Here is a 72,089-nt window from a genome sequence, read left to right on the forward strand (position 1 = left end):
GAATTTAGTTACATGATATATGACATGTAAGATCACAAGGGTCCTAGCTTGTTTATGAACCAAATTTGTATATGATGTTCTTAGTAATTTTTGCCATGAAACTTACTTAGGTTTTCCATGATTTAGGCCACTTAAAACCTAGTTTAGAGATTGGTAGGTTTCGGCCAAGAGGAAAAAAAATAAAAGAAAAAGGAAAGAAACCTAGGAAGCCTAAGACACAATTCACATGTATGTTTATTATGCTTGTCTTTATACATGCTATGAAACTTGTATGACTTCCTATGCTTTTAGGCTATTTGAAGAAAATTTAAACACTGATGAGTCTCGGCCAAGTAGGGTTTAAATGACCTAGAGGCCTTAGAATTGAAACCAATTGTGTTAAAAATGCTTCTTATGGAAATATGATAATATGTTGATTGAGTCACATGCTTGTATAATTTTTCCATGACCTAAATGGACCATTGTATGTTTTGGCCATGAAGGGATAGATGCCCTAGAAACCCTAGAACAAAAATTAAATATGCTCATGTCACCCTACATGAAATATGATAAGTGGAAAGCCAAAGTTCTCATGTTATATGTTGTTTAATGACCTAAAATGAGGCTAGGGTAAGTTTCGGTCATACCCATTGTATGATGCCATATTATGAATTTATACATGATGTTAGTTCAAGTTCACATGCTTGTATGCTTGCTTTTAGCCCTAATGAATACTTGTTAAATTTCGGCCATGACATATGTTAAGGGCTTGAAGAACTTAGGAACTAGCTCAAATATGCTTACTATGTTACTTGGAAAAAAATGCTATAAATATGGTTTAAGGTTTCCATGCTTTCATGACATTTGGGACCTTGTTTCACACCTGATAGGGTTCGGCCACATGAAGTTTAGGGACTTGGAGAACTTAGGAACCAAGATAATCATGCTTATAATGCTTCCTATGAAATTGATGTGATGATAATTTAGGTTCCACATGCTTGGAGGCTGTTTTTACCTAAATTGAGATCTAAGGGGGGGTTCGGCCATGATAAGAACCTAAGGGATTAGGAAGCTTAGAACCCAAGCTAACTATGTTACCATGTTTCTTATGATAGTATAATCACATGATACACCCTTATGCTTAAACATGTATGCTTGTGATTTATACTTTCCATGATATGATATGTGCTTAGAAATATGCATGCTTTGATGATATGCTATGTGCTTAAAATATGCATGCTTTCATGATATGCTATGTGGATAGAAATATGCATGCTTTGATGATATGCTATGTGCTTAAAATATGCATGCTTTCATAATATGCTAGGTGGATAGAAATATGCATGCTTGGATGATATGCTATGTGCTTAAAATATGCATGCTTTCATGATATGCTATGTGGATAGAAATATGCATGCTTTGATGATATGCTATGTGCCTAAAATATGCATGCTCTCATGATATGCTATGTGGTGAAAATATGCATGCTTTTATGACATGATGTATGTCTAAGTGATGCATATTTTTTTATGACATGATGTATGCCTAAGTGATGCATACTTTTTATGACATGATGTATGCCTAAGTGATGCATACTTTTTATGACATGATGTATGCCTAAGTGATGCATACTTTTATGACATAACGTATGCCTAAGTGATGCATACTTCTATGATATGCTATGTGACTAAATGATGCATTTTTATACATGCTACTTTACTTTGTAAGGCGTGTACCAAGGGTGGGCTCCTAATCAGCCCCTAGGCCTTTGGCTGTGTGATCCAGGCTAGTAAAAACAAAGGGATGGGCTCCTTAATATGCCCCTTGGTCTATGGCTGTGTGATCCGGACCTGGTTCCTAGTATGATTCAAGACTTGCTACCTTGGATATACTTAGGAAGCGCGCATATCTACGTGATTCATCTATGTGTAGTACAAGCCGGGGCCCTGATTATGTTGATATTATGTTCAAGTATATATGTAAGAAGAAATGGTTTTAAAGATCATGAGACATACACATGTTTTTCGGATACATGTTTTCAAAATCATATTGCATATACCTTATGATCATGTTGTGATGATGCTATGATTTATGATATGCCATGATTAGATACGATTATGTTATGTTTCATGCTATGCTTTAAGAGCTTGATATGTCATGCCACCTTATGATGATACTATGATATGCCATGATGAGATATGATTATGTTATGTTTCATTCTATGCTTTAAGAGATGATATGCCATGACTAGTTATGATTTTGTTATGTTGCATGATATGCTTAAAGAGTATGATATGTTATGCCATGACTAGTTGAGATCATGTTATGTTGAGACATTCTTTGATCATGTGATGATTTTTGGTTTTAGTGAGTAGGAAAGGAACTTACTGAGCCATGAGTGCTCATAGCTTACTTTCCTTGTACCACAGATAAAGGAAAAAGCTGGATGAGCTAAAGGAGCAGCAGGAGAGGCAAGGAGATGTGTGTGGCAGTGGCTAGGCAACCAAATAAGAACCTGCTTTAAAAACTTTTAAAGAACTATGCTTTGGTATCATGAATTGTAGTACCGTATGTGTGACTTGATGTTATGTTTCTACAAATTTTGATATCATGTTATTGATGCCATGATAGTGTAGTTCAGATTTGATGAAAAGAAAAACAAAAGAAAAGTTTTTATTAAACTAAGAAAATTATTTTAAGTCTTCCGCTGTTTTAAAAATAAAAATTTGTACATGGAGTATCGTAGCCCTGTCCCTTAGAGTTAGCAGGGAGGGTGGGCGTTACATTTGCAGGGGTTCCAGGAAACCTGGCAACTATTTGATGGAGAGATAACTGTCTACATGGACAATGCTACTAAGGTGGCGGCTGTTGCAGTGGGAGACGTCTACTTATCATTTGATAGGAATAGAAATTTGATTTTAAGAAATTGTCTTTATGTACCCAGTTTTAGAAAGAATTTAATTTCAGTTTCTAAACTGTATTTGGATGGATATTCTGTTTCTTTAAGTAACAATGTTGTTATAAAGAGCAATAAGGTGATTATCTGTTCTGGTGCATTGGTTGGCAATTTATACACTTTAAATCCAATTTCTCCCACAAAGCAAAATATAAAAATTAATAACACATCTTTTAACTCTAATAAGAGAAAAGAACTTTCGGAAATGAACCAAACGTATCTTTGGCATCTAAGGCTTGGACATATTAACTTAAGTAGGATTCAAAGGCTTGTAGCCGATGGACTCTTGGGTTCATTAGAGTTGGAAAACTTTCCAACATGTGAATCCTGCTTGGAAGGTAAAATGACCAAGAGACCTTTTAAGGTCAAGGGGTATAGAGCCAAAGATGCGTTAGAAATGGTTCATTCTAATTTGTGTGCTCCTATGTCTATCCAGGCAAGAGGTGGTTATGAATACTTCATCTCTTTTATAGACGATTATTCAAGATACGGATACATTTACCTGATGCGCCGTAAGTCTGAATGCTTTGACAAGTTCAAAGAATATAGGGATGATGTGGAGAAAAATCTTGGTAAAAGTATCAAGACACTATGGTCTGACCATGGTGGCGAATACCTCTTTGGAGAGTTTAGGAATTACTTATCAGAAGTCGGGATTCAATCCCAATTAACTGCACCTAGTACACCCCAACAGAATGGTGTAGCAGAACGAAGAAATATGACTCTTATGGAAATGGTTAGATCGATGATGAGTTATTCAGAATTACCAAATTCGTTTTGGAGATATGCTCTGGAAACAGCAGTGTACATTCTGAATATGGTACCTTCTAAAACAGTTCCTTCTACTCCCATGGAATTATGGAATGGGCGTAAGCCTAGTCTGAATCATATCCGGATATGGGGTAGTCCAGCACATATGCTGAAGGGAGATACTGACAAGTTGGAATCACGTATAGAAGTTTGTCTGTTTGTGGGATATCCTAAAGGAACGAAAGGTGGTTTATTTTATAATCCTAAAAATCAGAAGATCATTGTTAGCCCCAATGCTCGATTTTTAGAAGAAGATTATATAATGAATCATAAGCCCATGAGTGAAATAGTTCTAGAAGAAATAAGAGAGGACACGTCTACTTTAATACCAACAGTACAAGATGAAGTACCACAAGAGATAGCAACACGTGTCACACATGTTACACAACCACAGACGGTGCCTCTTCATAGTGGGAGGGTTGTAAGGCAGCCTGAGAGATTCATATTTTTAGGAGAGTCTTCGGACTTGATCCCAGGTAAACATGAACCTGATCCCCAGACATATGATGGAGCACTCCAAGATATAGATGCAATATCTTGGCAAAAGACAATGAATTTTGAAATAGAGTCCATGTACTCTGATAAGGTCTGGGAGCTTGTTGAACCACTTGATGGTGTAAAAGCCGTTGGATGCAAGTGGATCTACAAAAGGAAAAGAGGGACAGACGGGAAGGTAGAAATCTTCAAAGCAAGGCTTGTTGCGAAAGGGTACACTCAGAAAGAGGAAATCGACTATGAGGAGACTTTTTCACCGGTAGCCATGCTTAAGTCCATCCGGATACTCTTATCCATTGCCGCTCATAGGGATTATGAGATTTGGAAAATGGATGTCAAGACAGCTTTCCTTAATGGAAGTCTTGAAGAAAACATCCATATGAAGCAACCAGAGGGATTCATTGAAAAAGGCAAAGAGTATCTAGTATGCAAGCTCAATCGGTCTATTTATGGACTGAAGCAAGCTTCAAGATCTTGGAACATCCAATTTAATGAAGTAATCCAGTCATATGGATTTATTCAGTGTCCGGATAAGTCTTGTGTATACAAGAAGTGTAACGGAAATGTGGTGGTATTTCTTGTACTATACATTGATGATATTTTGTTAATTGGCAACAATGTCAAGGTATTATCGGACGTAAGGGTATGGTTGTCCAAACAATTTGATATGAAGGACTTAGGAGAATGTGCACACATTCTTGGGATCAAAGTTATAAGGGATCGCAAGAAAAGAATGTTGTGCCTATCTCAAGCTTCATATATAGATACGATCCTTGCTCGTTTTAGCATGCAAAACTCCAAGAAAGGTTTCTTACCTTTTAGGCATGGAGTAGCCATATCTAAAGAGATGTCTCCGAAGACATCAGAGGAGATAGAGGACATGAAGGTAGTTCCTTATGCTTCGGCTGTAGGAAGCCTTATGTATGCAATGCTGTGTACGAGACCTGATATCTATTTTACCGTGGGCATGGTTAGCAGATATCAGAGTAACCCTGGACAAGGACATTGGACTGCGGTAAAGCATATATTAAAGTACCTGAGAAGGACTAGAGACTATATGCTAGTTTACCAGGCAGATGATTTGCTCGCTGTGGGTTACATGAATTCAGACTTCCAATCAGATAGGGACAATAGTAAGTCTACATCAGGCTATGTGTTTACTCTAGGAGGTGGAGCCATTACATGGAGGAGTGTTAAGCAGAAATACGTCTCGGACTCAACCATGGAAGCTGAGTATGTGGCCGCCTTTGAGGCAGCCAAAGAAGCTGTATGGCTCAGGATCTTTCTAATGGACTTAGATGTGATTCCTGGTTTGCCCAAGATCATCACAATTTATTGTGATAATAGCGGTGCAGTTGCAAACTCGAAGGAACCACGAGCTCATAAGGCAAGTAAACATATAGAGCGCAAGTACCACCTGATACGAGACATCGTCAAGCGAGGAGAAGTTGTCGTCGCCAAGATTACATCAGCAGATAACCTGGCAGATCCTTTCACAAAGGTCCTTCCGGTGAAAGCTTTTGATCGGCATGTGGAGGGGATAGGAATCAGATATATGGTAACAGATATGGTAGCTTAGTCTTTTAGTATAAGTGGGAGATTGTTGGAGTGTATACTAAAAGCCTAACTTTTGTAAACATTTATTTTTTAAATAAAAGAATCACATTGGTCAATATCTACATTTATTTGTTAAATATAATTGTTCAATTAATTTATATAGTAGATAACATGGAGTGTGGTTTCACACTCAGAAGATCATGTTATCAGTTCTCTATAAATTATAAACAATTGCTCACGACTAAGATGGAAAGGAACAAACCATCAGAATAGTCGTAGTGTAATTAAGTATTAGTTTATCTTAACCAATAAATTACACTGATACACTTTAAGTGTATTGAGTAGGACCATTTAGGTAAGTTTTTTTTGTACTGACTTAGTAAAAGAACTAGACCTTAGTTATTAAGGAAGTGTGTGCTCTTAATCCTAATATAATATCAAGCACATATATTTAATATTTATTTCTTTGACTTATCAAAGGGTGAGGTTTAGCTCGATAAATCAATATGCCCGATAAGTTGGTAAATGATATTACTTATAGTGTGTGTTGTTGATTATAGAAGGAATCTGTGTCCTAGTTATCTAGGTTGAGAATGTCCCCAAGAGGAGCTCATAAGAATTGCCATGTTAAACCCTACAGGTGGACTTAGTCCAACATGACAATGAATTTGAGTGGTACTACTCTTGGAGCTAGATATTAATTAAGTGAGTTGTCAGTAATTTACTTAATTAGTGGTCATTCGTAATCTTAAACACAGGGAGACTAACACACTCATGATAAGAAGGATCCCATAATGTAATTTGGAATTGGTGCGGTAGTGCGATAATAACTCTCTAGTGGAATGAGTTATTATTGATGAACTTGAGTTGTGTGTTCGGGGCGAACACGGGATACTCAAGCTCATCAGAAGGCCAAAACCAATTTCTCCTCTAAGTCCCTGTCGTAGCCTCAATATAGCCTCCAGTCCATGCAAATGTAAGGCTCTTCTTGGTGTCCAAGAAGGGGGTCGGACCATTGCTTGGTGACCAAGCAATGGCCGGCCACATCCTCTTATAGGGGCCGGCCCTATTGCTTGGTGACCAAGCTTGTAGGGGCCGGCTAAGATTAATTCAAATAGGAGGGGTGTTTTGAATTTTTAAAATCTTCTCTTTGTAGAAAACTATAAGTTTTAAAAGAGAGATTTTAATTTTAAAAACTTTCCTTATTTGAATTAGGCCACATGTTTTAATAGAGAGTTTTAAAAGTTTTAAAACTTTCCTTTTTTAACCATCCTCATGGTTTAAGAAAAAAAAGGGAAGCTAAGTTTTAAAATTAAAATTTTCTATCATCATGTTAAAAAAGAAAATTTTTTAAGAAAAAGTTTTAATTTTAAAACATGGTTTTAATTTTTAAAACTTTCTTTTTTTAACTCTAGGAGAGAGAGCTTGTAAAATTTTATAAGAGGTTTTTCTTCTTGTAAAATTTTATATAAAAAGTATTTTTTTCTTTCCTAAATATGGTGGCCGGCCACCTTGCTTGGTGCCCAAGCAAGGGGCCGGCCAAACTCAATCGTAAACCAAATAGGATTGATCACAACCATTGATTTGGAGATTGATTCAATCAAGAGGAAAGAAAAGGAAAAATTAATTTTTAAGAAAAAAGCCTAACAACAATGGTGTTTCACCGTTGTCGTAGCCCCTTTAGAGCTATTGTTAAATGTCATGTTGTTAAAAGGGATGTCCAAAGACAATAGTTTTTAACCGTTGTCTTTAAAGGCAAAGACAACATTTTTACAAAGGTGAAAAACTTTTGTCTTTTCCTTCAAAGAAAACAATTTTTCACCGTTGTCTTTGAGCGTCTACCTTTAATAACAGAGTCTTCTACAATAGTTTTAAACTATCTACGACAACGGTGAAAAATCGTTGTCTTTTTTAGATAAAAAAAATAATAATACACAATTTTCTAATATTATAAATCATTCAAAATACTAAATTTCAAAATAAAATTTAATATATAATTTTTTAACATTCAAAAATAATATCTATAACATTCTGAAGAAATTTCATAAGCAACCAACAAAATCTCATAAGCAACCAACAAAATGATAACACTATTAAAACAATGGTGATATGCAAACACAAGTAATGAGATTGGTAGTGTAAAACATACTTTAACTTGTTGTCAATTTGAGTGTAAGCTTCCAAATAAGAGTTGTCAATTTGAGTGACTTTTCTTCCAAATAAGAAAAGTCAACGTGCCCAGGTGAATCTATGAGGTTGATTAGATATTCATTTCCGCTCCTTTCGCCCTTGTAGTTTTTTAGGGATTCCTCTGTCATTTCATAGTACAGGGAAATCCCAGTGGATTTGATTGTAATACCACGTTCAGCCTCGTCTTGGCGAGTATCAGTCATCCTAACATCTCCAGCGACTTCTTGTGCGATGATTCCGGCAGCAGCAACAAGAGAATCAGTGAGGGTTGATTTACCTGCAAATATAAGAAACAACACTTGATGTATTTGTTACTTCACATGGTATCAAGAAAGTATGAGCTAGGGAATAACTAACCATGATCGATATGTGCAATGACAGACATGTTGCGGATGTTATGCTTCATGTCCATGATGCGACGGAGTTCTTCGGCTGTGAACTTCACCATCTCGACCGGTTTTAGAAATTAGACAATCCTCCAAATGACCCTGTGAATGCACAAATGACAGAACAGGTTGCTGGTCACAATGAATTGTATAACAATAGAGAAAAGAAAATTGAATAATGAAAAAGATAACTTATTATATAGTTAACGAAAGATAATAATGTGTTAATAAAATATAATAATTGAACACCAAGCAACAAATGAAACTATGAATTCGTGGTGATTGAGAATAGATGCAACAGATATAGGTGCAATCTCAAAATCTCAATAGAGGCCATAATTTCAGCATCAAGAAGTAACTTAAACTATCTCAATTGACACAATAAACGTCAATCAATACCACAGACAAGGAAGCTGCACGATTTGTCAACAAAGCATGGATTTCCACACAAACAAAAATATTAAGCTAAGATGTAACAAATTTAAAAGGATTCTTGTTATAGGGTCATCATCCACAGTAAATATTGATCAGTAGAAAAATACAAATTAAGAAATAAAAGTATGAAAAACAACACCGACAGGAATTTAAGAACAAGAAAAAGAAATATGTAGGAACCATGAAAATATGTAAACATATGAAGCTAGAATATATTGATTCATCACTCAATAGAGTAAAGAAACATAAAGAGAAGATGATAAAAACATTCAGAAACAAAAGGGTCATGCATCTAAATTAATATATAATACTAAATATATAGACCAACAGACAAATTCATTCATATTGTTGTATATCTTATGTTTCTTCAAACATATTTATACATCGTTAGGTTGAAAACATGATCCAAACCAAATTTACTTGAAACATTATACAGGAAATTGCATATTCAGTATAATTGTAAATTCCACAAGTCATAAAAAGGATGGAGAAAGAAAAATAACAAGAAGCGCGCAATTGTAAAGTTTTCCTAACCTGTAAGGTGAACAATCTATCATTGATCTAGACTTCTTTGGTCAAAAAGTAGGCTACAATCCCAAATTAAGCATCATAGATGTATAATTCCATCAAATGAACTAACTCGCTGTCCAAAAGTAAGTTAAAAAATTCATAAAATGATTTAGAGACCTAACAAAACCTAATCTTAATCTAATTAGAAATCTCTAATTAGCTTCACCCAACCTATTCAATACTTGAAAGTTAATCAACATATCCTTACCATCTGACTCTAATTAACATAATCAATCACACATAGATTACATCTCCAAATCTGAGAGAATAGGTCAATAGTATAAGAGTAAGGAAATTCATTACCTAACTTTTCTTCTTTGACAATGCGATGACGTCCAAAGGTCCCTAGCAGTGGCACGGTGGCCAGGGGTTGACTTTGATTGCTCGGTCTTAGGTGGTGTCCCCACTGGCTAGTGCAGGGAGGTGGGAGCTCTTAGGGCACCATAACAAAAGAGTGCAACTAACTCACAGAAAAATTATTGTAGTATACCTCTTTCCAATGCACGATTTTGAACAACCTCATACAGAAAAATTATTGTAATGGATATTATAAATAGACCTCATGTAATTCATTCTATGTATGAATGTCTTCTAAGCTCTTCAGTTATTATTGAAAATTACAGAGCACCAATTAGATGCTTTACTATAACTTAAGGCAAACTCATCTCAAAAACATGAATAGATTTTTCTGAACTAAAATTTCACTTCCATCAATTTCAGGAAATGGTTGGTCCTTCATTAATAGAATGAAACTAATGTGAAACGGGAAACATATAAGAACTCACACAACCTATTAATTCCCAATGATTGAGCGTTCAGTGTCACTTTCTGTCAAAGAACTATTCCCCATGTTTAAATCACATGGGATCTGGTGCACTTAGTTGCACAAGTTTCTACCACACAAGATGATGCTGCAAGTTTTTCAAACACAACGATAATGTTAAGAGTGCCTATCTTCTTCAATAATTTTGCTACACAGTTCAATCTTTACCTTGCTCCACATGTTGAAGGAAACTATTTCCTTACATATGCAAACAACAAAATCAAAGAAACAGAATATCCATATGACTTCGACAACTTTATAAAAAAATACACTGTCAAGTCACGCATATTCCTGGAGCAAAAATTGTACAAAGTTTATCAAAGGCAAACACATTGCTCCACTCAGGCCAGAAATGATGACGACCTTCATCCTAACTAGTCAACAGCCTCATCTGTTGCTCAAATCAGTCTATTAGTTCAGATCATCAAGCAAAAAGGGCATAAACACGTCCAATCAAACAATTTGAATGCTTCCCTGTTAATAGTACAAACATCCAGGATCAAATAAACGACTCCTTGTAAGAATCACCCAACACCTCATAGATCCAATGGAAAGAGGGGAAAGGAGCAAAACTGCAGGGGAAACCCTAAAGAAGAATTTAAGAAAAGAATACATAAAGCGGAAGCAGCGAAGGGACCAACCTTGACAGTGTCGAAGGGATGGCCAGCGATCGGATGGCTCTAGCTTGATCCCACGGCACCAGAACAAAAATTAGGGCACGGCTATACCTCAGACACCGGCGACGATCCGGGGGAAATCGGAGCACAGGGAACCTACGCACTCCCTTGATCAACGGCGTTGTCGATCTGCCCTCAAGCCAAGGCGATGATGGCTTTGCGAAGGAAGGGAGAGCTCGGCAGTGTCGGCGTCGCGTGAGAGAGGAGAGGGAGGACTCAGTGACAGAAAAACCTAGGGCTCGGACGTGGAAAGAGTTGAGAAGTGGGTTTTAGGTTTTTTTCCATGAAGTTAAAAAAATTGTTGTGTTTTTAGGATTCAACAACATTCAATAGACAACAGTTTAATAAAATTGTTGTATATTATCACATAAGCAACACTAAAAGACAATAGTTTTTTAAAACTGTTATCTTTAACACACATTAGACAACAGTTTTTTAAAAAACTATTGTTATTTAAAAAATATTATGGTGAACAACAACAGTTTTCAATAAAACTATTGTTAAATGGAAAAAAGACAACAATTTCTTGAAAAACTGTTGTCTATTAGGTGTGGTTAAATCCAGAAATTCTTGTAGTGATTAAAAGGGAAAAGGAAAAACTCTTGGATGATTTTATTTTTTGTTAAAAGTTTTTCCTTATTTGCCTTGGACAAGTAATATAAAATAAGGGGTGAGGGGGCTTCATGAGACAGAACTCTTATTCTTTGGCTTAGAGACTCTCTTGGTGGTCGGCCCCTCTCTCCCTCTCTTCTCCCTTTGCTCTCTTTTCTATTGTGGTGGTGGTGGCCGAATATTACAAGGAGGAGAAGCTCTTTTGGGTGGTGTTCATCTTGGAGGATCGTCGCCCACACGACGTCCAAGGCGAGGCGAGGCGAGGAATACGGCAGAAGATCTCGAGGTCATTAGCTTACAAAGAGAAGGTATAACTAGTAATTTTCTTCCGCATCATACTAGTTATTTTCTTTGTAAGAATTCTAAATACAAGAGGCAATTAGATCTAGTTTTTCGAATAAGATTTTCGATTTTGTGTTTTCTTCTTTTTCGAATTTGTGATTCGATTGTTCTTTTTGGTTAACCTATAGTTATTTAAGAAAATTAAATATTAGCTTTCCTTAAAAAGCTTTGCCTAGGCGGTGGTGGTTGCTCCCATATCCAAGAAGGCCATGTGCCTCACCATGCAGTCCTGGAAGCCAATTTTGGAAATTAATATTTAATGAAATTAATAACTTGGGTAGATTTGAATCAATAGTGTTAAGTTCTGCTTGCGATTCAAATCTAAACCATTAAGAACAGATAAGTTAAATTTGGAATCAATGATGTTAAGTTCCGTCTGTGATTCCTAATTTCATTTCTAAAGAATACAATAGGTTATTTAAGGAAAGGTTCGATACTTGTACAAAAAAAATTTGTACAGTGGAATCGGTACGTTTTCCTAGGACTAACCAACAGCTGACTCAGACTTTGCACATGGACTTTGTATGTAGACTCAACAGTCAACCATACAAGACATCCTAGCAGTTTCGTCATCCCAAGCATCTCCTTCCTTGCTTGGTAGTCTGGCATTATTCGCTCAGGCCACTCTCATACATAAGTTGAAGTTGAAGTTGCAATTTAAATTCATCTAATTCCTCAATATCTCCGGTAAATTTTCCAACAAGATTAACCAATAGCTGGACTCATCGGTGAATCCGTGGATGAACCAACGACAACATGGAGAGGAGGGGTTCCCACTACTGAGTGAAGATGCAGTGGTCACGGGGGCTTACCAATTAGGAGGAGTGAGTGATGTTCTGGTAGGTGTAGAACTTGTCGTCCGTGAGGGGGGTGGGGGCGAAGGGGTTGCGCTGCTAGTCAATCTCCACCATTGGATAGACCGTCTTCGTCTCTAGATGATTTTTTGGCCCTTCTTCTGTCGATGATTTTGATGGAGGTAAAATGCAATATAATTGTTTGGTTCAATTATATTTATTTATTATATATATTATCAATCTATTATTATGATGAATATTAATATTATTAATTTAATTTAATTAGTTGGAAAAGTATCTAAGAAACTAGGATAATATATTAAATGTCAAATTAGGTTATAGTATTACCTAGGATTAAACTAAACAATATTAAGTTATGTTTTATTCCCCATAACGTCAGTTATGTGATTACCTGGTAATCACATAACTAAAGTTATGTACAATAACTTGAACCAAACACATCCTTAGTGTATTGCTCTCCTCTCAAAATAAATGTTACCTTGTAAACTAAAATATCGAAAGCAATATGGAGGAGGATCACTTTCTCTAGCCTTTCTAAGTCTTTCCACCTATCTTGACAAGCTCCTTTTACCCTTTTATTTATAGCCTTTAAGGAAAGGTACTTCAATTCGTTGTTTGCATGTAATCTTATGCCTTTTTTAGTCGACTAAATTGTTATTGGTGTAAGCTTCTACTTGATAATAGATAATTCCATCTGTTGGGACCGAAATGTAGCTAGAGGGGGGGGTGAATAGCTCGTCGCGCTCCTCGTGCTCTTCGTTGCTTGTTTCTTCAATGATATGCAGCGAAATTACAAGAAACAATACATACAATGCTAACACAAAGGATTTACTTGGTATCCACCTCAAGATGAGGTGACTAATCCAAGGATCCACACACACGAGCACTCTCCACTATGAAAACACTCCTTTACGGTAACTACCGAAGGAGGAGAAGCCCTACAACACTCTCAATACAACAAAAAAACAAAAAGAAGCAAATACAAGGGAAGCTTACACGGTTTACACAAGAAACCCTAACCCTAGCTTCTTCTTCTTGCTGTAGATCCGTCTCTTGACTTGGAAATGCCTCCAAGACCCTTCAAGATCTGTCGGTGAGAACTCTGTGGAGAAGCTCTGGAATCACTGTGAAGATCAGAGCTGAACAATGCAAGCGTTAGCGGAGAAAGAGCTCGACAATGGCTTTATTCTACGCCAACGGTTGAATCCCAATCGATTAGATTGCTCCCAATCGATTGGGGAGGCTTTGGATTGATCGGCTGATAGATCCAGAGCGCCTCTGTGCTCTCGAGAAATCGCTTGGATCGATCGGTTGATTAATCCAGGCCCCATCGTGCGAAATCGCACCTCCCAATCGATCAACCGATCGATTGGAGGCTCCCAATCGATCGGCCGATCGATTGGGAGGCTTTCTGTGCGATCGGCGATTCTCCCAATCGATCCACTGATCAATTGGGAGGAGGCTTGTTGCAGGGACTCGCCCAATCGATCAGCCGATCGATTGGGCATGAGCCAATCGATCGGTTGATCGATCCAGCCCATGTGAGACTTGCCAAATCAAGTCCAAACATCCCTCAAACCAACATACGGTCCTCCATGACCTGTCGGTACATCATGCCTAGCATCTGGTCACCCTTGACCTACTAGGACTCCCTTACCAAGTGTTCGGTCAATTCCTTTGACCCACTTGGACTTCCACCAGATGTTTGGTCAACCTTGACCCATCTGGATTTCCTCGTGCCAAGTATCCGGTCAATCCCTTTGACCTATTGGACATCCCAACACCAAATGTCCGATCAACCTTGATCCATCTGGATTTTATCGTGCTAAGTATCCGGTTAATCCCTTTGACCTACTTGGAATTTTTTCCTCGTGCCAAGTGTCCGGTCATCCTTGACCCATCTGGACTTATCAATACCAGGTGTCCGATCACCCTTGATCCTCCTGGATTTCCCTTGCCTGGCTTCATTCACCAGGACTTCCCCTCTGCCTAGCTTCACTCACTAGGACTTCACATCTACCTGGCTTCACTCACCACGACTTTCCTTCTGCGTAGCTTCACTCACTAGGACTTCTCATTTGCCTGGCTTCACTCACCAGGACTTTCCTTTTGCCTGGCTTCACTCACCAGGACTTTCCTTCTCTGCCTAACCTCCCAGTTAGGACTTTCACCTGGCTTCACTCACCAGGATTTTCTAGTCAAGTATCCAGTCAACCTTGACCTACTTGACTCTCCTTCACAATCTCCACACATGAACAATTGCACCTGCAATTTCCACGTATTGTCTACATGTATTGTCAAATATCAAAACCTAAACATCAAGACTCGAGCTCGAACTAATTCAAGCTCAGTCAACCAGGTCAACCTTGACCTAGGGAATATTGCACCAACAATCTCCCCCGTTTTGATGTTTGACAATACATTTAAGTTAGGCTAATCCCATAGCCTCAACTTCATTCATGCCAATGTATGAATGAGGGTTTCCTTCATTCTCCCCCTCTCCTAAAGGGCAAACTCCCTCTTTAGGTAATGAAAGCCTAACTTAAACCACACATTCTCCCCCTATTGGCACACATCAAAAACTCTCCTCTTGAAGAGCTACCTAACGTTGTTTACAACTTCACTCGTTGTTCACAACATAATAACGAAGGTCCCATACCCTTCATTATTCTTAACGCTCATCCTTGAGCATATACCACTCGGTATATTCACACACAATTCAAATGAAGGTCCTATACCCTTCATTATCATCAAATGCTCATCCGTGAACATACACCACTTGAATAATGACAATATCCACTCTCCATTATATTCAAATGCTCAACCTTGAGCATTTTCGCTAAAGAAGGTTAACCACCTTCCAAGGTGTATGAAAAATAGATTTTCATGTTCGTAAAGAGTAACTCCCCCTAAAGACATGCACGTTACTTCTGTCATTGCACCAACAATGACTTGGAATTTCTAAACATATAGGAAACCCAAATTTAGAAGTTTTGAGGTTCAAAAATTTAATATTGAAACCAAACCTCAACCTAAACCTCTACTTAGTCTTCCTTAACCAATCCATCCTTGTTTTCATCATGAAAACTCCCCATAAATGTATACCAATGTGTTTTGAGGGGTTAGGAGTGGTTTTATAGACTAAAAATGGTTTAGAATGCTGAAAACAAGCTTTCCCAGCCAAAATCAGCATCCCCAATCGATTGGAGTATGCTTGAATCGATCCACTGATCGATTCAGCTAGTGTGGATCGATCGGTGGATTGATCCAGCGAGCTTCTGCTCGCGAGAAATGCCTTTTCAATCGATCGCCCGATCGATTGAGGCACTCCAATCGATCGGGTGATCGATTGAAGCACTGAAATTACTGAAATTCCATTTCAGTCAACTTCAGAAACTCCCCAATAATTCTACAAAATTCTAAAAATCATGAAAATTCATGTAGACCTTAGGAGATATACTATCAAGGAAAAATAGTTTTTTGTGAAAGTACTTTCTATTTTTCAAGATTGACACAAACTTGAAAACTTGTAAAAACTTTACTATTTTCTTCTAGTTTGTGTCTAACATTTCAATGATGATTACTATCAAAAGATAGTCTTCATCAAGGTTTTCTAAAAGAATTTTAAAATGATTTTCAAAACCAATATCCAACCATGTTCTTTGGGCTCAATGCACATGACTTGTACATTAGCTTTCCCAATGATTGGAAAACACATACCTATGTGTTTTGATGAAATTAAAACTCAAAAAAATGCACTAAATCAATATATTGAGTTTTGTTCATCATTCTAACATCTCACTTGTATCTAATGTGCACTAAAACACATACAAGTCACCTTATAGTTCTTTTGTGAGATGTAAAGTTTGGTTTTGCCCTAATTTAGGGATCATGCATATCTATCTAGGCATTTTGAGGTTAGGAATAACCACCAAGGATGTTATTTGTTACTAAATGTCATTTGTCCTTAATTGCGAGGAATTAAACATAATGAATGATATGTTATGACATACATCAAAGATAAATAATTTTCAAAAGAAAATTTCTTATGACTACATGATGTATGTATGATATGACATGGTATTTTTGTGTTTTTCATAATAAGGCATGAGTGCGAGAATAAATATGATGTCAAGGAATATAATGGGCAAACAAAGCATGGCAAATTTTAGCATAAATAAAATATACCTAGGTTACCTATCTAAGTATCCTAAAGCCTTAGCTAACTTAAAGTTTAAACCTAGATTGCCCAATATTTTCCAAAAAAATGTCAACACCCAATTTTGACATTTCCTTTGCTTTTCCTACATTGTGCCAATATAAATTAAGCATATTACTCAAATTTTGGCACAAATTACTCTTTTAAAGAGTAACAAATTAAAATAAGGCTTAGATTTGCCTTTAACTTCCCAATAAAATGCCAAAATCCCAACTTGACATTTCTTTACGATTCTCTCACTTATGCCAATTTAATTTAAAATCAATTTTCTCAAATCATGGCACATTTTACTCATTTCAAGAGTAAATCAAAATCCTTTTCATTTTCAAAGGTTAACAATAACCTTGAAAATACTCTCCGAGTGTCAACTTCATCAAAGTTGGGTTAACTATCCTTCTAATCGAAGTTGACACTCTCTAACCCATCTAAGGGGTATAGAAAATACTTCTAGGAACCCAAAACCTATTGGTGCTCCTTGGATGCTCTAGGTATTCACTAGGGATAACTTCTCTAGATACCTTCCTAGTGACCTTGTTAGGCTTCTTAGAGTCCTTGGTCATCTTTTCTAAGTCAACTCTAGGGATTTCTTCCCTTGTGACCTTCTTTGTGACTTTCTTAGACTTCTTAGAAGTCTTAGTCACGTTTGTTGTTGGAAAAATACTTCTAGGAATAACTTCCCTTGTATTTTTGACTTGACCACTAAGCCTAGGGTTAGTTCCATAACTATATGGAACTCTATGGTAAGAAGGCACATCCTTTTTGGTTTTAGGTTTGTATCCCAAACCTCTATAGCCATTGGATGGTTTTTGTGCTTCTAGACCTAGGTTTTGACTCTTTGACCTTTGTGTATTATTTATGATTTTTCTAAGAGTCCTCTCTAATTTATCAAGTCTTGACCTCAAGACTTGATTTTCTCTCCATAACTCCTCAACCTTAGATTTTTCATTAAATCCTTGAGTATTTTTATTTCTAGGCTTATAACTATGGTCCTTAGTGTCATTACCTAAAGTTTTACCTACCTTCCTAACCCTAGATGTGGTAGTCTTAGCATGGAGAGTCATATGTTTTTCTTTAATGTTATCATGCTTCCTATTCTTATGGTAAATAGCATTAAAATGATATAAATTTGAATTAGCATGCTTTTTACCATTATTTAACGGGGTAGGCTCAACAAATGATACCTTTCGTTTTACCTTGGAGGCTCCCCCGAGAATTGTGCTTCCTACTTGAGCCTTGACCGCTTTCTTCCCCTTTGGACATTTGCTCCGGTAATGTCCCTTTTGATTGCAAGAAAAGCACACAATGTGCTCTTTGCTCTTCTTTGTTCCGGGAGCGGTCTCATTGGGCTTCTCCTTGCCCTTTAATGCCACTTGGCCCTTCTTCTTGGCCAATTTAGGGCACTTGCTCTTGTAATGCCCTTTTTCCCTACACTCAAAGCAAATAATATGATCTTTATTATTAACAATTGAAATTGATATACCTTTGCTTGTAGAGATGACTTCATCTCCATTTGACCCGGATGTAGAAGCTTCTCCTTCTTCTTGATCCAATGTCAACAACGGTCTCTCCCCCTCAATCCTAGAGGTGGAGACTTCTTCATCTTCCTCTTGCATATGGAACAAAGAGTATGCTCCCTCTTTGCCCTTTTCATTGTATTCCTTTGAAGATGAAGCTTCTTGGACCTCTTTTTCGGAAGTTGAGCATCTCTCAACTTCGGAGTCCTCTGGCTCTTGGTCTTGCTCCAATGAGTTGCCCTCTTTGGATTTGACTTGATTTGGTACAGTGGAGGGTTCTTCATGAAGTTTGGCCAACTTGCTCCACAATTCCTTTGCATCTTCAAATTCTCCAATTTTGCATAGAATTGTGTTTGGCAATAAATTAACCAGTAATTTGGTTACCTTGTCATTCACCTCACACCTTTGGATTTGTTCTTGGCTCCACTTACTCCTCTTGAGAATTTTGCCCTTTGCACTTGTTAGAGCTTTGAAGCCTTCCATGAGAGCAAACCATTGCTCTATCTCCATCATAAGAAAATTTTCGATTCTTGATTTCCAAAAATCGAAACTCGTGGATACATATGGTGGAGGCACCCTCGTGTCAAATCCGAGTACATCTCGGAATTCCATCTTGAAGTTGGGCTTCTTGAATTCTTTGACATTGACAAATTTTCTCCAACTTCTTCACCCTCTAGCTTTGTTGCCCCTTCCGGCGATGATTACGGTGAAGAGCGACCTCGCTCTAATACCACTTGTTGGGACCGAAATGTAGCTAGAGGGGGGTGAATAGCTCGTCACGCTCCTCGTGCTCTTTGTTGCTTGTTTCTTTAATGATATGCAGCGGAAATACAAGAAACAATACATACAATGCTAACACAAAGGATTTACTTGGTATCCACCTCAAGATGAGGTGACTAATCCAAGGATCCACACACACGAGCACTCTCCACTATGAAAACACTCCTTTACGGTAACTACCGAAGGCGGAGAAGCCCTACAACACTCTCAATACAACAAAAAAAACAAAAAGAAGCAAATACAAGGGAAGCTTACACGGTTTACACAAGAAACCCTAACCCTAGCTTCTTCTTCTTACTGTAGATCCGCCTCTTGACTTGTAAATACCTCCAAGACCCTTCAAGATCTGGCGATGAGAACTCTGTGGAGAAGCTCTGGAATCGCTGTGAAGATCGGAGCTGAACAATGCAAGCGTTAGCGGAGAAAGAGCTCGACAACGGCTTTATTCTGCGCCAACGGTCAAATCCCAATCGATTAGATTGCTCCCAATCGATTGAGGAGGCTTTGGATCGATCGGCTGATGGATCCAGAGCGCCTCTGTGCTCTCGAGAAATCTCTTGGATCGATCGGTTGATTGATCAGGCCCCATGGCGCGAAATCGCACCTCCCGATCGATTAGTCGATCGATTGGAGGCTCCCAATCGATCGGTCGATCGATTGGGAGGCTTTCTATGCGATCGACGATTCTCCCAATCGATCCATTGATCGATTGGGAGGAGGTTTGTCACAGGGACTCGCCCAATCGATCAGCCGATCGATTGGGCATGAGCCAATCGATCGGTTGATCGATCCAGCCCATGTGAGACTTGCCAAATCAAGTCCAAACATCCCTCAAACCAACATACGGTCCTCCATGACCTGTCGGTACATCATTCCTTGCATCTGGTCACCCTTGACCTGCTAGGACGCCCTTACCATGTGTTCGGTTAATTCCTTTGACCCACTTGGACATCCACCAGATGTCTGGTCAACCTTGACCCATCTAGATTTCCTCGTGCCAAGTATTTGGTCAATCCCTTTGACCTACTTGGACTTCCCAACACCAGATGTTCGATCAACCTTGATCCATCTGGATTTCATCGTGTCAAGTATCCGGTCAATCCCTTTGACCTACTTGGAATTTTTTCCTCGTGCCAAGTGTCCGGTCATCCATGACCCATCTGGACTTATCAATACCAGGTGTCTGATCACCCTTGATCCTCCTGGATTTCCCTTGCCTGGCTTCACTCACCAGGACTTCTCCTCTGCCTAGCTTCACACACTAGGACTTCACATCTGCCTGGCTTCACTTACTAGGACTTTCCTTCTGCCTAGCTTCACTCACTAGGACTTCTCATCTGCCTGGCTTCACTCACCAGGACTTTCCTTCTGCCTAGCTTCACTCACCAGGACTTTCCTTCTCTGCCTAACCTCCCAGTTAGGACTTTCACCTGGCTTCACTCACCAGGATTTTCCAGTCAAGTATCCAGTCAACCTTGACCTACTTGACACTCCTTCACAATCTCCCCACATGAACAATTGCACCTGCAATCTCCATGTATTGTCAATCATCAAAATCAAAACATCAAGACTCGAGCTCGAACCAATTCAAGCTCAGTCAACCAGGTCAACCTTGACCTAGGGAATATTGCACCAACACCATCAACTCAAATTAAATTGTTTAGTCATGTAAGTCGATTGATTGTTGCTGCCATCCTCAATCTAGTTAATGAACTTCTTTTTGTTAGAGCCCGTGGTTGTTTTGATGTGATCAACCAAGTTGGTTAGGTCCTGCTTTGTGTTTGATCCCTGTGTCTGAGTGTGCAGGAGCTTAGGAGCGCAAGAAGTCGAGCAGAAGACGCAGCTAGTGAGAAGGACGGTACGGGAAGGGAGCCGACGGGCTCGGTGCGTCCGAAGGATGAGAGAGCTGCGGAAGAGTACACCGGTGGACGAGAAGAACGTGTGCAACATTCAAGGGACGTAAAGCTAGGACGGAAGACTGATCGAGGAGAAGGTCGGAAATTGAGCTCAGGTGAGCCCTATTTTGGTTGGCCGGAATCACCCAAAGAACGGAACTTCGAAAGTCGAAGCAAAGAAGTAAGCTGGAAAAGCTGCCAGCTAGGAGGCGCCTCCATCAGGCATTGGAGGCGCCTCCAGCTTGAAGGCGCCTTCAGTCTTTGTTGAAGGTGCATTCAACCAAGTCAAACTGACCGTTTGCATTCGGATAGAGTTCTATCCGATCACTCACTTGGAGGCGCCTTGGACCTCTGTTGGAGGCGCCTTGGACCTTCGGGATAGACTTTCCAAAAGTTATAAGAGGACCCCTGGACCTAGGAATTAATCATCAATTATTCTTTCAACTCTGTAATCATTCCTAGCAACTTGTCTGAGCTTTCCATTGTGTAAAAGGCTTCTCCGCCTTCAGAGAAGGAGATCTTTTTAGAGCGCTTTTCTTCTGCCTTGGATTAACAACTATTTTGGTTGTAACCAAGTAAATTGCTGAGTTCTTTTTCTTTATTTCTGTTAAGTTTAAGTTTTTATTATTGCTATCTTTTTGAGTTGAAAGACGAGGAGGGTATACTTTATTTTTTCAGGCAATTTGTTGGTGCAATATTCCCCAGGTCAAGGTTGACCGTGTTGACTGAGCTTGAATTGAGTCAAGCTCGAGTCATGATATTTGGTTTTCAATGTTTGACAATACTTGTAGACAATACATGAAGATTGCAGGTGTAATTGTTCATGTGGGAAAATTGTGAAGGAGAGTCAAGTAGATCAAGGTTGACTGGATACTTGACTAGAAATCCTAGTGAGTGAAGCTAGGTGAAAGTCCTGGTGAGTGAAACCAGGTAGATGGAAAGTCCTAACTGGAAAGTTAGGCAATGGGAAGTCCTGGTGAGTGAAGTCAGGCAGTTGGAAATCCTGGTGAGTGAAGCCAGGTGAAAAGACCTAGTGAGTGAAGCTAGGCAGAAGGAAATCCTGGCGAGTGAAGCCAGGTGAAAAACCTAGTGAGTGTAGCTAGGCAGAAGGAAGTCCTAGTGAGTGAAGTCAGGCACGAACAAATCCAGATGGATCAAGGCTGATTAGACATCTGGTGTTGGAAAAACCAAGTAGGTCAAAGGGATTGACCAGATACTTGGCACGAGGTGGAAAGTCCAAGTAGGTCAAAGGGATTGACCGGATACTTGGCACGAGGAGGAAAGTCCAAGTGGGTCAAAGGGATTGACCGGACACTTGGTGAGCGAGTTCTAGCAGGTCAAGGGAGACCGGATGCTAGGCACAATGAACCAACAGGTCATGGTTGACCGGATGTTGGTTTAGGAGACTTTAGACTTGATTTTGGGAGAAATCATGAGCTGGATCGATCAGCCGATCGATTGGCTCATACCCAATCGATCGGCTGATCGATTGGGCGAGTCTTCGCGACAAGCCTCCTCCCAATCGATCAGTGGATCGATTGGGAGAAGTGCGCGATCGCACAGAACAACTCTGGATCAATCGGTGGATCGATCCAGAGCCCCCAATCGATCGATTGGGAGGCGCGATTTCGCACGATGGGACCTGGACCGATTGACCGATCGATCCATGCGATTTCCAGGAGCACAGAGGCGCTCTGGATCGATCAGCCGATCGATCCAAAGCCTCCCCGATCGATTGGGAGCAATCCAATCGATCGGGATCCGACCGTTGGCGCTGGATAAAGCCATGGGCGTGCGATTCCTTCGCTATCGCTCACACTGTTCACTCCCGATCTTCACAGCAGCTTCTCCACAGCGTTCTTCCACTCTCACCGCCAGTTCTTGAAGGATCTTGGAGAGACATCCAAGTCAAGAGGCGTGATTACAACAAGAAGAAGAAGCTAGGGTTAGGGTTTTCATTGCATATCTTGTAAGATATTTCTTGTATTTGTCTTCCCTTGCTTTCTTGTTGTATTGAGAGTATTGTAGGGCTTCTCCGCCTTCGGTAGTTACCGAAAAGGAGTGATTTCATAGTGGAGGGTGCGTGAGTGTGTGAATTCTTGGATTAGTCACCTCTCCTTGAGGTGGATACCAAGTAAATCCTTTTTGTTAGTGTTGTATGTTTTGTTTCTTGTAATTTCGTTGCATATCTTTGAAGAAACAAGCAACGTCAAGCACGAGAGCGCGCCGAGCTATTCACCCCCCCCCTCTAGCTACATAATCGGTCCCAACAAGTGGTATCAGAGCAAGGTTGCTCTTCACCGGAATCATCGCCGGAAAGGGAAAAAGCTAGAGCATGAAGAAGTTGAAGTAATTCTACAAGTCAAAGACTTCATCACAAGAAGCTTAACTTCAAATGGAATTCTAAGACGGGCTTGGATTCGATACAAGGGTGCCTCCATCATTTACTTCAACAAGCTTCGATCTTTGGAAAGCAAAGATCAAGAATTTCTTGATGATGGAGATAGAGCAATGGTTTGCTCTCATGGAAGGTTTTGAAGCTCCAACAAACTCCATAGGCAATTCTCTCAAGAAAAGCAAATGGAGTCAAGAGAAAGTTCAAAGGAGCGAGGCAAATGGAAAAGTGACCAAGATTTTGATCAATTTATTGCCAAGCAATATTTTGGCTCAAGTTGGAGAATTCAAGGATGCCAAGGAACTTTAGAGCAAGTTGGCAAAGATTCACGAGATCCCCTCCACTGTACCAATTCAAGAAGACTCCAAAGAGGGCGACTCATTGGAGCAAGACCAAGAGAAGGAGGACTCCGAAGTTGAGAGATGCTTAACTTCTGAAGAAGAAGAAGTCCAAGAAGCCTCATCTTCAAAGGAATGCAATGAAAAAAGCAAAGAGGGAGCATACTCTTTGTTCCATATAAAAGATGAAGATGAAGAAGCCTCCACCTATAGGATTGATGGGGAGCAACTTTTGGTGACGCCGGACCAAGAAGAAGGAGAAGTCTCCACATCCAGGTCAAGAGAAGAAGAGGATGAAGAAGCTTCCACCTCCACAAGTCGAGTCGAATCTATTGGAGGAGCATCACTGTCAGATCAAGAGGAAGTTTCTTCCTTCGGATCAAAAGAAGAAGATGTCATCCCTACAAGCAAAGGTATATCAATTTCAATTGTTAATAATAAAGATCATATTATTTGCTTTGAGTGTAGGGAAAAAGGGCATTACAAGAGCAAGTGCCCCAAATTGGCTAAGAAGAAGGGTCAAGTGGCACTAAAGGGCAAGGAGAAGCCCAAGGAGACCGTTCCCGGAACAAAGAAGAGCAAGGAGCACATTGTGTGCTTCTATTGCAATCAAAAGGGACATTACCGGAGCCAATGTCCCAAGGAGAAGAAAGCGGTCAAGGCTCTTGGAGGAAGCACAAATTAACGGGGAGCCTCCAAGGTAAAAAGAAAGGTATCATTTATTGAGCCTATTCCCTTAAATAATGGTAAAAAGCATGCTAGTTCTAATATTTATCATTTTAATGCTATTTACCATAAAAATAGGGAGCATGGTAGTATTAAAAAAAAACATATGACTCTCCATGCTAAAACTACCACACCTAGGGTTAGAAAGATAGATAAAAATCTAGACAAGGAAACTAAGAATTTTAGTTATAGGTCTAGAAATAAAAATGCTCATGAATTCATTGAAAAACCTAAAGCTAAGGACTTAAGGATGGAAAATCAAGTCTTGAGGTCAAGACTTGATAAGTTAGAAAAGACCCTAAAAAGGATGGAAAATATCCTAAAAGGAAAAAATGAGCAAAACCTAGGTTTAGGAGCACAAAGGTCATCCAATGGCCATAGAGGTTTGGGATACAAACCCAAGGCTAAGAAGGATGCAATTTCTTATCATAGGGTTCCATATAACTATGGAACTAATTCTAGGTCTAGTGGTCAAGTCAAGAATACTAGGAAGGTTATTCCTAAGAGTATTTTTGCAACAACAAAAGTGACTAAGACTTTTAAGAAATCCAACAAAGTCACTAAAAAGGTCACAAGGGAAGCAATCCCTAGGGTTGACCTAGAAAATGTGACCAAGGCTTCTAAAAAGCCTAACAAGGTCACTAGGAAGGTATCTAGGGAGGTTATCCCTAGTGAGTACCTAGAGCATCCAAGGAGCACCAATAGGTTTTTGGTTCCTAGGAGCATTTTCTCTACCCCATAGATGGGTTAGAGGGTGTCAACTCAAATTGAAAGGGTAGTTAACCTAATCATGATGAAGTTGGCACTCCAAGAGCATTTTCAAGGTTATTATTAACCTTTGACAATGAAAAGGAAGAATGTTTACTCTTTGGAAGAGTAAATTGTGTCACATTTTGAGAAATTAAATGATATTAATAGTGACACAAATTGGGAAAACAACAAGAACTACCAAGTTGGGATTTTGGTATGTTCTTAGGAAATTAAAGGCAATTTATGCCTTAACTCAAATGGTTACTCTTGGAAGAGTAGATTGTGCCAAAATTTAAGGAATATAGTTAATTTTAATTGGCACAACAAATTAAGAGTAAAAGAAATGTCAAGTTGGGAGATTGGCATTTTATTAGGGACTTAAGGGCAATCTAGGACTTAAATTTTAAGTTAGACAAGGTTTTAGGATACTTAGATAAGTAATCTAGGTATTTTATTAATGCTAAAACTTACCATGATTGTTTGTCTTTTATATGTCATGACATCATATTTATTTGCTTTGGCATTCATACCTTATTATGAAAAATACAAAAATACCATGTCATGTCATACATACATCATATAGTTATAGGAAATTTTCTTTTGAAAATTATTTTTCTTTGATGTATGCCATAACATTATCATGCATTAGTTTATTCCTTGCAATTAAGGACTGATGTCATTTATTAACAAGTAACATCCTTGGTGGATGTTCACAACTCAAAATGCATAGGTAGATATGCATGATCCCTAGATTAGGGCAAAACCAAAGTTTACATCTCACTAAGAACTATAAGGTGCCTTGTATGTGGTTTCGTACACATAAAATACAAGTGAGATGTTAGAATGATGAACAAAGCTCAAGATGTTGATTAGTGCATTCTTTTGAGTTTTAGGTTCATCAAAACACATAGTTATGTATTTTCCAATCATTGGGAAAGCAAATGTACAAGTCATGTGCATTGAGCCCAAAGAACATGGTTGGATATTGGTTTTGAAAATGATTTTAAAATGACTTTGGAAAACCTTGGTGAAAACTATCTTTTGATAGTAATCATCATTGAATAGTTGAGCACAAACTTGGAAGAAAACACTAAACTTTTTACAAGTTTCCAAGTTTGTGTCAATCTTTGAAAATATGATGTATTTTCTTAGAAAACTATTTTTCCATGATACTATATGCCCTAAACAATGTCTACAATGATTTTTATGATTTTTGGAATTTTGTAGATTTTTCTAGGGGTTTCTGAAATTGACTGAAATGGAATTTCAACTTTTTCAGAGCTTCAATCGATCACCCGATCGATTGAAGGGTCTCAATCGATCGGGCGATCGATTGAGAACAAGCTTCTCATGAACAGAAGCTTCCTGGATCGATCCACCGATCGATCTAGCCCTCCTGAATCGATCAGTGGATCGATTCAAGCAAGTTCAATCGATTGGGACCCAACTCCAACCGATTGGGAATGCTGATTTTGGCTGGTAAAGCCTGATTTCAGTATTTTGGACCATCTTTAGTCTAGGTAACCACTCCTAACCCCTTGGAAAACATTTGTATACGTTTATGGGGAGTTTTCATGATGAAAACTAGGATGGATTGGTTAAGGAAGACTAAGTAGAGGTTTAGGTTGAGGTTTGATTTCATTATTGAATGTTTGAACCTCAAAACTTCTAAATTTGGATTTTCTAAAGTTTTAGGGATACCAAGTCATTGTTGGTGCAATGACAGAAGTCACGACCATGTCTTTAGGGGGAGCTACTCTTTAAGGACATGAAAATTTAATTTTCATACACCTTGGAAGGTGGTTAACCTTCTTTCGTGAAAATGCCCAAGGTTGGGCATTTGACTACAATAGAGAGTGGATATCTTCATTGTTTAAGTCATATATGCTCATGGAGCATTTGATGATAATGAAGGGTATGGGACCTTCATTATTGTGTTGTGAGCAATGAGTGAACTTGTGAACAACGTTGGGTAACCCTTCAGGGGGAGAGTTTGAATTTGATGTATGTCAATAGGGGGAGAATGTAGGATTTAAGTTAGGCCTTTATTTCCTAAATAGGGGGAGAATGTGCATCGACCTATGGCAAAAAGGGAAGGATGAAGGGAATCCTCATTCATATATTGGCATGAAAAAGGTTTAGGCTATGGGATTAGCATAACTTAAATGAGGTATTGTCAAACATCAAAAAGGGGGAGATTGTTGGTGCAATATTCCCCAGGTCAAGGTTGACCGTGTTGACTGAGCTTGAATTGAGTCAAGCTCGAGTCATGATATTTAGGTTTCAATGTTTGACAATACATGTAGACAATACATGAAAATTGCAGGTGCAATTGTTCATGTGAGGAGATTGTGAAGGAGAGTCAAGCAGGGCAAGGTTGACTGGATACTTGACTGGAAATCCTAGTGAGTGAAGCTAGGTGAAAGTCCTGGTGAGTGAAACCAGGCAGATGGAAAGTCCTAACTGGGAAGTTAGGCAATGGGAAGTCCTGGTGAGTGAAGTCAGGCAGTTGGAAATCCTGGTGAGTGAAGCCAGGTGAAAAGACCTAGTGAGTGAAGCTAGGCAGAAGGAAATCCTGGTGAGTGAAGTCAGATGAAAGACCTAGTGAGTGAAGCTAGGCAGAAGGAAGTCCTAGTGAGTGAAGCCAAGCACGAGGAAATCCAGATGGATCAAGGCTGATCGGACATCTGGTGTTGGAAAGACCAAGTAGGTCAAAGGGATTGACCGGATACTTGGCACGAGGTGGAAAGTCCAAGTAGGTCAAAGGGATTGACCGGATACTTAGCACGAGGAGGAAAGTCCAAGTGGGTCAAAGGGATTGACCGGACACTTGGTGAGCGAGTCCTAGCAGGTCAAGGGTGACCGGATGCTAGGCACAATGAACCAATAGGTCATGGTTGACCGGATGTTGGTTTAGGGGACTTTAGACTTGATTTTGGGAGAAATCATGAGCTGGATCGATCAGCCGATCGATTGGCTCATGCCCAATCGATCGGCTGATCGATTGGGCGAGTCTTCGCGACACACCTCCTCCCAATCGATCAGTGGATCGATTGGGAGAAGTGCGTGATTGCACAGAACAGCTCTGGATCGATCGGTGGATCGATCCAGAGCCCCCAATCGGTGGATCGATTGGGAGGCGCGATTTCGCACGATGGGACCTGGATCGATTGACCGATCGATCCAGGCGATTTCCAGGAGTACAGAGGTGCTCTAGATCGATCAGTCGATCGATCCAAAGCCTCCCCGATCGATTGGGAGCAATCTAATCGATCGGGATCCGACCGTTGGCGCTGGATAAAGTCGTGGGCGTGCGATTCCTTCGCTATCACTCACACTGTTCACTCCCGATCTTCACAGCAGCTTCTCCACAGCGTTCTTGCACTCTCACCGCCAGTTCTTGAAGGATGTTGGAGAGACATCCAAGTCAAGAGGCGTGACTACAACAAGAAGAAGAAGCTAGGGTTAGGGTTTTCATTGCATATCTTGTAAGATATTTCTTATATTTGTCTTCCCTTGCTTTCTTGTTGTATTGAGAGTATTGTAGGGCTTCTCCACCTTCGGTAGTTACCGAAAAGGAGTGATTTCATAGTGGAGGGTGCGTGAGTGTGTGGATCCTTGGATTAGTCACCTCTCCTTGAGGTGGATACCAAGTAAATCCTTTTTGTTAGCGTTGTATGTTTTGTTTCTTGTAATTCCGCTGCATATCTTTGAAGAAACAAGCAACGTCAAGCATGAGAGCGCGCCGAACTATTCACCCCTCCCCCCCTCTAGCTACATATTTGGTCCTAACACAATTAACCCCCCTCTTGCCGGCCTCCGCTGCACCTACAATTGGTATCAGAGCCTGACCGTCTCAGAAGGACTAACCGCCGACTGAAGCACGAAGATCAAGAAGATGGCCAGAACAAACATTCATCCCCCGAAGTTCGACGGAGACTTCGCGACGTGGAAACGCCGGATGGAGGTATTTTTTAAAACCGACTTTGATATTTTACTAACTATGAAATATGGTTTTGAAGTTCCGAAAGACAAAGAAGAGCATCATTGGAGCAAGAAGGAGCAAGTCGAGTTTGTCACCAACGGAAAGGCAGAATTCCACCTGCTTAGCGTGCTGCCCCCACAAGAGGTAAGTCAGATCGGAAGCTACGACTCTGCGAAAGACATCTAGGAAAAATTCCTGGAGCTTCAGGAAGGTGCATCCAAAGCGAAGCTTGCAAGACGCGATATCCTCCGGACTCAACTTACGAACATCCGGATGAACCAAGATGAGAAGGTAGCACAACTCTAAGTAAGAATTAAGGAGCTAATAACTCAACTAAGCAACCTTGGAGAAGAAGTAACGAACCGGGACTCTATCTGGTATGCGCTCAACGTCTTCCCCAGAACTCCAAAATGAGCGTCCTTAGTAGATGCATACTACATCTCTAAGGACTTCGAGGTAAGTACTTTAGAAACTTTGTTTTCTACTTTTGAACTTCATGAATCTCGTGTTTCAGAGCCCAATGGAGTAGAGAAGACTAGTCAGAACATTGCCCTAAAGGCAAGAATAAACGGTTTTGACTCTGAAGCCTCGATCGACGAATCCGAAGCTGCATTAATGGTAAGACGATTTAATAAGTTTTTTAAATCTAACAAATTTAGATCGCAGTCGAGTAAACATCATCAAAAGAGAAGGATAGTCCGTTGCTACAATTGCAATGAAGAAGGGCATATCAAGGATGACTGCCCAAAATTAAAGAAAAAGGAGAAAGAGAAGGAAAAGACAAAGTACAAGAAACCAGAATCCTCCAAGCACAAGAATTTGAAGATCACTTGGTCAGATTCGTCTTCTTCCGAATCAGACGTCGAAGCCTTCTTCGGATTAGCGATGATGACTAACCATCTTCCCGAAGAGCCAAGCTCAGAAATGAGCATAGATGAAGGGGGAGGATCATCAGAAGAAGAAAGCGATGATGAAGGGGGAGTATCACCAAGTGAGGTAAGTAAGGTACGTAGTCTAAACCCTACTCAGTCCTTCCAATTTATTAAGTCTCTTTCTAAAGATCTATTTAAGTTAGAAAAAGAGAATGTTGAATTAAATAGTATCATAGATAAATTGAACTCTGAAAATGATGATTTGAAAATACAAATTAAAAAATTGAAATGTGCCGCATGTTCAAACGTTTTTCAAAAATCCAAATTAAGAATCTTTGGGAAATTGAATTGGTATGTTAAGCATCATCAGGGTCAACTTAGGAAAATTCCCAAGAATTATATACCCCCTAAGTTGCTGATTAATTCAGTAGGAAGGAACCTCTATTGGGTTCCAAAAGCTTTATTAGACTAAATTTATTTTATTATTAAAGCTTCTAGTAAGAAAATTAAACGTTAAAATTTCTCTATGAAGCTTTGTCTAAGGAAGTGGTTGTTGCTCCAATAACCAAGAAGGCCTAGTGTCTCGCCACGACTTGGAAGCTGAAATATTGAAATAGAATGTTTAATTAACTTTCTAAAAAAGCATTAAACTAGAATTAAATAATACTTTGAAAGTCTTTCAAATATTTTCTTTGAAAATCTTCAAAATTTTTAACTTAGAATTTTTTTTGTCGCTTCACTTAGAAATTTTTTCAAAATTCTAAAAATTCATTTTGCTAAGAATTACCCCGTTTACTTAGTATGCATCGTTTTTATTATCTCGTTTTTGCTGTGATCAAAGGGGGAGAGAATAGGTACAAGTTTAGGGGGAAAGAATTTTTTTCAAATCTTTGAGTTTTTGTATAAGTTTAGGGGGAAAGAATTCTGTTTAACTCTAAATTAAATAGTTCCAATTTTATTTATTGCAAATTAATGCTTAATTTGTTAATTTAGTAATTTTCTTTAAAATTACTTTTTGTCTATTTTTACCCTAACTTGAACTTGGGTTGATGCACATCAAAAAGGGGGAGATTGTTAGACCCCGTGGTTGTTTTGATGTGATCAACCAAGTTGGTTAGGTCCTGCTTTGTGTTTGATCCCTGTGTCTGAGTGTGCAGGAGCTTAGGAGCGCAGGAAGTCGAGCGGAAGACGCAGCTAGCGAGAAGGACGGCACGGGAAGGGAGCCGACAGGCTCGGTACGTCCGAAGGACGAGAGAGCTCGAGGAGAAGACCGGAAATTGGGTTTGGGTGAGCCCTATTTCGGTTAGCCGGAATCACCCAAAAGAACTGAACTTCAGAAGTCGAAGCAAAGAAGCAAGCTGGAAAAGCTGCCAGCTTGGAGGCGCCTCCATCAGGCATTGGAGGCGCCTCCATCTTGAAGGCTCCTTCAGTCTTTGTTGAAGGCACCTTCAACCAGGTCAAACTGATCGTTTGCATTCGTATAGAGTTCTATCCGATCACTCACTTGGAGGCGCCTTGGACCTCTGTTGGAGGCGCCTTGGATCTTCGGGATAGACTTTCGAAAGGCTATAAAAGGACCCCTGGACCTAGGAATTAATCATCAATTGTTCTTTCAACTCTGTAATCATTCCTAGCAACTTGTCTGAGCTTTCCATTGTGTAAAAGGCTTCTCCGTCTTCAGAGAAGGAGATCTTTTCAGAGCGCTTTTCTTCTACCTTGGATTAACAACCGTCTTGGTTGTAACCAAGTAAATTGCTGAGTTTTTTTTCTTTATTTCTGTTAAGTTTAATTTTTTTATTATTGCTATCTTTTTGAGTTGAAAGACGAGGAGAGTATACTTTATTTTTTCAGGCAATTAAACCCCCCTCTTGCCGGCCTCCGCTGCACCTACACTTTTGACTTCTAATGGGGATTCATCCAGCTACCCCAATTGGATGAACTCTCGTCAATCGACTGTCTAATTAACTATAAACATAGAGCAATTGATTTGCACAAGGTAAGTCTTTAGTCGATTATAAAGTTGACTAAGTCTACCTCAATCGACTAAAGTTATATTTAGTTGACTCCACTCTAAATACAAGTATTCTATTTGCTAGTAGAGCATCTTTAATCAACTCCATAATTGGCTCATCATATCAATAGTATCAATCACTAACTACAATCAAACTATAGTTGAATCCTCACTTAAATTGAAGTCCATCCAAAATCCAAAATACATTTCATTTGTAGATTCTCACAACTCATTTAGAGTTCCCTACTAACAAATCTCGCCTCTAGGTCTTCCTCATCTACCAAAATGTCTTGTCTATAGGGCTTCCTCATTTGTAGGTAACTTTGATTGACCAAGACTTCTAATTGTCAAGTATTGGATCATCTTTGATCTACTTGGAGTTTTCTACCAAGGACTTCTTAAATATTTTCTCTTCCAATATATATTGAACTTCTCTAATCATCGAGTATATGATCAACTTTGACCTAATTAGATTTCTTTCATCTACCGCACCTACACCTAACTTGTCAAGTATTCTACAACTACACACTTACAAACTTCATTATTAAACACATATTATCCTAACTTAAACTTTTACTAGAGATATCAAAATAATTTAAGTGAATTTGATCACTTAGGATATGATTGCATCAACAAGCTCTCTTGCATCATTTGATTGAACTCAACCACTTGGGTATACTAGATAAACAAATTTGGCCCAAAAAAACTAAAAGAGAGCTTATCTATGCATTTTCAAACATATGACTATATTTCTATATGTTCTATTATGAGGGACCAAAATACATTAAGACAATATACAATGAGAAACTTTGATGCAATACAAAATTGATTAATTGTCACTGAACACATATCTCCAATCTTTGCAGCTTTCACTTGTTATAATAAGAACATGGTACAAGAACCAAATAAGTTCTATGGTTAATCTAGAGCAGCTTTGCTTCTCCAGGCAGAAATTTGTTTCGGTAAAGAAGAAAAAATTGGCTTTGTGATTGAATCAGGTTTCAGTGACCATCTAGAATAAGACCAAATGGAGTAGTTTTCTTCTTGCAAACTTAAGGAGCTAAAAGACTTCATCACAGCAAGAAGACTATTAGTTTGAGAAGTATCTTGTGTTGGACTTCTGTAATCCATCAGACTCGTTAACAATGCCTTTGGTGCCAATCCTCTTCCAATCCTATTTATAAATCCTTCAATAATTTCTTCCAGAGCACTCAAAGCATCCGTATCGGCTTTTTGACGACGCTTGATAGATTCATCCAACTTGGATTTCTCACAATTACTTGCATCCCCAGATTTGTTGAGTAGCAAGGTATTCCCATAATAACTATTATCTGAGTGGTAGCAGCTCCTGAGGATGCACATGGACCTTCTTGGTTGTGTTTCAGAAGCTGTTGATGCTTTAGGAAGCATTTCATCTTCAGAATATGATGCACCACGTGTTTCATAAACTGTCATTTCTGTGCTTTTAGCTGTAGATCCGTTTTTATGATGTAAAAGATCATAGTAATTCTGCAAGGTACTCATGGCTGGAGAGATTTCACTATTTTGGAGGAAATCCAACTTCACCAACTGCAAAGAATCTAATACGTCTCTTCGAGGAGAATTGGTAGCAGAATCACCTCTGCATGGTTCCAAATGCAAGAGCTGTATTAGCACAATTGATTTTGGAACATTAAATGCTATCAAAAGTAAACAGGAGTTTTTGTGTATAAATAAAGGCAAATTTATTGAGATCATGACTGATGTTAGGCTATGGCATCACAAGGAAACAACTCGATTTGATAATAGAATCAATAAGAGAGATTTTTTAATATGAAATGGAGAGAAGTTGTTTGAGCTTGTGTGAACATTGTATGCTCCCTAGGATGAAAACAATTTTTATAAAATTATGGTTTCATCTGTCATACTCTAACGATCTAATGATCACAGTGTTGGACCATTAAATGGTAAGAAATACAAAAATTAAGGTAACACTTGATGAAAATGTCAGAGTGAATATGTAATATTATTTGAAGGAAATAAAATATAAAATACTATATTCAAGAGCAATTAAGTGTAGCTCCAACAAATGATAAAATGAGAAAATAGGTTGAGTCAATATTGACATACTCAAGGCTATAAATAAGTTTTATATCAAGAAGAATTGAATCCATTAAAGATATAAAGGACAAATGGCCCATGTGCAGGTTTAGTTAAGCATTTAAGATAATAATTAATTCATTTGAATACTTGTATAGCTCAATACAGGGTTAGGATCCATGTGACCAATCTCAAATAGTTGAGACAAGATAATGATGATTTCATTAGATCCTTTCTTCATTGGAAATGCTAGCACAAGAAAGCTAGCCAATGATAAACTACACATAATTCTTTGCAAATTTTACAATTTCTAAATACAGCCACCAGCACAATGGAGGCTGAATTTCATTATGCATGCCATGCAGTGATAAAGTTACACAGCGTAAAAGAATTTTACAAATTAAAAAAAATAAAACCTCCAGATTTATGTATGTTTCAAGCAACTTCAGTGTGATAATGAACATTTAAAGCACTACATCCTAATCTTAAGAAATAAAAAATGGTTGCATCATGCATATGAATTCTGACAGATAGACGCAACAGTGTGGCAGACAGGAGAATAGCATGAAAAAGATTACACGCAAACTAGCAGTAGCAGTTGCTGTATCTTCAAAGTAGCTACAACACAGATTCTTCAGCAACATTACTATAAAAAAAGTTGCTATTGTCATGATACATGCACCGTTGTGATAGCAAAAGAATGTTTGCTATGTTAGAGTGCTACGTGAAACCTATCAAAAGCACATATCCAATATCAGGAATAGCAGAACTGATATTTTGGTGTGAAGTAATGATCATTTTCTCATTGCAATTAATTTAAAACTGATGCCCATCCAATATTATGATATAAAGTACCTGTCATCAAAAGAACTATTAGGTTGGATAGGAGTTGATGGTGGGTGCCTTCCGGGAAGAGGAATAAGTAATATTTTGTGAGCAAACATTTGAAGATCTGTTGTTAGGCCATTAATTTTCTTGATATCTGCGATCTTTCATAAACAAAAGAGAGCAATCTCAATACTCACCAGTTTGCAGATATTCTAAGAGTACAAAACAATCGAAAACAGTAAGTAGTCTACAAAAAAGAAGAAGAAATTATCCAATTAAAGGACTAGACAATGGAGAGAATAAATAGAACATAAATAACTAGGCCCTTACACGCCTTCATAACTCAAGTGGTAGTATCAACATGATGCCAAAAGTTAATGGATTACTTGTATAAGACAGCACAGGATGAAAAGGGCCTGATTATTTGCATTAGCACGGCATTTTGAGGTCTCAATCATACTTACCGACAGTCTTAGGGGAGTATCACACATCTAGTGATTTAGGATTGAAGAAAAAGAAGCAAAAAAAAAGAGTTTTTTTTTTCAAAAAACAAAAAGCATTTTTGACACAAGATCTAGTAAAGAAACAAGCAAACTACCTCAACCCCGTACTTTATGGCGACGCCTGCAAGTGTGTCAAACTTGGACACCGGATGCTCGATGTACTTCGAAGAACAAGAAGAGGATGAAGACGATTTAAACGAAGAAGTTGACGAAAAGGAAGAGGAAGATGGAGAAGAAAGAATCGCCGACGAGGGAGGAGGAGGAGCGAAAGTATCATCCCTCCTCTCTGGGGAAAATGATCCCATCGTAGGGTGCATTTGACAGAAAATTGGGTTGGTGGGGAAATAGGGAAAGCCTAGAATGGCATTTGTTTCTTCGATTGGCGACGCTGTGAAGAATCAAAAGAAAGGGATTTGTGATAGTAAGTAGTATAGATCTATAGATCCGGAGCTCCAGATCACGATCCCATTGAATCCTCAAGCAAATTCAACAAACAATTCATCGATTTGGAGCTCTCCGTCGGCCGCAATCCCATGGCGACCAAGCGGGAATGATACTGCGAGAGGGGGAAAGAAAACAACGCCTTTTCTTTTTCCTATTTGGATTAATTTGTAAAAATGTCTCAAACTTTTCATTTTCCGTAGTTATATTTTTTTTAAAAAAAAATATTAAATACAATTTACTTGTTTTAATAAAAATAAATTTATTCAAATAATATTTTATTTTTCTCATTTAAAATGTATTTTTTGATTTAGAAAAGAAGTTTTTGAAATAGAAGAGAAAAAATTAGAATAGATTTAAAAGATTTGTTATTAACTAACTTTGTCGTTTTTAAAGCCCACACGAGGTTTGGACAAATACTCAATAGTCCAGACGGGTAGAGTACACGTGGCGACATTCGAATGGATTGCTAGATGGAGTTGGCGGTTGCTTTGGGACGGATACGCGTTTGGTGGCCGCGTTATTGATGTTCTCCCATTTCGTCATATTTTAATTGAAGTTGTTGTGAGCTTTTCCACCGACGCTGCTGCATAGAGTCCATTGGCTGTATGTTTAGATGGGAGTGAATTAAGGATTTTTTAATTCGATCTATAGAGCGGATTTTTTAGGCTGTATTTTACTTAGCGGATGGATGATTATATTAATTGGTTGATTTAAAGGATGAATTATTATATTAATTGATTTATTTAAATAGATCCTATTTATTTAACTAGTTAAATTTATATAAATTAATTAATTAATTTCTATGATCCATTCTTTGATTTGTAAAATAAGTACAGATATTCCCACCTATTCATATATTTATATAAAAAAATAATAAATAAAAATATTATTTTGGAAAATTACTTGATAAGATATTTGTCATCTGTTTAATTATATATGCATATTATAAACTTCCCTAAAGTTATTAATAAATTTAAACATTTGATAAAAATATCATTATTTTTATAAATAATTTCAAAGCCATATTTACGGAAAATTCAATGATTCCGTAAACATAAATCTAAAACTACTTTAGAATAGAGTAATAGAGTTCAAAAGTGTTATAGATTCACTTCACAACAAAAACAAAAAAAAAAACAAAAGTTTTTGTAAAAAATGTTGCGATGAATTTTTTTAATAAATCTGTGATGAAAAATATTTTGTCGTAGAAAAGTTGTTCCTAAATTCTGTGATGAATATAATATATTCATCACAAATTTTGTGATAAATTTTATTTTTGTTGCTAATTTTACGATGAATTTTATTTTTATCGTAAAATTAGTCAAAAATTTATAACAAAAAAATTTATCACAAAATTAAAAAATACGATAATTTTTTTCATCCCAAATTCTAGGACTAATTAAATTTTTATCACAGATTTTCCAAAAAAAAAAAAAGATTTTGTCATCAATCTTAAATTGAAATCTAGTGAATTCGGTGATGAATTTTGGGATTCGTCGTGGATTTTTGGGATGAATCCCTAAATTTGTCGCAGATTTTTGTGATGAATTTCCAAATCCATCGTAATTTTCTATGACAAATATCAAAATTCATCGTAGATTTCTATGATGAATCTCCAAATTCGTCATAGAAATTTGTGACAAATTCTGAAATCCATTGCAAAAATCTATGACGAATACCAAAATTCGTCGCAGAATCTGTGATGAATTTCAGAATTCGTCGTATATTTCTTTGATGAATTTTGAAATTCATCATAGAAATCTGCAACGAATTTGCAGATTCGTCACAGATTCTACAACGAATTTTGATTTTTTTTCAACTATTTATTTCATCTTGAAAATCATAAATCTACGACGAATCCGTAAATTCATCCTAGATTCTGCAATGAATCTATAATTCATCACAGATTTATGATACATAAAAAAAATACCTAAAAATAACTCGTACTGCATTGTATCTTGTTAATACAAAAAATACCAAACTTATTTAACAAATAAATCCATACACATCATCTATACACATCCAATCTAACAAAATAAAATCATACATTCAACCAAATCACAATTCATACATGAAAATAAAATCATACATCTAACATCACCAAAAATCTAACATTTTACAAGAAATTTTAAACAAGTCTAAGACTCTAAGTCATACATCATCAAATATCTAACATCCATACATCACCAAATCATAATGTTTTTCCTTAAAAAATAATTTCTTCTCCTTCTTCCAATATTCTATTCCTGTACAAAATAAGCAAACAAACAATAGCATTGATAACAAGAAAGAAAATACTATATATATGAACACAAAAATACTTACTTCTTCTTACATTGATTTTCATTTTGTACCAACCTTGGCCTCACCAATCATGTTCAAAACAAACTAATAGTATTAATAAAAAAAATACAAAAATGAAACATTCACAATCAAATAATTAATATTCAAAAATATTAATTATGAGACAAATAATATTCATACAAAAGTAATGAAGAACCATCACCACCATTATCGCCACTATAAGGAACTAAAGCGCTAAACACGTAGAAAACGCAATGGAAATAAAAGTTCTTTTCTAAAGATCCATGCAAAGGAAAACCATATACTAAGTTTTGTTAAAGGGACCTTTGTTGCGTAAACACGAACTCCCTATAGTAAGGATCTCAGCACGATTAAGTGTTCACACATCTTTTGATATCCATACAAACAAGCCTTCTATCCATCTAACGAACTCACAAAGTGGAGAAGAAAACCAACCAAGGTTGTGTTAGCAACCCAATGACAATTTTGGCCAAATGAAGAGAGGAGGGAAGAAGAAGTACAAGAACACAAAATCTCATCATAAAAATTAATCAAAAACCCTTTTATACTCATTCATGAAATTATCTTAATGTTAATTGCCTTAATTGATATTAATATTTATTTTTATCCAATGCATGATCAATTCAAAATTGATCACCTTTTGCTCTTTATCCAATATATGATCAATTCTAAATTGAACACTCCTCTTCCTTGATGAATTCAAATTCATCAAGTCACTCAATGAGTCTAACTTATTAATCATCATAAATCTGAATTGATTCAATGAGTGCAATTCAAATTGGGCTCAGTCCAATAGTTGAATCCAATTGAATCTAACTCAATAAGTCTAATTCAGATTAGACTTAATCCAATGATCCATCATATGAACTCATCTCTAAATCAGCTTGTTCTTTGTGTGTGGCCCAATAGCTTCTCGTAATATTGGCAATGTCTCTAAAACTATTTTAGATACATAAACAATGAGTGACATCTAGCAAGACATCATTGCTATCCAAGTGGTGAGAATGTCGAGATCTGACCTAACATTTCCATGTCTATTATATTGTATGACTCAATCCTTCTATCTTTGATATCTAGATTGATCAATGAGGCATAGATCGTGTCATCCTCTTATTAATCTTTGTGCTTCTTGATCTTTAAATAGACACACTCAATCAAATAAGCTCAATATCGCATATTGACTCATTTAAGCATGTCCATGCAATCTTGTGTCCTACTAATCAAGGGGTCCATAGATATGACATCTATTATATAGAAGAGATAGATCTCATCTATATTACTCACATCCCTCTGCATAACTTATTGTATACCTAGTGATCGACTTTATGCTCTACCTTGTTACAGGTTACGTTTGCCAATACCAAAGTACACAACTCCTTATGTAGGGAGCTGTAGTGACTTCCAGTTTAAGGACTATTCATACTAATAGTCACTATGAGAATGTTTATGACACTCATATAATGATCCATGAAACATTTATGGCGGGTCATTCAATACATATTCTCTAATATATATCCATGTGTTAACCTGATACTCATATCGATAACTTGTGATATTAAGTCATCCATTGACCTACATGCTAATCACAACGCATTAATATTGTCCTTATATATTAATGCTTGCCTAGGAATAGTTAAGAGTAGTGTTCTATATATCCACAATATCTCACTAATAATTCAACCAATTGATATGTTGTAGACTTGAACCTTGTACTCCAGGACATTATTATACTTATTCATTCGGCACTAAACTGAATTAAATACAATAACCAACTTTGCCTTTTATTAATAAGTGAAATATTATACAAAAAGTGTTATTGTCAATTATCTTATAATTGGTACTTGGGCTAATACTAACAAATCTCTCACTAACACTAGTGTCAATCACTGAAATATCTAATACCTAGTGACCTAGTGTGACCATCATGCTTACTCTATGTCAAAGCCTTGGTTAAAGGATCTACAATGTTAGCATCGGTCGGGACTATGCATATCCTCACATCTCCTCTATCGATGATCTCTCGAATGAGATAGAATCGCCATAGTATGTGTTTGGATCTTTGATAAGAGTAAGGTTCCTTAGCATATGCAATAGCCCCATTGTTATCACAATAAAGGTATATTGGGTTCACTGTACTAAGAACAACACCAAGCTCTATAACAAACTTTCAGATCCAAAAGGCCTCTTTTGCTGCAGCTGAAGTGGCAATGTTTTCGGCCTCGGTTGTAGAATTAGCGACCATGTCTTGCTTTGAACTCTTCTTGCTCATAACACCACCATTTAAGCAAAATAAAAACCTTGACTATGATTTGAAATCATTCTTGCCAGTTTGGAAGCTAGCATCAGTGTAATCCTTTAACGCAAGCTCTTCATCGCCTCCAAAGATCAAGAAATAATCTTAAGTTCTCTCAAATACTTAAGAATATTCTTGACTACTGTCTAGTGACCTTAGCCTAAATTTGACTTGTATCTGCTCGTCATGTTTAATGCATATGAGACATCTGGGCTAGTACAAAGCATGGAGTACATGATAGACTCTATAGCAGATGCATAATAAATCTAATCCATGCAGTCCCTTTATTCCTTAGAAGAGGGGGATTGAGTCTCTGAAAAACTCAACCATGTGACTGTAATGCCTGCCCTTACTCATACCCTTAAACTACAGGACAAATGTTACTCTTTCCTCGTACATCTTAAATTTTCGGCCTTCTTAGCTGTTACATGTTGCTTAGTCCATAGATCTATTCTAAATTGTTACGACTAGTAGGACATGACTTGCAGCCACATAGGGTCAAAGGGAGTCTGAAGCTTCTAGTGAGTCTGGGTCGTGTGGTCCTAACAGGTATTGTACTCCCAACTGACATAGGGCACGTCCGTGTGAGGGTCGCATGACCGTGACCCTTGGTAGAGGATGGAAGGGGCACAGTCGTGTGAACCCACACGGTCATGTCACTTCAGCCGAGAGAAGGAGAGGCACGACTGTGTGGAATCACATGGCCATGTAGAATTGGCCGAGAGGAGGAGGTGCCCGGCCGTGCGATTCCACACGGCCGTGTCACCTCGGCTGAGAGGAAGAAAGGCACGACCGTGTGTTTTCACACGGCCGTGTCACCTTTGGCTGAGAGGAGGAAGGGCACGGCCGTGTGCTTCCACAAGGCCATGTCACCTTGGCCGAGAGGAGACAACGCAAGGCCATGCAAACCCACACGGCCATTCCATGAGCCGTGCGGAGGATCCCCTTTTTATGCCGAAAAAGCTTGTTCTCCTCTTTTTCACTTTCACTTGACTTTCAAAATTCTACCATGCTGTCAAATTCATTCTACACCCGTAGTGCCAGTACCTTAGGTAAAGCGGAGAGAAGAAACAAAACCAAAGTTCTACATGGTCCCCAAAATAACAAATTCTATGATCTCTTTCCATTGTTCCGCCACAAACACACCCCCAAGCACTGCTCCTAATGCCTCCTACTCGAGCTTTCCTTTACCTTTATATGTAGTATAAGAAAATGCAATCTATAAGCGGATGCTTAGTAAGTATCATCTACTCACAAAATGATATATTAAAAGAAGATATACTTTTTAAACTGCTTGAAGAGAAATGCAACATTGTAAACATGCTTTTGCCTGTAGTTCACACTAAAACTGTACTGCAGAAATATGCACAGACATGTATTTTCAACCCAGTTTGTCATGCAAACCATCAACACGAAAACCATGCTAGTAATGAACTAAAATAGTAATCTTGGCATATTATTGAGTTTATCACTATTGTACTACATAACTCAATTCTCAACTTAGGAAACTTCCACTAAGATGAACCATGAAGTTTAAAACTTTATATTACATAATAGTGAAAATAATAATCACTTGCTTGGGCCTGACATTGTTTTACGCGCGTCCTTAATAAGATCTGAGGTAGTTAATCTCGAACCCATTAATGTACTACTAGGCGGTCTAGGAGCCTAGGGGCGATCTAGGAGCCCACCCAAGGACCTTGTGTCCAATACATGCCTTTCAAAAGTAAAATACTTCCTTTTAACTAATAGTTTCTTGTACTTGCACTTGCTTGGCATTTAACCAAACACCTTATGTGCGCTTAATTACCCCGTACTTATAGGGAAGCACTTTAGGCACTTGATTATACTTTTTAGTCTCAAAACTTAATGGGAAGCAAACCAAGATGATCTAAGTGTGCTCTTAATCCCAAAATTTTACGGGCATCTTACATATCATAGCATCTATCTCTATTAATATGTAACACGTTTAAAATATATCGTAACATGTATTAACAGAGCTACTCATACTACAAGTGAGAGATACTTACATCCTTTCACTAGATCTTACGATTATAAGGTGTAAAGAAGATCCCAAAATCCTACCTCATATGCCTTAATCTCCGAGTCGCCCTCCTTTTGTGTACTACCTCCTTGGGAGAACCCTCCCCTTAGATTCCCTCCTTGGGAAAGCTTCAAGACTTGGAGCCCTAGGTTTCCTTGGCCGAAACTTGAAAGGAGGGAGAAGAGGATTCGGCTAGAGAGGAAAAAGGAGGCGGAAGATTAGGTTTTGATCTCATCCAACTCCTTTTATACTAAGTGGAAGTTAGAGCATCTCTTCGCACATAATCCACATATAAGGAATTGTTTCATATTGTTCATGTGATGCTTTACCACCACCTAATGGCTACTTAAACAACTCTCAAGCAAGAGGTCTCGAGTTCAAATCCTAGCCCGGGCCATTTACTCTAACTTAGACTAAGCAATCTCTTAGATCACATCATCGAGTAGATTTTCATTAAAAAAATATATAATTTTGACATCCATCTTCCAAATCTCATAATTATAATAAGATGCAATAGCAAGCATGATCTGAATACACTTGAGCATCACAACTGGTGAAAATGTTTCATCATAGTGTATATCATGGATTTGCTTGAATCCTTTAGCCACTAATCTACCTTTATAGGTATGCATATGACCATCTATGTCAGTCTTCACTTTAAAGACCCACTTACACCCAGTGGGTTTGATCCCTTCAGGGGAATCAACCAAGGTCCATACTTGGTTAGTGTACATAAATTTCATTTTGGATCTAATGGCCTCTAGCCATTTCTTAGAATCTGGGCCCTGTACAACTTCCTGATAAGATGTAGGCTCATTGAGATCAACAAGCACTACATTACCATGGTTAAACTAGAGAAAAGAATATCTCTCAAGTTGACAACAGGTTCTATCAGATCTGTGTAGAGCTTGTGCTACTTGAACATGTTGTTGCTCCACAACTTCTTGCAGTGTAACAAAATCATGATCCACAACTTCTTGTGATACTTGTTCAATTTCCATCAAGACTTCAGTGCTAGTTTGTGTATCTTGAATTTATTCAAGATCGACTGTATTCTCACTAGTTTTTCTGGAAATAAACTCTCTTTCTAGAAACACACCATTTCTAGCAACAAACACTTTACCTTGTGTGGGATTATATAAGTAATATCCCTTTATTTTCTTGGGATATCATACAAAATAGTACTTGTCTGATTTGAGTTCTAATTTATCTGAGACTTATCATCAAACATAAGCCTGACAATCTCAAATCTTTATGAAAGACATCTTAGAACTCTTCCCAATCTATATCGTATATGGTATCTTTATGACGATCTTAGATGGAACACGGTTAAGTGTGAAAGCGACCGTCTCTAGAGCATATCCCCATAAGGAAGTAGGAAGATCTATATGACTCATTATTGATCGTACAATATCTAATAAAGTATGATTTTTTTCTTCTAATACACTATTCTATTGTGGTGTTCTAGGTGAAGTGAGTTGAGATATGATCTCATACTCAACAAGATGGTCATGAAACTCTTGGCTAAGGTATTCCCCATCATGATCTGATCAAAGCATCTTAATACACTTTTCAAGTTGATTTTGTACTTCATTCTTAAATTCTTTGAACTTTTCAAAGGATTCAGATTTGTGTCTCATCAGATACACGTAGTCGTACCTACTGATATCATCAATAAAAGTAATAAAGTAATGATAGTTTCCTCTAGCTACTATTCTAAAAGGGTTGCGTATATCAGTATGTATAAATCCTAATAAGTCATTAGCTCTTTCTCTATGTCCACTAAATGAAGTCTTAGTCATCTTGCCTTGAAGACAAGATTCGCATGCCTCATATGATTTAAAATCAAATGAGTCTGAAAATCTATCCTTATGGAGTTGGGATATGTGATTCTCATTTATGTGACCCAAGCGACAATTCTAGAGATACGTTTGGTTAAAGTCATTAGGTTTGAATCTTTTGGTATTTATGTTATAGATTGGATTTTCAAAGTTTAGAACATAGAGTTCATTCACAAGATGTGTGCTATAATAGAACATTTCATTGAAATAAATAAAACTGTAAGACCGATGCGGCCGGCTAGAAGGGGGGGTTGAATAGCCCTGAGTAAAACACAACCCTTTCTCGGACAATTAAGCTAACACTTGAAAAAAAATAGATTAATCAGAAAATAAAGCATAAAAACGAGGCACCGGTTTTGACTTGGTTACAACCGGGGAGGTTGTTAATCCAAGGAAGATTGTTGCACTAAAAACTCCTTCAGGTGGAGAAGCCTCGTTTACAGCAGTGTAGGCACAAAAAGAAAGAAGATAATCAAAGCAATGGAAGCACACAAGTGTTGTTACAATTTCTGAACTGATTAAGAGCTTCTGGACCAAGGCTATATTTATAGCCTTGGTCGGGGCGCCTGGAAAGGTTCCGGGCGCCCTGGGGGGGATAAATTTTATCCCCCAATGTTCAGATCGAGATAATCCTCGATCTGGTCAAAGTTACTGTTCCGGGCGCCCAGGACCCCGAAAGTCAACATAGTTGACTTTTTCATCCGGGACCACTTCTCTGGTTCAGTCCCGCTTCGGTCCGGTTCTTTCGCTCCGGATCCGCTCGTTTGGGTGATCTCTGCCTTCCGGAAAAGGGCTCACCCGAACCCAACTTCCGGTCTTCTCGAGCGTGCTTCCCTCCGGCTTCTCGTCCCTCGGAATTGCCGCGTGTTTCCTTCTCGTCCGCCAGCGTACTCATCCGCAGTCTTCGTCCCTCGGTCGTCGACCTTCTTGCTAGCTGCGTCTCTTGCTTCCCGAGCAATCTTCCGCTCCGGCTTTCGTCCCTCGGAACCACCGCGCGCTTCCTTCTCGTCCGCCGGTGTACTCTTCCGTAGTGCCTCGTCCCTCGGACGCACAGCGTGCCGTCCTTCTCGCTAGCTGCGTCTTCCACTCGAGTACCTGTGTTCCTAAGCTCCTGTACACTTAGACACAAGGTTAAATACACAGGACCTAACTTAACTTGTTGATCACACCAAAATAACCTTGGGGTTCCAACAATCTCCCCCTTTTTGGTGTGATCAACCCAAGTTAAGCTAGGGTTAAAATAGACATAAACTTGAATTAAGTAAATTAACTTAAATTGCAATTTAAGTGCAAAAAGATAGAAAAAAAATTAAATTCTATCTACCTCCCCCTAGACTTATACGTTCCCTTCTCCCCCTTTGATCACAAAAAAAATGGGGTTCCAAAATAATCTAAGGGTTAAAGACTTAGAAAAAATATTTCTAAAAAAATCTAAGTTTTTAAGAAATTTAGAAAATTTTTCTAAGTAATTAAAGCTGAGATTTCTAGTTTCAAGAAAAAAGTTCTTAACTTAGGAAAAAATAATTTTTGAGAATATTTCTAAGTATAAAAATAAAAAAAAATTCTAAGTAGGTAAATTGAAATAAAATGTTTTGAATAACCTTTTTCAAGCACTAATTAATTCTTGTATTAATGCTTCATTAGTAAGTTAATTAAACATTTATTTCAATATTTTGGCTTCCAGGTCGTGGCGAGGCACTAGGCCTTCTTGGTTATTGGAGCAACAACCACTTCCTTAGACAAAGCCTCATAAAGAAATTCTTTATTTAATTTTCTCACTTAAAGCGCTAATTTTACTTTTAAAATTAATTTAAGCATGATTTAGGAACCCAATATAGGTTCCAACCTATTGGATTAACTAAAAGTTTTTAGGGACATATTTTCTAGAAATATTTTTAATTTGTTCCTGGTGATATCTATAATACCAATTCAAATTATTGAACCTTCTAAAATTGGTTTTAGATGAGCAAGCAGAGTTTTTCAAATTTTCTACTTGAAAAATTAAATTTTGAATTTCTAATTTTAATTTTTCATTTTCTAAATTTGATTTATCTAGCATTTCTAACGGACAAGATGTAGCTAATATTGCTTTTAAATCTTTATTTTCATTTTCTAATTTGCAGCAATCTTTTGTTAAAATTTTAATGAATTTAAACATTTTATTAGGAGGAAGAGATCGTACCTCACTTACCTTGTCGATCTCGTTGTCGGTTTCTCCCCCTGAACTGCTGCTCTCTTCGGACGTGGCTCCCCCTTCATTGATGCTTTCGATGCTCATTTCGGAAGAGCTTGATTCGCAGTCGTCGTCTTGATGACTCGCCATTAACGCGAGCCTGGAGAACTCCTTGACTTATGATTCCGACGACGTATCGTCCCACGTCGCTTTTAGGGCCTTGCGATTTTGGATAGCCTTCTTACCCTTGTCCTTCCCGTTGTTCTTCAGTTTAGGGCAATTGTCCTTGACGTGCCCTTCTTCATCGCAATGGTAGCAGCGGATGGTTCTTTTCTTTCTTCCCTGCGGATGGTTAGATTTCCTAGATTTACAAATATTTTTAAATCGTCTTACCATCATTACCATTTCCTCGTCATCGAGAGAAGATTCTGACTCAGGTTCGTCTCTCGAAGCTTTAAGGGCGACATTATTCTTGGGCTCCTTCGGACCTGCACATCTTGACTCATGCACTTCAAAAGTTGAAAAGAATTCGTCTAATGAATTTTTTTCTAGATCTTTTGAAATGTAAAAGGCATCTACTAGTGATGCCCATTTTGAGTTTCTAGGAAAGGAATTTAGGGCATACCTTAGCGAATCTCGGTTACTTACCTCTTCTCCGAGATTCGTAAGTCTGGTGATGAGTTCCTGAATCCTCGAGTGTAGATGTGCAATTGTTTCACCTTCTTCAAATCGGAGGTTTGTAAGCTGGTTACGAAGTAAATCCCGTCTTGCAAGTTTGGCTTCGGATGTTCCTTCGTGTAACTCAAGGAATTTATCCCAAAGCTCCTTTGCCGAGTTGTAGGTACCGACTCGATTGACTTCTTGTGTTGGAAGTACACTTAGCAGATGAAATTCTGCTTTCTTGTTTGCCACGTGGTCAGCCTGCTCCTTCTTTGACCATTGATTTCTTGCTTTTCCCTCTGGTGCTTCATAGCCAAATTCCATTGTTAGTAATAAATCATAATCTGTTTCAAGAAATACCTCCATTCGCTTTTTCCAGCTAGCGAAGTCCCCTTCGAATTTTGGTGCGTGGATGTTGGATCCGGCCATCTTGTTGCTTCGTTCGGCGGTTAGTCCTCCTGAAGCGCCTCGGCTCTGATACCACTTGTAAGACCGATGCGGCCGGCTAGAAGGGGGGGTTGAATAGCCCTGAGTAAAACACAACCCTTTCTCGGACAATTAAGCTAACACTTGAAAAAATAGATTAAGCAGAAAATAAAGCATAAAAACGAGGCACCGGTTTTGACTTGGTTACAACCGGGGAGGTTGTTAATCCAAGGAAGATTGTTGCACTAAAAACTCCTTCAGGCGGAGAAGCCTCGTTTACAGCAGTGTAGGCACAAAAAGAAAGAAGCTAATCAAAGCAATGGAAGCACACAAGTGTTGTTACAATTTCTGAACTGATGAAAAGCTTCTGGACCAAGGCTATATTTATAGCCTTGGTCGGGGCGCCTGGAAAGGTTCCGGGCGCCCTGGGGGGGATAAATTTTATCCCCCAACGTTCAGATCGAGATAATTCTCGATCTGGTCAAAGTTACTGTTCCGGGCGCCCGGAAGGGTTCCGGGCGCCCCGGTCAGTTCCGGGCGCCCCGGACCCCGAAAGTCAACATAGTTGACTTTTTCATCCGGGACCGCTTCTCTGGTTCAGTCCCGGTTCTTCCGCTCCGGATCCGCTCGTTTGGGTGATCTCTGCCTTCCGGAAAAGGGCTCACCCGAACCCAACTTCCAGTCTTCTCGAGCGTGCTTCCCTCCGGCTTCTCGTCCCTCGGAATTGCCGCGTGTTTCCTTCTCGTCCGCCAGCGTACTCATCCGCAGTCTTCGTCCCTCGGTCGTCGACCTTCTCGCTAGCTGCGTCTCTTGCTTCCCGAGCAATCTTCCGCTCCGGCTTTCGTCCCTCGAAACCACCGCGCGCTTCCTTCTCGTCCGCCGGTGTACTCTTCCACAGCGCCTCGTCCCTTGGACGCACAGCGTGCCGTCCTTCTCGCTAGCTGCGTCTTCCACTCGAGTACCTGTGTTCCTAAGCTCCTGTACACTTAGACACAAGGTTAAATACACAGGACCTAACTTAACTTGTTGATCACACCAAAACAACCTTGGGGTTCCAACAAAAATAACATTTGTCCTTTATTACAAATGAAAAATCTTTCTTGTCCAAATAAGAAATAGAGTTAATGTTCTTAGTTAAGGTAGACACATAACAACATTTTTCAAATTCTAAAACAATCCCAGTAAGTAAAGATAAGGACTATGTTCCTACAGCTATAGTAGCAACCCTTGCGTCATTGCCTACTCGTAGGTCCAATTCACCCTTTGTCAATGATCTACTATTTCTCAACCTCTGCACATTAGTAGAAATGTGAGATGCACACTCGGTATCTAATACCCATGAAGAAGAAATAGATAGATTGACTTCTATAAGATATATACCTAAGGCAGAAGTCTCACTTCTCTTTCTTTTTAGTTCCTCTAGGTACAACTTATAGTTCCACTTCCAATGTCCAGTCTCACCATAGTGGAAGTAGGTTCCTTCCTTCGTAACCTCACCTTTGGGTTTCAATGCATAAGTCTTGTCCTTGCCTTTGGCTTGGGTCTTACCCATACCTTTGGGCTTCCATTTACCTTTTTCCTTTGGCACCATCAAAATGGTACTTGACTTTACCTTCTTAAGGTTGAGTTCAGCAGTTCTCAACATACTCAACATCTTAGGCAATGATTTGTCAATTTTATTTACGTTATAATTCATGATAAATTAACTGTAACTCTTAGGCAACACTGTAGAATAAGGTTAATGGCCAATTCTTAGCCTAGTGAAAATCTCAATCTTTGTAGGTTCTCAACATACTTGATCATTTTGAGTACATAAGGTCCTACGGGACTTCTTTCTTGCATTTTTCATTGAAATAGAGCCTTAGAGATATCAAATCTCTCATGCCTTGCTTGTCTTTGATATAGTTGTCTAAGATATTCAATCATATAATAAGCATCCATATTCTCATGATGCTTCTGAAGCTCAGACTTCATGGTGCCAAGCTTAAGGCATGATACATCTAATGCATTATCTTGATGCTTCTTATAAGCATTCTTATAAGCTCTAGTGGCAGTAGTGGGGGTGTTTCAGGAATGAGCTGTTCTAGGACGTACAGTTTTCTTTCTTGCTAGAGAACTATTCTCAAGTTCCTGTACTAGTATAGGAAATTGGCTCTATTGAGCTTGTCCTTATCAATGACAGATCACAGAAAGAGTGTATTCAACGTACTAGATGACATGGTGATCTACAATAATAAAATATAGAAATAAGTATCATATCTAGATCATTTAATTAGCACTTTAATTAAATAATTCTCCCACCGAATTATAAATCTTGGTAGGAGTAAGTTATGGATGTGGTTTTACCCACACTACTAGTTCTATACCCCCAAGCAATAACATTCAAGTGAGATAAGATCCATATTATATCTCATCTTGACTAGATTTGGCTAATCGCCCAAGACTTGTATAAGTTAGGTAGGCAATGTGTACCAATTGGACAAGATGTATATTATATCTTATCTTGAGTTAGCTTTGGTTAATCCCCCAAGACTTGTATATTTTAGATAAATAATGTTTACCAATTACATCATATATAACTCTTGTATAATTAGGTGAACAAGATTATTTGTTCATTTTCCCATCTCATGAAATCCATATTATAACACATCTTGAGTTAGCTTTGGCTAATCCATATTGTAACTCTTTGTAAGGAACTAGAGCACTAAACACGTAGAAAGTACAACGTAAAAAAGTTCCTTTCCAGAAGATACATGTGAAGGAAAACCATATACTAAGTTTTGTTAAAGGGAATCACCTTTGTTGCGTAAACATGAACTCCTGATAGCAAAGATCTCAACACGGTTAAGTGGTTGCGCCTCTTTCAATATCCACACGAATAAGCCTTCTGTCTGTCTCAAGAACTCATGAAGTAGAGAAGAAAACCAACCAAGGTTGTGCTAGCAACCCCAATGGAGGTTTCAGCCAAAGAAGAGAGGAGGGAAGAAGAAGAGCAAGAACACAAAATCTCATCATGAAAATTAATCAAAAATCCTATTGTACTCATTCATGAAATTACCTTAATGTTAATTTCCTTAATTGACATTAAAATTTGTCTTCATCCAGTGCATGATCAATTCAAAATTGATCACCTTTTGCTCTTCATCCAATACATGATCAATTCTAAATTGAACACTCCTCTTCCTTGATGAATTCAAATTCATCAAGTCACTCAATGAGTCTAACTCATTAATCATCATAAATTTAAATTGACTCAATTAGTCCAATTCGAATTGGACTCAATCTAATAGTTAGATCTAATTGAGTATAACTCAATGATTCTAATTCGGATTAGACTTAATCCAATGATTCATCATATGAACCCATCTCTAAATTAACATGTTCTTTATGTGTAACCCAATAGGTTCTCATAACATTGGCAATAACTTTAAAACTATTTTAGATACATAAACAATGAGTGACATCTAGTAAGACATCTTTGCCTTTTATTAATAAGTAAAATATGATATAAAAAGTGTCCTTGTCAATTATCTCATAATTGGTACTAGGGCTAATACTAACAGCCACCATCACCATTGTTATCACCACCATTATTACCTAAATCGGGAGGAATCTGACTTAGAGTCGAACTTAACTAAAGGTGTTTCATAATAAAGTTTTGGTTTTGGTTCATAGCTCTCATTTCTTTATCTCTTTCCAATATTATGCCCTTTAAATGTGAAACCTCTTCAGTCAAATTATTGATTTGAGTCACGATTGTTGGTGGGGTGGAAAAAAATTTATGAGAAACTCTATGATTTTTTGCTTAAAGAACTCATTGTCAAAATCCTTCCCCCTTTTTGTCCCCCACTCATCTCCAGCCATAAATCTATATTATTACTGACAGTTGACTCAGTTTCCTCACTAGCACATGAACTCCTTTGCAGTATCTCGAACTCATCATATTTGTCTAGTATTGTAATGAATAAAATTAAAATAAATTTATTATAATAATAATTTTGAAATGCATATATATTAAATTACTCTAAACCTTCATTGCTTTTGCTCTAGGCTCGTTCTAAGACTTGTCTTTTTTGTAAAAATTTTGGTGAAAGCTTCTATGAATGAAGGTTCCTTCCCCAGATCTTTGGTGTAAAAAAAAACACGATTAAAAAGAATGAAATAGTCTCAGATAAAAAAATTATTGGAAGAGTTAAAAATTTATTAGGAGAGTTAAAAAATTATCAATCTGCATTTATACTCATCGATATTAATAGAACCTCCTGCATATATAGCAGATGAGTTTTCAAAATTATAAGATTGATTTAATCTATTTTGTTAACTCTATTGTTTGCTTTCTTCTATTTTCCAATTATCCTCTATGATATAAGGTGGCTTTTTCCCCTAGACTTAGAATGATTCAGAGTATGGTGGATGTGAACCCCATATTTTTTCTTGAAAATCTTCTTGATTTCCAATTGATAGCTAGGGTCCCAATTATATGTCTAGTGAATAGAAAATAAAACAATTGAGTATATATATATATATATATATATATATATATATATATATATATATATATATATATATATATATATATATATATATATACTTTTATTTTAGATATAAAATGAATCATTTATACTTTAAACTCGCTCCACCAAAACTCTTTTGTTGATAATGAAGTGCTTGAATAAGACATTGAATCCGCTAACCAATGATTATTCATAATTCTATTAATATCATGAATCATAGGTACAGAGTTTTTGAACCTATCATAAAAGAAAAAAATAATGTTAAATAATTAGATCCCCAATGACGAATGGTGACTATGAAAACCTATCATGTTCAATGGTGACTATGAAGTACAATACTAATAAGAAAAGTCTAAAAATAGAAGGTAGGGGTGACCATATTTTTAAGATCCCCAAGCTAGCAATTATAATTAACCATGTCTTGTAACTAGTACAATCCAATCTAATCCATTGGTTCAATAGTCTAATTATTTAATATATATTATACACATGAAGAGTATCATTGGATGCTCATTAAAGATTTTTCATAGTTTTTCATAAATGAGAGAATAAAATAATGATCATACACTAATCTAAATGTCTAGTTGAAAAGAAAGTAGCACATCAAAATATTTTGAGGTTTTCATAAAATAAGAGGATGAATAAGTAGAGGACAAGTATACTAGTCCAGCATGGAATAGAATGAAATACCTAATTGATGCATATCAGAACTCAATTATTAAAAAATAAATAAAGTTGATAAAAGTTGAGTGACCTAAATCAAACCAAGTTTTAATCCTACTTGATAATTTGACTTACAAAATATAAGGTAAAAATTAAAATATTATTTGTATACTTATGAATCTCCATAGGAGACTATAAACAGTCAAATATCTTGCACCTCAGAAAATGAATATCTGATAGGAATTGAATTTGCCGACTGGTGTGGCGAAGGTAATGACAAGGTACTAGTGAAGGCGAATGTGAAGGTCCTACCTAATTAGGGGATGTAGGTACACTGCTAGTTGCTGACTCACCATGAGAACTTCGTCTACGCCCACACCATCTAAAGATGTTCTAAAAATTGAAAAATAGGATAAAGTTAAAAAAAAATGATGCATAATGAATAACATAAAAAACTTACCATTTTTGTTAAGAGAGAGTGTGTGAGAATCCTGCGATGATAGTGTTGGTGCAGCGGAGGCCGACAAGAGGGGGGTGAATTGCTGAAAATAAAAAATAAAAATACCCTCCTCGGATTTCAACTCAGAAATAAGTGCAGCAATAAAAATAACTAGCAACTATATAAAATTAAAGACAGAAATAAAACGGGAGACCGAGGTTTAACCTGGTTACAACCAAGGAGGTTGTTAATCCAGGACAATCGAAGATCGCACTAGCAAAGTCTCCTTCACTGTAGGCGGAGAAGCCTTTTTATACACTTAATGAACTCACAAGTTGCTAGGAATTGAAAGCTTGAATGAATGAATAATTCCTAGCTCCAGGGGCATTTTTATAGCTCCTGGAAAGTCTATCCCGAGGGTCCAAGGCGCCTCCAACAAGGTTCAAGGCGCCTCCAGCTCGGTCAGCGGATAAAACTTTATCCGCACGCAAACGGTCAAAACTGACCTGTTGAAGGCGCCTTCAACAGGGTTGAAGGCTCCTTCATGATGGAGGTGCCTCCAAGCCTTCTGGAGGTGCCTCCAAGCTGGTAGCACACTTTTAAAGCCTGGTTTCTTCAGCTTCCGACGCTCCGTTCTTTTAGGTGATTGCGGTCAACCGGAATAGGGCTCACCCGAACCCAATTCCCGGCCTTTTCCTCGAGCAGCCTTCCTTCCGGCTTAACGTCCCTCGAACGCCGCGCATGCTCTTCACGCCCACCGGAGTACTCTTCCGCAGCTCTCTCGTCCTTCGGACGCACCGAGCCCGTTGGCTCCCTTCCCGTGCCGTCCTTCTCGCTAGCTGCGTCTTCCGCTCGACTTCCTGTCTTCCTAAGCTCCTGCACACTCAGACACAGGGATCAAACACAGCAGGACCTAACCAACTTGGTTGATCACATCAAAACTATCACGGGGTCCAACAATCTCCCCCTTTTTGATGTGCATCAACCCAAGTTCAAGTTAGGGTTAAAAATAGACATAAAGAGTAATTTTAAAGAAAAAATTATTAAACTAACAAGTTAAGCATCATTTTTTTGCAATTAGTAAAATTGCAACACTTTTTATAAAACTCCCCCTAAACATGTACTTTTCTCTCCCCCTTTGATCACAGTAAAAATGGGGTCGTAAGAATTTTCAAGTAAGATTGAAGATTTTGAAAATTTTCTAAGTTAAAAATGAATTTTTGAAAAAATTGCTTAAGTTAAAATCAATTTTCAAAAAAAATCTAAGTAAATAAAATCCTAAGTAAATGTTCAAATGTTCCAAAAAAAATTCTAAGTCAAGTGAATGATTTTTTAGAATTTTCCAAAAAAATTTCTAACCCAAAAAATTAAGTTAGAATTTTTTTAAAAAAATTCTAAGGAATTTTTGTTAATTTTAACAAACATTTGATAAACTTTCAAAGCATTATTTAATTCTTGTTTAATGCTTTTTTAGAAAGTTAATTAAACATTTTCTTTCAATATTTTAGCTTCCAGGTCGTGGCGAGGCACTAGGCCTTCTTGGTTATTGGAGCAACAACCACTTCCTTAGACAAAGCTTCCATAAAGAATTTCAATGTTTAATTTTCTCACTGTAAGCTTTTAATTTTTGAAAGATTAATTAAGCACAGATTTTGGAACCCAATAGAGGTTTCTTCCTACAGGATTATTCAAAAATCTAGGGGGTACATAGTTTCTTGGTATTTTCCTAAGTTGCCCTTGGTGCTTCCTTATATACCAATTTAATTTACCATAAATTCTAATTTTTGACTTCAGAAATTTCTTTAAGCATGCATCATTTTTCAATTTTTCAATTTCTAGTTTTAAATTTTCATTTTCTGATTTCATACTATCGTACATTTCAAGTGGACATGCTTTTGCTAATTTCTTTTTTAATTCTTTATTTTCTTTTTCTAATTCGAATAAATCTTTAGAAAGTGATTTAATAAATTGAAATGACTCTGACGAGGTTAGATTACGTACCTTACTTACCTGATCAGGTGACGCTCCCCCTTCACTGCTGCTTTCTTCTGACGTTCCTCCCCCTTCGTCGATGCTCATCTCTGAGCTAGACGTTTCTTGTTGCTGATGGTTGGCCATCAGTGCTAGTCCCGAGAATTCTTCGACTTTCGATTCGGCGGATGATGAATTATCCCACGTTGCCATTAGGTTCTTGTGTTTGGAGGGTTCTAGCTTCTTGTATTTTGACTTTTCCCTTTCTTTCTCCTTTCTCTTTAGCTTTGGGCAGTCATCTTTGATGTGCCCCTCTTCGTTGAAGTTGTAACAGCGAACCGTCCTCTTCTTTCGATGATGACTCTGCGATTTAAATTTGTTAGTACTAAAAAACTTATTGAAGCGTCTTACCAGTAGTGCCACTTCGGATTCGTCGACTGAGGCTTCGGAGTTAGAACTGTTCAGCTTTGCCTTTAAGGCAATGTTCTGACTTGTCTTCTCTGCTCCGTTGGGTTCTGAAACTCGAGATTCGTGAAGTTCAAAAGTGGAAAATAATTGTTCTAAAGTACTTACCTCGAGGTCCTTAGAGATGTAATACACATCTACTAAGGAGGCCCATTCCGGAGTTCTCGGGAAGGCATTGAGCGCGTATCGGATGGAATCCCGGTTGGTTACCTCTTCTCCAAGGTTCGTTAGTTGCGTTATTAGCTCCTTGATTCTCGCTTGGAGTTGCGCTACCTTCTCGCCTTGGTTCATCCGGAGGTTCGTTAACTGGTTCCGGAGGATGTCACGCTTCGCTAGCTTCGCTTCGGAAGTACCTTCGTGTAGCTCCAGGAATTTTTCCCAGAGATCTTTCGCTGAGTCGTAGCTTCCGATCCGATTTACTTCTTGTGGTGGCAGCACACTGAGCAGGTGGAACTTCGCCTTTCCGTTGGCGACGAAATCGGCTTGCTCCTTCTTGCTCCATGTGTTTTCTTCTTTGTCTTTCGGCGCTGCAAAACCATATTTCATTGTAATAAGAATATCAAAATCCGTTTTAAAAAATACCTCCATTTTGCGCTTCCATGTGGCGAAGTCTCCGTCGAACTTCGGGGGATGGATGTTCGCTCCGGCCATCATCTTGATCGTAGTGCTTCAGTTGGCGTTAGTCCTTCTGAGGCGATCAGGCTCTGATACCACTTGTTGGAGTAGCAGAGGCCGGCAAGAGGGGGGTGAATTGCTGAAAATAAAAAATAAAAATACCCTCCTCGGATTTCAACTCAGAAATAAGTGCAGCAATAAAAATAACTAGCAACTATATAAAATTAAAGATAGAAATAAAACGGGAGACCGAGGTTTAACCTGGTTACAACCAAGGAGGTTGTTAATCAAGGACAATCGAAGATCGCACTAGTAGAGTCTCCTTCACTGTAGGCGGAGAAGCCTTTTTACACACTTAATGAACTCACAAGTTGCTAGGAATTGAAAGCTTGAATGAATGAATAATTCCTAGCTCCAGGGGCCTTTTTATAGCTCTTGGAAAGTCTATCCCGAGGGTCCAAAGTGCCTCCAACAAGGTTCAAGGCACCTCCAGCTCGGTCAGCGGATAAAACTTTATCCGCACACAAACGGTCAAAACTGACCTGTTGAAGGCGCCTTCAACAAGGTTGAAGGCGCCTTCATGATGGAGGCGCCTTAAACAGGGTTGAAGGCGCCTTCATGATGGAGGCACCTCCAAGCCTTCTGGAGGCGCCTCCAAGCTGGCAGCACACTTTTCAGCCTGGTTTCTTCAGCTTTCGACGCTCCGTTGTTTTAGGTGATTGCGGCCAACCGGAATAGGGCTCACCCGAACCCAATTCCCGGCCTTTTCCTCGAGCAGCCTTCCTTCCGGCTTAACGTCCCTCGAACGCCACGCACGCTCTTCACGCCCACCAGAGTACTCTTCCGCAGCTCTCTCGTCCTTCGGACGCACTGAGCCCGTCGGCTCCCTTCCCTTGCCGTCCTTCTCGCTAGCTGCGTCTTCCGCTTGACTTCCTGTGTTCCTAAGCTCCTGCACACTCAGACACAGGGATCAAACACAGCAGGACCTAACCAACTTGGTTGATCACATCAAAACTATCATGGGGTCCAACAGATAGATATCACATCTAATGACCTATAATATATAGCAAGAAATATAGAGCATTAAAAGATAATATATATAAGTTTATGAATGAGATATTAGATATACAAATAATTGAGTTGTGACATCCGTAAATTTTCTCTTTTCCAAAAGAGCAAAAAGAAAAGAAATAAAAATATATTTATAAATGATCCGGGCTAGGATTTGAACCCGAGACCTCTTACTTGAGATTTGTTTAAGTAGCCATTAGGTGGTGGTAAAGCATCACATGAGCAATATGAAACAATTCATTATATGTAGATTATATGTGAAGAGATGCTCCAACATTCTCTTAGTATAAAAGGGGATGGATGAGATTAAAAACCTAATTTTCATCTCCTCTTCTCCTCTAGCTGAAACTTCTCCTTCCTTCTTTCAAGTTTTGGCCAAGATCAAGAAATCTAGGTCCAAGCTTCTAAGTTCTTCAAGTGGAGGATCTAAGAGGAGAGTTTTTGCAAGGATTGGTATGCGGGTAAAGGGTGGCTTGGAGAATAAGGCGTGCAAGAGAGAGGATTGTCTTCCCTACACCTTATAGTAGAAGATCTAGCGAAAAGATGTAAGTATCTCTCACCTGCAGTATGAGTAGCTTCATTAATACATGTTACGATATGTTTAAGCGTGTTGCATGTTAAAGGAGATAGATGCTTTGATATGTAAGATTTCCTCTAAAGTTTTTGGATTAAGAGCATGTTTAGATCATCTTGATTTGCTTCCCATTAAGTTTTGGGACTAAGAAGTATAATCAAGTGCCTAAAGTGCTTCCCTATAAGTATGGGGGAATTAAGCGCACATAAGGTGTTTGGTTAAATGCCAAGCAAGTGCAAGTACAAGGAATTAATAGTTAAAAGAAAGTATTTTATTTTAGAAAGGCATGCACTGGACACAAGGTCCATGGGTGGGCTCCTAGATCGCCCCTAGGCTCCTAGACCGCCTAGTAGTACCTTAATGGGTTCGGGATTAGCTACCTCGGATCTTATTAAGGATGCGCGCAAAGTGGTACAATGCTGGGCCGAAGCAAGTGATTATTATTTTCACTATTATGTAATATAAAGTTTTTAAACTTCATGGTTTGTCTTAGTGGAAGTTTCCTAAGTTGAGAATTTGAGTTATAAAGTGCAGCAGTGATAAACTCAATAATATACCAAGATTCCTATTTTTATTTCGTTACTAGCATGGTTTTTAAGTTGATGGTTTGCTTGATAAACTGGTTTGAAAATACATGTCATGTACATATTTCCGAAGTACGGTTTTAGTGTGAGTTACTGTCAAGTGCATGTTTGTGTTTTCCCTAAGTAGTTTTAAAAGCATGTTTACATCATTACATTTTCCTCAAGCAGTTTTAAAAAGCATGTCCTCTTTTAATGTATCGTTTTGTGAGTAGATGGTACTTACTAAGCATCCGCTTATAGATTTGCATTTCCTTATACTGTAGATAAAGGAAAAGGAAAGCTTGAGTAGGAGGAGGCAGCAAGAGCAGTGCATTGTGTGTGTGTGACGGAACAGTGGAAGAAGATCTTGGAATTTGCTACGTTAAACTTAGGTGCTAATGTATTTCTTTATTTCCACTCCACCTGAAACACTAGTAAGGGTCGTTATGAAGAATTTACAGTTTGGTAGTAATTGGTGTGTCAAAGACTCCTCCTCAAGTAATGGGCTAGAATGGTAAGCCAAGGATGAGTACACAGGGGAGAACAACTTCTTTTACAGAGCCTGGGGTGGCCTCCGCATGACCCGTGTCACGGTCATGTGGGTTCACACGGCCCCGTACTCCCTGCTCTCGGCTAAGGTGACACGGTTGTGTGGATTCACATGGTTGTGCACCTCTTCTTCTCAGGCCAAGGTGACACGGCTGTGTGGATTCACATGGCCGTGCACCCCTTCCTCTCTGCCAAGGTGACACGACCGTGCACTTCCTCTCCTCGGCTAATGTGACACGGCCGTGTGGATTCACACGGTCGTGCACTTCTTCCCCTCGGCCAAGGGGACACGGCCTATGGATTCACACGACCATGTACCTCTCTCCCTCGGCCAAGGGGATACGACCGTGTTGATTCACATGGCCGTGTAGCTTTGCTTGGCTCCAGGTCATGTCCTATCACTCGAACAAGTTAGAGTAGACCTATGGGCTGAGCAGTACATAATATATAAGAATGCCAGGAAAAAATTAAGATGTACAGATAAGGGTAATGCCTGTCCCATATGAGGGTACGGTTAGAAGGGCGGACGTTATAGTTTGGTATTAGAGCAAGTTCCATCCTTCCTTCACACACCTCAAGCATTGATCCTTCAACTTCCAAGTAAGAAAGTACCTTCGCATAACTTTTACGCATTTATTTCTGTTATGATTAGTAAGAACTGTTGTTAAGATTAAGTATGCTTATACATGAAAGTGCTAATAAGTGCTAATGATAGCAAGTAAGAAAGAGAGCATGCTTATACATGACAGTGCTAATAATAGCAAGTTGGAATGAGGATGGGTTGACGCATTGTCTCACTAGTTAGTGGGTGAATATGTAGATGGCCAAAGGACATCCTTCTAGACAGCCAAGAGTTAATGAACCTCAACCAGAGACGAATGATCCTGCACCCCAGCCCAACCTTCTAGAAGTAGTAGCTCAACTACAGAGACAATTGGCAGAGCAGCAGCAGGTTATTGCTGCCCTGACTGCTAACCAGCAAGCTCCTCCTGTAGTCCCACCGGAAGCTAATGTGGTGGCACCTATTACGACAGAAGTTCCATCAGTTACACCTGTAGCCCCAGCAAAGGAAGTGAGGCAAGAAGCATACCTCATCCAGTGTCAGAAACTCAAACCAGAGAATTTCTCTGGCACCAATGAACTATGGGATGCTCAGGCATGGTTCAAAAACCTGGAGAGCATAATGGAGCTACTGGACTGGCAAGAGGTAGAAAAGATAAAGTGTGCCTCCTTCTGCCTCACTGGAGATGCAAGAATGTGGTGGGAACGGGTCAAGGCAAAACGAACGGTGGATCAAATGACCTGGTCTGACTTCGAGACTGAGTTCTTCAAAGAGTTCTTCCATATGCGAGTCACGAATAAACATTATGATGAGTTCACGGAATTTCGGTAAGGAAGTTTATCAGTTGATGAAGCCATGAAGAAATTCAATAGGCTAGCTCACCTATGCCCCGAACTGGTCACCACAGAACTGTTAGAGTGTATACTAAAAGCCTAGCTTTTTGTATAAACATTTATTTAGAAATAAGAATCACATTGGTCACATGTCTACATTTATATGCTAAGTGTAGTTGTTCAATTAATTTATATTGTAGATAACATGGTGTGTGGTGTCACACACAGAAGATCATGTTATCGGTTCTTTATAAATTATAAACAGTAGTTTGTGACTAAGATGGAAAGGAACAAATCATTGGAATAGTTGTAGTGTAATTAGGCATTAGTTTATCTTGATTAATAAATTACACTAGTACACTCTAAGTGTATTGAGCAGGACCATTTAAGGTAAGTTCTTTTTATACTGACTTAATAAAAGAACAAGACCTTAGTTATTATGGAAGTGTGTGCTCTTAATCCTAATATAATAACAAGCACATATATTTAGTATTCATTTCTTTGACTTATCAACGGGTGAGATTTAGCTTCATAAATTAAGAGACCCGATAAGTTGGGAAATGATATTATTTATAATGCGTGTTGTTGATTATAGAAGGAAACTGTGTCCTAGTAATCTAGGCTGAGAATGTCCCCAAGAGGAGCTCATAAGGATTGTCATGTTAAACCCTGCAGGTTGGCATAGTCCGACATGATAATGAGGTTGAGTGATAATACTCTTGGACTTAGATATTAATTAAGTGAGTTGTCAGTAACTTACTTAATTAGTGGGCATTCGTTATCTTAAACACAGGGAGACTAACAAACTCATGATAGGAAAGTGCCCATAATGTAATTTGGGATTGGTGCGGTAGTGCAATGATAATTCTCTAGTAGAATGAGTTATTATTGATGAACTTGAGTTGTGTGTTCGGGGCGAACATGGGATACTCAAGCTCATCGGAAGGCCAAAACCAATTTCTCCTCTAGGTCCCTGTCGTTGTAACACCCACTAAGCTTTTAAGATAAATATGAGAATGATGAATTTGCCTTAGAAAAATATTAGTAGAATGTTGAACCAAAAAGAAATAAAAAGAAATAAAAATAGGGAGTGGTCAAGGATTGAACCTTGAACCTCTCATGATGTAAATGATAGGATTAATGGGTAATAACTAGTTGGGATAGGAATGATATATTGATAGCAAAGGAGGGAAACTCATGATAAGGATGAGAGTAAAAGCTAGCCAAAAGAAAGCAAGAAAAGAGCAAGAGAAAGGCAACTTGCCTTCCTTCTTTTCTCTCCCTCTTCCTCTCCCTTTGCCGTGACTTAAAGAGGACAATTAAGGGGATTCATTCTCCCTTGTTTCATCATGAATGATGAGAACAAATAAATAAATAAAATAAAAAAAAAGGGGGCTAAGGGAGAAGGAAAGCAAAAACCAATTTTGCTACCTCTTCCCCCTTAACATAAAAGGGAGCATGTAAAGAGAAGATTTTATTTTTCTCTCATTTCTCTCATTCTCTCCTCTCCACCACCGAGAGCCTCAGCCCCCTCTCCACCATTTTCGGCCCCAAAACAAGGTTCCTCCTAGGATACAAGGAAGGCTACCAAGGGAAATCAAAGGAGGAGAACAAGAAGAAGAGACCCTTTCTTCCATCACCACACTTTAGAACCACAAGCTAAAAGGAAGTAAGTATCCCCTCACCTGTGGTACAAGTGGTTTTAATGTGTTTTTGGATTTTATGAGGATTTTAAAACCTAGAAACAAAGTTGTGAAAATTCTGCCAAAGAAAGGACTTGTTGATCCTAGGAATGTTTAATATAAGCCTTGATTCATAATAATTTTTCTATGCTTTGTAAGAAGGTTTTCTCTCATATTTTGATATATATGTGATGCTGGATTAGAGATGTACTTAACCCTAGAGTTTCGGCCAAAAAGGTTTTATAAGGGCTAGGGAATTTATTTGTTTACCTAACTTGCACAAAACCCTCTAAATAAATGGTTAAGGATCCATTATTGTTTTCATACTTGAAGGTTACTTGGAACCAAAAGTACCCCACTCACAAGTTTCGGCCAAGGAAGGGTTTAGGGTTAGGAAGACTTTGAATTTAAACTCACCATGTTTATATGATAGAATATAGAGTTTCTTAAAGAGTTGCATGCTTGTATGTTGATAGAAACTCATGAACATCACTTTTAATGTTTCGGCCATGGTAAGGTGGATGGTTTAGAATAGCTTAAACAGATTTTTAACATGCTCAAAACCTCCATGACAATAAGATATGAAAGTTGTTTGATGCTCCCATGCTTAATTAGAGTATAGGAAAATTGGTTGCATGATATATGATAATTATGACCACAAGGGTCCTAGCTTGTTTGTGAACCAAACTTATATGTATAGTTTCTTTGATATTTTTGCCATAAAACTTGTTTAGGTTTTCCATACTTTAGGCCACCTAAAACCTAGTTTAAAGACTTGGAAGGTTTCGGCCAAACATATGCTATGAGATAAAGAAAGGAAAAACCTAGGAAACCTAAGACACAATTTAAATGTATGCTTATAGTGCTTGACTTTTATACATGTTATGAAATGTGTTATGACTTTCTATGCTTTTATGCCATTTGAACAAATTCCATGCTTGATGAGGTTCAGCCATGTAGGGTTTAAAGACCTAGAAACCTTAAAATTTAGACCTCATGTGTTAAAGATGCTTCTTATGAAATTGAGATAACATGTTGATTGTGTTCACATGCTTATACATTTAACTATGATTCAAATGGACACCTTAAAGTCTCGGCCATGAAGGGATATATGCCTTAGAAACCCTAGAACTTACATTGAACATGCTCATGTCACTCTCCATGAAATATGAAATGTAGAAAGCTAAAAATTCACATGCTATATGTTGTTAGTGACCTAAATTGATGCTAAGGGAAGTTTCGGCCATGACTACTTGTATGATGCCATTTATAAATTTATACATGATGTTAGAGTAAGTTCACATGCTTGTATGCTTGCTTGAAAACCTAAATGAGTACTTGTAAGTTTCGGCCATGACATAATTTTAAGGGCTTAAAGGATTTAGGAACTAACTCAATTGTGCTTACCATATTCCTTGAAACAAATGCTATAAATATGGTTAAGGTTTCCATGCTTTATGTCATTTAGAACCTTGTTTCACACTTGTTAAGGTTCGGCCAAATGAGGTTTAAGGACTTGGAGAACTTAGAGTCCAAGTAAATCTTGTTTATAATACTTCCTATGAAAATGATATGTGGATGAATTAGGTTCTACATGCTTGGATATTGTTTAAAACCTGAATTGGAACCTAAGAGGGTTTCGGCCAAGATAAGAACCCAAAGGATTAGGAAGCTTAGTACCCAAATTAATCATGTTACATTGTGCCTTATGATTGGATGAGCACATGATACACTTTTATGCTTAGACATGTATGCTTGTGAGCTATACAAGATGAGAATTTCTACGATATGTTATGAGTTCAAAATATGCATGCTTTATGTTATGATATGTGGGTAAATTTTACATGCTTTGATGATATGATATGAGCTGAAAATATGCATGCTTATGTTATGATATGTGGCTAAATTATGCATGCTTTGATGCTATGTTTAGTGCTTAAAATATGCATGCTTTCATGATATGCTATGTGGTTAAATTATGCATGCTTGATGATATGCTTTATGCTTAAGATATGCATGTTTTTATGATCTATGCCTAAGTGATGCATATTGTTATGATATGATGTATGCCTAAGTGATGCATACTTTTATGGTATGATGTATGTGTTAGAGTGTATACTAAAAGCCTAGCTTTTGGTATAAACATTAATCTAGAAATAAGAATCGCATTGGTCAAATGTCTACATTTATGATAAATGTAGTTGCTCAATTAATTTATATTGTAGATAACATGGTGTGTGGTGTCACATACAGAAGATCATGTTATCGGTTCCTTATAAATTATAAACAGTAGCTCACGACCAAGATGGAAAGGAACAAACCATTGGAAGGTCGTAGTGTAATTAGGTATTAGTTTATCTTAACTATATGATTACACTAGTACACTTAGAGTGTATTGAGTAGGACCATTTGAGGTCGTTCCTTTTATACTGACTTTATAAAAGAATAAAGACCTCAGTTATTATGGAAGTGTGTGCTCTTAATCCTAATATAATAACAAGCACATATATTTGATATTTATTTCTTTAATTTATCAATGGGTGAGATTTAGTTCGATAAATCAATAAACCCGATAAGTTGGGAAATGGTATCACTTATAGTGTGTGTTGTTGATTATAGAAGGAAACTGTGTCCTAGAGATACTAGGTTGATAATGTCCTCAAGAGGAGCTCATAAGGATTGTCATGTTAAACCCTGCAGGTGGACTTAGTCCGACATGATAATAAGGTTGAGTGGTACTACTCTTGGACTTAGATATTAATTAAATGAGTTGTCAGTAACTCACTTAATTAGTGGACATTCGATATCTTAAACACAGGGAGACTAACACACTCATAATAAGAAGGAGCCCAAAATGTAATTTGGGATTGGTGCGGTAGTTCAATAATAGTTCTTTAGTGGAATGAATTATTATTGATGAAATTAAGTTGTGTGTTCGGGGCGAACACGGGATGCTTAATTTCATCGGGAGACCAAAACCAATTCCTCCTCTCGGTCCCTATCGTAGCCTCTAGTATATAGAGATTTATACCCACCGCATACCCACCTTCTTACCCATCCAATGGGGCCGGCCAAGCTAGCTTGGAACCCAAGCTAGGGCCGGCCAAGACCAAGTGGATGAGTCATGTAGGTGGCCGGCCAAAGCTTGGGTCCCAAGCTTAGGTGGCCGGCCACTAGAATATTAAAATGGTTTTTTATTAAAATTATTTCTTATGTGGATATCATGATTTTAAAAGAGAGTTTAAAAATTTAAAATTTCCTTTTATAGTTTTCTACAAAAGATTAAGAGAAGAGATTAATCTCTTTCCTTATTTGTAGTTTAAAAGGATGATTTTAATTTTTGGTAAAAACTTTCCTTATTTGTAAATCATCTACATGTTTAAAAGAGAGTTTAAAATTTGAAATCTTTCCTTATTTGTTGATTAAAGGAGGATTTTAAATTTTAAGAAAACTTTCCTTTTTAACCATGTTCATGATTTAAAAGAAAAGTTTAAAAATTAATAATTCTCTTTTATTAGTTTCTACAAAAGATTGAGAAAAGATTTGATATCTTTCCTTATTTGTAGATTAAAAGAGATTTTAATTTTTAGAGATAACTTTCTTTTATCCACATGTTTAAAAGAAAGATTTTAATTTATTAAATTTCCTTTTATAAACCAATCATGAAGGGATTAAATTATTGGAGAAATTTTATAAATTTCTGGAGACAAATTAGGAAGTTTTAATTAATTAAAACTCTCCTTGTTTGTAGCTTTGGTGTGGCCGGCCATGTAAATTGAGAAAAGGAAAATTGTTTTTAATTAAATAAAATTTTCCTTTTCATGGCAAAAGAATTAAGGAAGTTTTTAATTAAATTTCCTTATTTGCCAAGACCAAGGATTATAAAAGAGGGGGTAGAGAAGGCTTCATGGTGAACAATCTCTATTATTTCTCTCCATCTTTTCCTTGGTGTTGTGGCCGGCCAACCTCTCTTCCTCTCTTCCTCTTGGTGGTGGCCGAACCTTCTCTATTTGCTTGGAGCTCTTGTGGTGGCCGGATACTACTTGGAGAAGAAGAAGAAGAAGGAGAGAAAGCTTGTATCCCTTGGAGCTTGGTTGGTGGAAAAGATCTTCATCTTTGGAAGCTTTGTGCTTGGCCGAAACTTGAAGAAAGGAGAAGAAGGTGCTTTGGTGGATTCTCATCTCGAAAGATCGTTGCCCACACAACGTCCGAGGTTAGAAGAGGAATACGGTAGAAGATCAAGAGGTCTTTCTAAAAGGTATAACTAGTATTTTTTCTTTCCGCATCATACTAGTTATTTTTGGAAATAATACCAAATACAAGAGGCTTACGATTCTAGTATTTCGAATATGTTTTTCGAAGTTGTGTTCTTTTGTTTTATTTTTCCTTGTGATTTGATTGTTCTTTTCGGTTAACCTAAAGTTATTTTAGGAAATTAAATATTAGATTTCTATAAAAGGTTTTGTCTAGTCGGTGGTGGTTGCTCCCATATCCAAGAAGGCCATGTGCCTCGCCACGTCAGTACTGGGAACCAATTATGGAAATTAATATTTAATGGAATTAATAACTTAAGGTGATTTGGGTCGAACGTGTTAAGTTCCGCAGGAGATCTAAGTCAAAACCTAAAAGAACAAATAGATTAAGTTTTGGATCAAACGTGTTAAGTTCCGCAGGCGATCAAAAATTTAATTTAAAAGAACACATGGTAGCTAGGAAAAGGTTCAGACCTTTGTACAAAATTTTTGTACAGTGGAACCTCTAGGCTTTCCGAGTAGCAACCAACAGTATGCCTAAGTGATGCATACCTTTATGACATGATGTATGCCTAAGTGATGCATACCTTTATGATATGATGTATGCCTAAGTGATGCATACTTTTATGACATGATGTATGCCTAAGTGATGCATACTTTTATGATAGGATGTGTGCCTAAGTGATGCATGCTTTTATGATGTATGATATGTATAAGTATGACATGTACTTTACTTTATATGGCTTGTACCAAGGGTGGGCTCCATAAGCGCCCCGGGGTCGATGGAATAAGACTCGAGCCTCGTTAGGAATGGGCTCCTAAGTGCCCCTAGGTCGATGGAGTAAGACTCGGGCCTAGTATGTTGCCTTGTAGGGTTCAAGACTTGCTACCTTGGACCTACATAGGTTGCGCGCAATATGTAAGTGGTACATAGCCGGGATCCCCTTTAAGTTGAGATTATGTTCAAGTATATATGTAAGAAGAAATGGTTTTAAAGATCATGAGACATACACATGTTTTTCGGATACATGTTTTTCAAAATCATATTGCATATACCTTATGATGATTTATGATATGCCATGGTTAGATATGATTATGTTATGTTCCATGATATATCCATGTGTAGGATATGCCATGACTCCTTATGACGATATGCCATGATTAGATACGATTATGTTATGCTTCATGCTATGCTTTACGCTATGATATGCCATGATTAGTTATGATTTCTTCATGTTGCATGATATGCTTAAAAGAGTATGTTACATTATGTCATGACTAGTTGAAATGATGCCATGTTAAGACATTCTTTGATTATACTATGATTTTCGGTTTTAGTGAGTAGGAAAGGAACTTACTGAGCCATGAGTGCTCATAGCTTACTGTCCTGGAAAAGCTGGATGAGCTAGAGGAGCAGCAGGAGAGGCAAGGAGATGTGTGTGGCAGTGGCTAGGCAACCAAATAAGAACTTGCTTTAAAAACTTTTAAAGAACTATGCTTTGGTATCATGAATTGTAGTACCGTATGTGTGACTTGATGTTATGTTTCTACTAATTTTGATATCATGTTATTGAGGCCATGATAGTGTAGTTCGGATTTGATGAAAGGGAAAACAAAAGAAAAGTTTTTATTAAACTAAGAGAATTATTTTAAGTCTTCCGCTGTTTTAAAAAGAAAAATTTGTACATAGAGTATCGTAGCCCCGTCCCTTAGGGATAGCAGGGAGGGCGGGCATTACAGTCGTAGCCTCATTAATACCTCTAATCCACTCATGGAAAAACTCATCTTGGTGTCCAAGAGAGGGCCGACCCATGGCTTGGTGATCAAGCCATGTGGTCGGCCACTTCTTCCTCAATGGGGGTCGGCCCCTTGCTTGGTGGCCAAGCAAGAAGGGGCCGACCACAATATTCAAATTATAAGGGGGTGTTTTGAATTTTTAAAATATTCTCTTTGTAGATATCTACAAATTTTAAAATAGAGATTTTAAAATATAAAACTTTTCTTATTTGAATTAGGCCACATGGTTTAAAAGAAAATTTAAAAAGTTTTAAAACTTTCCTTTTTTAACCATCCTCATGGTTTTTTAGAAAAAAAAGGAAGAGAAGTTTTAAAATTGAAATTTTCTATTTTTTGTAACCATGTTAAAAAAGGAAATTTTAGAAGAGATGTTTTAAATTTTAAAACATGGTTTTAATTTTTTAAAACTTTCCTTTTTAACATCCACTTTAGGAAATTGAAAGAGAGCTTGTAAAATTTTATAAGAGCATTCCTTTTTTGCTTGTAAATTTTTACAAAATTATTTTTCTTTTCCTCTTAGGGACGGCCACCATTGCTTGGTGCCCAAGCAAGGGGCCGACCAATCAAGTCAATCCATGATTTGGTGATTGATTCAATCAAGAGGAAAGAAAAGGAAAAATAAAAGGGGAAAAGGAAAAACAAGAGGAAGATTTTAATTTTTGTAAAAAGTCTTTCCTTATTTGCCTTGGGCAAGTATTATAAAAGAAGGGGAGGAGAGGCCTCATGTAAGAATTCTATTCTTTTCTCTCTTCTCTTCAAGTCTTCTCCTAAGAGCCAGCCCTTGCTTTTCTTCATGCTAATGCAGTCCACCTCTTGTGGTTGCTTGGTGTGGCTGGATACAAAGAGAAGGAGAAGAAGAGGAGAAGTAGGGTATGCATCTATTCTTATTCCATTGATTGCGCTCTCCCTTGTGGATGGATCTCTCCTCTTCCCTTTCCCTTTGCTCTTTTGTTCCTTGGTGGTGGTTGTGGCCGAATTCTAGAGGAGGAGGAGCTTTTGGGTGGTGTTCATCTTGGAGGATCGTCGCCCACACGACGTTCAAGACGAGATGAGGAATATGGCAGAAGATCTTGAGGTTATTAGCATACAAGGAAAAAGGTATAACTAGTAATTGTTTTCCGCATCATGCTAGTTATTTTTCTTTGTAAGAATTCCAAACACAAGAGGCATTAGATTCTAGTTTTTCGAATTGTAATTCGAGTTTGTGTTTTCTTTTTGTTTTTCAAATTTGTGATTCGATTGTTCCTTTTGGTTAAACCTAGAGTTATATAAGGAAATTAAATATTAGCTTTCCTTAAAAGGCTTTGTCTGAGAAGTGGTGGTTGCTCCCATATCCAAGAAGGCCTAGTGCCTCGCCATGTTTAACATGGAAGCTAATTTTAGAAATTAATATTTAATTGAATTTATAACATAGGTTGATTTGGATCAATAGTGTTAAGTTCCGCTTACGATCCAAATCTAAACCATTAAGAATAGATAAGTTAAATTTGGAATCAATAATGTTAAGCTTCATTTATGATTCATAATTTAACTTCTAAAGAACAAAATAGGTTGCTTAGGAAAGGTTCGACACTTGTACAAAATTTTTGTACAGTGGAACCGGAACGATCTTCCTAGGACCAACCAACAATTGGTATCGGAGCTAGGGTTTGCCTCTATGTGTTTTGTTTTTCAAATTAATTATGCACATGTCATACATAATTTAGGTAGGATAATAGTAGGATGTGTTAAATTTGTGGTTACAGGCTCCAACTATTATGGCATATAGATATTATGTGTGATTGGACCCTTGGACATGTCAAGGGCATTATTTTTGAGTGTGCATGATTGTATGTATCAAATACAGCAGGAGCTGTATTAGTTTTAGATTTTTTACTTTTTTGTTCGATCTAGAATACATGTACATTCCTTTGTGGAATATAGGATCGATATATGTAAAATTCTATTTTTGTCGCGAATCGTATCCTTGCGAAGTGTGGTGCTTTTGGAGGACCAGAGGCTCAGCAGAAAAGGAAGCTCGATGGACCCGATGACATGGACCCGGTGACGGTGGCTAAAGATGGCAGCAGCTAGGGTTGGAGCACACGGAGAACAGTGATGGAAAAGGCCATAATAGTTGGAAAATTAATTTTCAAATATATTAATTTTATTTATTGTGATGTGTGTGTGTGTGTGCATGTGATGTATGGTTGCGTAGGTTAAAATTCCTCACTTTAAATAACTAAGTGGGAGAGGGATTTTAAATAAATTCCACGGTGTCCATTACTGGTTTGTAAGTGATGCAAATAAACTTGCGCGTTGGCTCTGAGTGCCTTCCTCCATATCGGATGAGTTTGTTTGCGGATCACTAGATCAAACTTCCATTTTGGATGACCATAGGAAATTAATCAAAAGCGTGTTATCTTTCCCATCGAAAGGGGCATAATCTTATTAATGGACTAGGTGTCAAGTAATGGTATACACTTAGGCTCATCTAATAGTATCCTCACCATCAGAGTCACTGCTATTATTTGTGTGACCGAAGGAAAACCAACTATTAATTTGTCATAAAGATAGGTTGAAAAGATAATAAAATTATAACCCTCCTCTTACAAATGTTGAGATTTTGTATACGTCCACACTATTGTGGCATACAAAATTTTGATGTTTGAGGAAATTTTATTTGTCAGGTTAACAAGATAATAAAATTAATGGGTAAAACCCCTCTTACAAATGTTTGAATTTGTATATGTCCACACTATCATGACATACAATATTCACGGTGTTTGAGGTAATTTTATTTGTCATAAAGATTGGTTGACAAGGTTATTAATGGGTATAACCCTTCTCTTACAAATATTCAATTTTGTATACGTCCACACTATCGTGGCATGCAAAATTCACGGTGTTTGAGGTGTTGGTGAATTTAAATGATATTGTTTTGAGGAATCAATATTATTTCAAATTCAAAGTTTTGACCAAATATTTAATCAAAGATAGACCAACCATTAATTTTATTTGTCATAAAATTAGGATGACGAGGTAATAAAATTAATAGATAAAATCTCCTATTTGTTTTTGTATACGTCCACACTATCGTGGCATACAAAATTCATGGAGATTTTAAGGTGTTGGTCTTGACCAAATATTTTTGTGATTCTTAGGATGTTTGTCAATCCCCTAACTGTTATACTATAAAATAGACTTAGTAGTCCCAATTAAGATTGGAAACAAAAACTTAGACTCTAAGATGGACTGTCCTCTCAATAACCAAGAACAATATAGGGGTATTTTATTCATTAGTTGTTGAAACATGTTTAGTGGTGTTATCTACCGATACCTGGTGTGTAGATACGGGAGCCACTGATCATATCTGTAATTTAATGCAAGGGTTCCAGGAAATCCGACAACTATATGAAGAGAAAATCACTATGGGCACTGCTGCAAAATTAACAGCTGTTGCAGTGGGAGATGTTTATTCTTCGATAGGAATAAAACATGAATTTTTGAGAAATTATCTTTACGTACCAAGTTTAGAAAGAACTAGTTTTCAGTTTCTAAACTATTCAAAGAACTTGATATTCTGCCTCTTTTAATAACAAAGTTGTTATCAAGAAAAAGAGGGAAGTTATCTGTTCTGGTACGTTGGTTGGCAATTTAAAAATCCAATAACTCCCATGATGCAACAAATGGAAATTAATAACATATCTTCTAACTCTAATAAGAGAAAGCAACCTTTGAAAATGAACCAATCATATCTTTGGCATCTAAGGCTAGGTTATATTAACTTGAGTAGGATTCAAAGGATAAT

The 72,089-nt window shown here is 37.9% G+C and overlaps 1 protein-coding gene across 1 annotated transcript; it reads right to left on the bottom strand.

The window, feature by feature from the left end:
* Positions 1-32,924: 32,924 nt before the first annotated feature.
* Positions 32,925-36,120, bottom strand: LOC122034932. The gene is made up of 3 exons (XM_042594289.1): positions 35,638-36,120; positions 35,067-35,200; positions 32,925-33,753 (listed from the first exon to the last, which is right to left on the bottom strand). Exons 1-3 carry the CDS (start codon positions 35,857-35,859, stop codon positions 33,051-33,053), a joined length of 1,059 nt encoding a protein of 352 aa, XP_042450223.1. The 5' UTR covers positions 35,860-36,120; the 3' UTR covers positions 32,925-33,050.
* Between the last annotated feature and the right edge of the window lie 35,969 nt (positions 36,121-72,089).

The sequence above is a fragment of the Zingiber officinale genome, chromosome 11B, assembly GCF_018446385.1.
Source record: "Zingiber officinale cultivar Zhangliang chromosome 11B, Zo_v1.1, whole genome shotgun sequence".
NCBI lineage: Eukaryota > Viridiplantae > Streptophyta > Magnoliopsida > Zingiberales > Zingiberaceae > Zingiber > Zingiber officinale.

Excerpts from the sequence above, each read along its gene's own strand:
- LOC122034932 (XM_042594289.1), bottom strand. The coding sequence starts at position 35,859 with ATGCACCCTACGATGGGATCATTTTCCCCAGAGAGGAGGGATGATACT. Across the intron at positions 35,201-35,637 it reads CCATAAAGTACGGGGTTGAG|ATCGCAGATATCAAGAAAAT; the intron begins GTAGTTTGCTTG and ends TGTTTATGAAAG. Across the intron at positions 33,754-35,066 it reads AATAGTTCTTTTGATGACAG|AGGTGATTCTGCTACCAATT; the intron begins GTACTTTATATC and ends GGAACCATGCAG.